Source organism: Cynocephalus volans, chromosome 2, assembly GCF_027409185.1.
Source record: "Cynocephalus volans isolate mCynVol1 chromosome 2, mCynVol1.pri, whole genome shotgun sequence".
Classification (NCBI taxonomy): domain Eukaryota; kingdom Metazoa; phylum Chordata; class Mammalia; order Dermoptera; family Cynocephalidae; genus Cynocephalus; species Cynocephalus volans.
The window spans coordinates 44409425-44481513 of record NC_084461.1 but is presented as its reverse complement, the minus strand read 5'-3'; positions in this window follow the sequence as shown (position 1 = coordinate 44481513).

The following is a 72089-nucleotide window of genomic DNA, read 5'->3' as shown; positions in this document are numbered from 1 at the left end:
TGGAGTGACAGTCGGCCCGCCCATACTTCCTAGCCCTCCCAACACTGGTCAGGACGCCCCACACCCCCAGCCCCGCCAGAGAACCGCAGAGGGAGTGGGAGAGGAGGCCGGCCCGCAGGGTCCGGAAAGCCCCGCGCCAGGCCAAGCAAATGGGCTCAGTGATGGCCGAGCAGGGCAGAGCTGCCTGCACCTGGGAAAATGGAGGCAGCACCGGGGCAGTGAGTGGCCTGGTGGTGCAGGCGGGAGCCGCGTGGGCATCCACCCCCCGAACAGAGCTGTGCCAGGGATCACTCACAGTGCTGTGCCAGGTCGGGCGCTCGCTCTGTCTCTGGTTTGTTGCCTTCCGTGTTCTCGGCGCTGCCGCCTCGGGGCTGTTCAGTCGCGGCGCCGCTCGGGCGCTCCCAGGAATCTTCTTTAATGCCGGCCTGAAACCTCGAATCCTGAATAGGGCAGCTGGCCGCCTTCAGCGCGGCCCCAGCCTCCGGGATCCTGGCTGCATCCACAGCAGCCCTGGCGCCGTGTTCCCTGTTTCAAGACTCACTTTTGCAGCTAAGAATCAGTTCTTTTCCTGCTCCACACTTCAAAGCTGTTGCCTGTAAATGAGGCAGCCTCTCCTGCCGGGGGCAAAGTGGCGTTGAGCCCCCACGACCGGCCAGCAGCAGCAGTCCTCCCTTAAGAGATGGCCAGAGGAAGGTCCACAAGTTTCCTGGCTGCCTGAGGCCCAGTGGCCACCTTTTCCACCTCAGCTACTCCGCGCCAGCAGCCGCAGCCGCCGCCATCTTGAAACTCTTTTCCCTGTACTTTAAAGAAACTTATGACAATTTAGAGAACTGCAAAGATAAAATTCAAGATTTGATTTTGTGGTTGCACATTAAAAGTATTATTGTAAATCACGTAAGATATATAGCGTTGGCAAATGGGGACGGGTGCCAACACCAAGTAATAGCAAAATTCAAAGTCTAGTTATAGTTTTAAATTGGTTGATTTGTGGAAGAGAGTGATGCTGGGGACCATGTATTCCACCATCTTGACCAGAAAAACTGTGATGTTCCTGATGTGCTTAAACAGATAGAATACAGGCCACTCCCCAGTGAATCAGAAGGACCCCATTTCTCCTTCATTTCTGAAGGATGGCCTTGTTGGGTATAATACTAATGGCTGACAGGTTTTTTTTTCTTTTAGTATTTTGAATGTATCATCCCATTCTCCTCTGGCCTGCAAAGTTTCTGCTCAGAAGTCTGCATTAGTGTGATGGGGAATTTCTTATAGGTGATTTAATGCTTTTCTCATGCAGTTTTTAAGATTCTCTCCTTGACTTTGAGCTTTGCCAGTCTGACTATAATTTGTCACAGAGAAGACCTTTTTGGATTGAATCTGTTTGGGGACCTTTGAGCCTCCTGGATCTGAAGGTCCGTGTCTCTCCCTATACCTACGAAGCTTTTTATTATTATTTTGTTCAGTAAGTTTTCAATGCCTTTTCTTTACTCCTCACCTCTGGAACACCCATGATTTTGGATGTTGTGCACTTAAGGTTGTCTGCTAGCTCTGTTACATATTCTTCATTTTTTAAAATTTTGTTTTCTTTCTTTCTTTCTTTCTTTCTTTCTTTCTTTCTTTCTTTCTTTCTTTCTTTCTTTCTTTCTTTCTTTCTTTCTGTCTGTCTGTCTGTCTGTCTGCCTGAGCTGTTTTGAAAAGACCATCTTTAAGGTCAGATATTCTTTCTTCTGGTTGCTCTAACCTGCTTCTTAAGCTCTCAGTTGTGTTTTATATTTCATTGAATGAATTCTTCAGTGCCAGTAGTTTTGCTATATTCTTTTTTAAGGTACTAATCTCTTTGAAAATTTCCTCCTTTAGATCCTGGATACTTTTTCTCATTTCATTTTTTCATATAACTGAGTCTTCTTGTAACTCATTGAATTTCCTTAAGATTGTTGCTTGAAATTCCTTTTCAGTCTTTTCAAGGGCTTCCTGCTCTATGGGGTTCTAGTGTTTGAGAATTATTATCTTCCTTTGGTGGTGTCATATTTTCTTGTTTTTTCATATTTCTAGTAACTCTACATTGATGCCTGGTCATCTAGTAGAGCAGTTACTACTTCTACTACTCTGGAGTGGGCTTTTAGGAGAGAGACTTCCTCCTATAGATGTATTTTATATTGACCAATGAATGGGGCATTTTAGTATTGATTCCAAGTAGATACAGTAGTGTAGTCTCTGTGTGGATACTTTGGCCATATTGAATGTCGGAATTGTGCGAGTGCCTCCATGGCCTAGGCACTGGGGTCCTTAATGGTTCCTTGCTGTGGTTAGTGACACTGTGTTGGATCTTTGAGGACATGGGTGAGATGTTAAGTTCTTGGGCAATGTGCCTGGGTGCCTTGTTGCACTTTGACTGAGGTGGGTGACCCTGGCTGGACTTGTTGGCTCCCCAGGTAGTCCCATGACCCTGTTGGGTTCACTGGGGTATACTGGAGCTCCTCAGATACTGAAATACTCTCTGGAATTACAAATAAAAATAGAGAATATATTGCTGCCCTCAGAGCAGGGCTGGCTTCATGGGCATGCAACATGTGCCGTCTCACAGAGCCCACGCTTAGAAGTCTTAGGAGGCCCAATACTTGGCTCGATGTCAGATGTTGCTACCTTTAAATTCTTAAAGACTTTTGAATAAGAAACTCTGCATTTCATTTGCTCTGGACTTGCAGATTATGCAGCTGGTCTTGCCTCAGAGGATTGATGGAGAAAAAACCATTTACATAAATAACTACAGTACCACAGTATCTCATACAATGTGATAATGTCAAAAAAATAAAAAGAAAAAAGAAAACACCAAGCAAGTGCTGTGTTGTAAATTCAGAGGAAGATGTATCCACACACGTTTGCTGGAGGTCAATTGTTTTAGCTTAGAATGTGTTATTTTAGTGAGAATTTTAATAGAAATTATAACTTATAACTGTTTCCATTTTGCCAAGACACTGCAAATTTGTATTAATTTGCACTGATTAGCCTAGCAAAGCCCTTAGCACAAAGAGCGGGAGAATAGGACTTATTAACTAACTTTACTTCTTACTTGTCACAGACTATTCTCACTTTCCATTGCTTATGCCCTCTGGGGAGGGAGTAGAGAGAGAGAATATCAGGCAAAGACATGTACGTGTGTGTGTGAGTATAAGTGTACACAAAAGTATTTCAACCAGGGACAGGCAGATATTTGGTTATTAATTTTTTGCTTTCAGTTTTCAGTGGCTTGAGTTGATGATAAAATAAGCCTATTTTAATAATCTCAAGTGGCTGGATTGTTGCAGGGAGTGACAGGGTAAGTGAAGTAGAGATTTGGTGCTGATAAAGATTCATACTTGGAGACAGAAATTTAGGAAAGGTATGGCTAAAATAACAGGAAATTAAAATAATGATATTACCATATATATATAGTAAAATAGTAATTCCATATTTTGTATTCTAACGAATTTCTTTGGCAAGTTAACAACAATAGCCCTTTGTGCTTTCATCAAGTGGGTAGATTTTGATTTTTAAGGAAATAATTGAAATATCAGAGTCAAGCATTGAAATACTAAAAAATTGTATTTTTTTCTAAGATGGTTTCAGAAACTGTAGGCATATAGATTGTCTTTAAAGATTTTCTGTAGTGTATTATGTGAGCAATTCTCAAAAATTTCTTTTTCATACGAATTTCCCTTTCATCTTGCCAATATCATCCCTTTTTAAAAACTCAGGAATCATAGGAGATCCATGGAGACAACGTGCCCCGTGGTACCAGCATGTGACCAAGCAGGTAGGCCTCACTACCACTGGACCCCATCCCCAGCCTGGCTGAGTATGCACTGACCAGAGAGGCACCCCGCCAGAGAGGCCTGAAGTCTGTGGAGACCACGTACCCCATGGCACCAGTGCACGACTGAGCAGGTAGGCCTCACTGCCACTGGACTCCATCCCCAGCCCAGCTGAGTGTGCACCAACCAGAGAAGTGCTCAATGGAGAGGCCCAAGATCTGCGGACACCACGCACCCGAGGCACCAGCAGATGACTGAGCAGACACTGAGGCAGCCATACTAAATTGGCAGCCCCAGTAGGATCCTAGCCAGACAATAGTGTTGAACCAGTGGACCGTGAAATCCCTTGCCACAATGACTAAACATCAAAGGAAAGATACCAGAAATATGAAAAATCAAGAAAGTACACCACCAAAGGGTAATAACCCTCAAGCTCTAGATCCTATAGAACAAGAAGCCCTTGAAATGTCTGACAAGAAATTTTGAGTGATGATTCTAAGGAAACTAAATGAGATACAAGAAAACTCAGCTAGACAACATGATGAAATGAGGAAAAGTATACAGGACCTGAAAGAAGAAATGTACAAGGAAATCAATGCCCTGAAAAAGAATGTAGCAGAGCTTGCTGAGCTGGAGAATTCATTCAATGAAATAAAAAACACAACAGAGAGTTTAACCAGCAGGCTTGCAGAAGCAGAAGAGAGACCTTATGACCTTGAAGATGGGCTGTTTGAAATAACACAGGCAGACAAAAAAAAGAAAAAAAGAATTAAAAACATTGAAGAAAATCTAAGAGAGATATCAGACAACCCTAAGCGTTCAAATATCTAAGTCATGGGTATTCCAGAAGGGGAGGAAGAGGAGATTGCATTGAAAACATATTCAACAAAATAGTGGCAGAAAACTTCCCATGTATAGGAAAAATCACAGATCTTCAGATTCAGGAAGCTCAAAGATCCCCAACTGTATTCAACCCAAAAAGGTCTTCTCCAAGACATGTTATAGTCAAATTGGCAAAACTCAGAGACAAAGAGAGAATCTTAAAAGCTTCAAGAGAGAAGCAGCAAATCAACTATAAGGGAGCCCCAATCAGACTAACATCAGACTTTTCATCACAAACCCTAAAAACCAGAAAGGAATGGGATGATATATTCACAATACTAAAAGACAGAGATTGCCAGCCAAGAATACTCTACCCCACAAGATTATCCTTCTGAAATGAAGGGTAAATAATATATTTCTCAGACAAAAACTGTGGGAGTTCACTACCACATGACCACCCTTACAAGAAATTCTCAAGGGAGTACTGGGTTTGGTACCTGAAAAATAACTACCACTGCCATAAAAACTCAAGAAAATAAAAACCCACTAGTAAAATAAAAATGGCAAAAATGAAGAGACCAAAAAAGCTTATCTACAACCCAAGGAACCAACAAATACAGAAAACAAACAGTAAATCAGAAACAAAGGAACAAAAGACAGTTAAGACATCCAAACAAAAATCAATAAAATGCTAGGAGTAAATCAACACTTTTCAATAACAGCTCTTAATGTAAAGGATTAAATTCCCCAATCAAAAGGCAGAGACTGAAGGACTGGATTAGAAAGGAGGACCCAACAATATGCTGCCTTCAGGAGACCCACCTCACTCATAAAGACTCACAGTGACTAAGAGTGAAAGGATGGAAAAAGATTTAGCATGCAAACAGAAATGCAAAACGAGCTGGAGTAGCTATTCTTATATCTGATAAAATAGACTTTAAACTAAAAACCATAAAAATAGATAATGAGGATATAATGATAAAAGGATTCATCCATCAAGAAGACATAACAATCATAAATATATATGCACCCAATGTCAGAGCAGCCAGATTTATAAAGCAAACTCTGTTAGACCTAAAGAAGGAAATAGATGCTAATACCATAATACTAGGGGATCTGAACACCCCACTAGCAGAGAAACACAAGATCTGAACAACACTCTAGACCAATTGCATTTGCAGATATCTACAGAACATTCCATTCAACAACCTCAGAATATTCATTCTTCTGATCAGCACATGGATCATTCTCCAGGATAGATCACATGTTAGGTCACAAATCAAGTCTCAACAAATTCAAAAAAATTGGAATTATCCCATGTATTTCTTCAGACCACAATGAATTAAAATTAGAAATCAATAACAAATGAAATTCTGGAAACTATACAAACACATGGAAATTAAACAGCATTCTACTTAATGACACATGGGTCCAATAAGAAATCAAACAGGAAATCAAAAAATTTATTGAAACTAATGAAAACAATGACACATCATACCAAAACCTGTGGAATACTGCAAAAGCAGTACTAAAGGGGAAATTTATCTCATTAAATGCTTACTTCAGAAGAATAGAAAGATGGCAAGTGAACAACCTAATACTTCACCTTAAAGAACTAGAAAAACAAGAACAATCCAAACACAAAGTTAGCAGATGGAAAGAAATCATTAAGATCAGAGCAGAGCTTAATGAAACTGAAACTCAAAAAATGATACAAAAGATCAATGAATCAAAAAGTTGGTGTTTTGAAAAGATAAATAAAATAGACAAACCATTAGCATAGCTAACTAAAAAAAGAAGAGAGAAGACCCAAATAGCAAAAATTAGAAATGAAAAAGGTGATATTACAACTGACACCTCAGAAATACAAGGAATCTTGGGGGGAAGAAGATATAACAACCACAATTACTTGAAGTTGATATGACAAGCAAACAGAAAGGACATTGTTGGGGGGGAGAGGGGGAGGGAGAAGGGAGGGAGGTTTTGGTGATGGGGAGCAATAATCAGCCACAATGTATATCGACAAAATAAAATTAAAAAATAAATAAATAAAAAAAATAAAATAAAATAGCCAAATAAATAAATAAATAAAATAAAAAGAAATACAAGGAATCTTGAGAGACTACTATAAACAACTATACATCAACAAATTTGAAAATCTGGAGGAAATGGATAAATTTCTGGACACACACAAACTACCAAAACTGAGCCAAGATGATGCAGAAAATCTGAACAGACCGATAACAACAAAAGAGACTGAAGCTGTTATCAGAAGGCTCCCAACAAAGAAAAGCCCAGGACCGATGGATTGACAGCATAATTCTACCAAACATTCAAAGAGGAATTGACACCAATTCTCTACAAACTATTCCAAAAGATTGAAACAGAGGCAATTCTCCCAAACTCATTCTATAAAGCAAACATAACCCTGATACCCAAACTAGGTAAAGATACTAGCATAAAAGAAAACTACAGGCCAATACCCTTAATGAATATAGATGCAAAAATCCTCAATAAAATACTAGCCAACAGAATACAGCAGCACATACGCAAAATTATACACCATGATCAAGTGGGAGTCATCCGAGGGATGCAAGGTTGGTTCAACATATGCAAATCAATAAATGTGATACACCATATCAATAAAATCAAGCACAAGGACCATATGATCATCTCTATAGATGCTGAAAAAGCAGTTGATAAAATTCAACACTCGTTAATGATAAAGACTCTCTACAAGTTAGAACACGAACTAGACAAGGATGCCCACTCTCACCACTCCTATTCAACATAGTGTTGGATGTACTAGCCAGAGCAATCAGAGAAGAGAAGGAAAAAAGGGCATTCTGATTGGAAAAGATGAAGTCAAACTGTCCCTCTTTGCAGATGACATGATCCTATATATTGAACAGCCTAAAGCCTCTACAAAAATCTCTTGGAGTTGATAAATGATTTCAGCAAAGTTGCAGAATACAAAATCAACACACAAAAATCAGTAGCATTTCTATTCTCCAATAATGAACATGCAGAGAGAGAAATCAAGAAAGATTGCCCATTTACAATAGCCACCAAAAAATAAAATACTTAGGAACATAGTTAACCTAGGATGTGAAAAATCTCTATAATGAGAACTACAATCGACTGCTGACAGAAATTAAAGAGGACACAAGAAGATGGAAAAATATCCCATGCTCTTGGATTGGAAGAATCAACATTGTGAAATGTCCATACTACTCAAACTGATATACAAATTTGATGCAATCCCCATCAAAATTCCAATGACATTTTTCTCAGAAATGGAAAAAACTATCCAGACATTTATATGGAATAACAAAAGACCACACATAGCCAAAGCAATTCTGAGCAAAAAAAAATAAAGCTGGAGGCATAACACTACCTGACTTTAAACTATACTACAAAGCTATACTAACCAAAACAGCATGGTACTGTTTGTACCATGGAATAGAATGGAGAATGGAAATCAACCCACACATCTACAGCCATCTGATCTTTGATAAAGGCACCAAGCCTATACACTGGGGAAGAGACTGCCTCTTCAGCAAATGGTGCTGGGATAACTGGATATCCATATGCAAGAGAATGAAACTAGACCCATACCTCTCACCATATACTAAAATCAACTCAAAATGGATTAAAGAATTAAATATACATCCTGAAACAATAAAACTTCTTAAAGAAAACATAGGAGAAACACTTTAGGAAGTAGGACTGTGCACAGACTTCATGAATATGACCCCAAAAGCATGGGCAACCAAAGGAAAAATAAACAAATGGGATTATATCAAACTAAAAAGCTTCTGCACAGCAAAAGAAATAATTAACAGAGTTAGAAGACAACCAACAGAGTGGAAGAAAATATTTGCAAAATATACATCTGACAAAGGATTAATATCCAGAATATACAAGGAACTGAAACAACTTTACAACAACAAAAAACAAAGTTACTCAATCAAAAAATGGGCAAAAGAGCTAAAAAGGCATTTCTCAAAGGCAGATATACAAATGTCAAACAAATACATGAAAAAAAGCTCAACATCACTCAGCATTCAGGAAATGCAAATCAAAACCACACTGAGATACCATCTAACCCCAGTTAGGATGGCTAATATCCAAAAGACTGTGAAAGATAAATGCTGGCAAGGTTGAGGAGAAAAAGGAACTCTCATACATTGTTGGTGGGACTGCAAAATGGTGCAGCCTCTATGGAAAATGGTATGGAGGTTCCTCAAACAATTGCAGATAGATCTACCATACGACCCAGCTATCCCACTGTTGGGAATATACCCAGAGGAATGGAAATCATCAAGTCGAAGGTATACCTGTTCCCCAATGTTCATCGCAGCACTACTTACAATAGCTAAGAGTTGGAACCAGCCCAAATGTCCATCATCAGATGAGTGAATATGGAAAATGTGGTACATCTACACAATGGAATTCTACTCTGCTATAAAACGAATGAAATACTGCCATTTGCAACAACATGGATGGACCTCGAGAGAATTATATTAAGTGAAACAAGTCAGGCACAGAAAGAGAAATACCACATGTTCTCACTTATTGGTGGGAGCTAAATATAAACAAATAAATACACAAATAAACTGGGGGAGAGGAAAGAAGACACAACAATTACAATTCCTTGAAGTCGATATGACAAGAGAACAGAAAGGATATTGTTGGGATGGAGGAGGGAAAGGGAGGAGGGAGGAAGGTTTTGGTAATGGGCCACAATAATCAACCACATTGTATAGTGACAAAATAAAATAAAATTAAAAAAAAAAAAACACAAAACTCAGCACACTTTCTCTTTATTCCCGCAATAAAGAAAAGAAGAAAGGCAACCAACCCAATTGGAAGTATTTCCATACCATTCAGAAAGGAAGAGTAGCATTGCCTTTTTTTCTGTTTTCATCCGTTTTAAGAAGATTGAGTTTTCACCTGAGTTGTAGTCTATACACTTAGAATTATGTTTGATAAATAAGGAAAGATTGGGTTTTGAAAAACAGCTAACTGAGTAGAAAAGACAGAGGTCTTGATACATTTAATACAATAAAAATGGTGGGGAGGAGATTTCAAACCTAGACCCTTAGTCAGGAGAAAAGAGACAAATTCATGCACACCGAATTGTTCTGTTTAGGTTAACACTCATTATAAAAGGCATCATAAAGGCATTATCATGGGCTGGCCCCGTGGCTCACTCGGGAGAGTGCAGATCCTATATAGGGATGGCCTGTGCGCTCACTGGCTGAGCGTGGTGCAGACCACACCGTGCCGAGAGTTGCTATCCCCTTACCAGTCAAAAAAATAAATAAATATATAATAAAAAAAATAAAGGCATCATCATGTGCTAAAGCAACATTTGCAGATACAACTTAAGAAGGAGATGTTTTGCAGAGATAAAAAGCTTTGAGGAAAGTAACATATTTTAAAAAGTTCCTAAATATTGTACATAGATAACACCTATAAAGTCTTGTTATATAACACTGAAGTGTGTTTGTGTAGGTAAATTCTTGGAAAATACAGCAGCATGAATAATTTTTACAGTTTTGCACGTCAGAAAGATGATTGATTAAAGTATATGTTTATTTGAATAGGCCTGGAGTATCTGTCCCAGTTTCGCAGGTAAGTGTGAACATGTTTGTGGTTTTAGAACCAGGGTGCCAGGGAGTAGAGCATGCAGCTGGGGTTGTGGCTCTGCTATCTCCATCATTATCACCATCAATCAGCAACCAGCACACTGTACATTTTGGGATGCTGAACCCCAAGTGTGATCCAAGTATCAGCTGCCTGAATGTTTCTAGACTACAGAGGTAACTGTGCAGCCCCAATCCCAACTGGGAAACTAACATTTCCAACTACATTTCTTATCTCCAAATTCTCTAAGGATTCCTGGGGTGGTTGTTTCCTCTCATTGCTCTCAGTCTCTGCTCTGAATCTTGCCTTATATGATGGCTCTTTTCTCCCTTCTCCATTCCACACCACTGCCCTGATTATTTCAACGACACAAGGCTGAGTGTGTAGCAGACTTTTACTTTGAGGGCAATTGCTATATATTGTGTCTGCCCAAAATTCATATGTTGAAACCCTCATCCCCAATATGATGGTTTTTGGAGATCGTGCCTTTGGGAGGTAATTAGGTTATGAGGGTGGAGCCCTCATGACGGGATCAGTGCCCTTCTGAAAGGAGATATGAGAAAGCTTGCTTCCTCTCTGCATGCATGCACCAGGGAAAGGCCAGGTGAGGAGATAACCAGGAAGAGGGACTACACCAAAAACCTGACCATCTGGGACCCTAATCTTGGGCTTTCAGCCTTCAGAATCATTAGAAATAAATGTTCACTATTTAAGCCATCAGTCTATGGTAATTTGTTACAGCAGCCCAAACTAAGATGATTATGGAGTGATTGCATAGTATTGCTGAAGACACAAAACAGTAAATAAAACACTAATCATCACTGCTCTAACATTCATTCACAATTTCCTACTCTTCCACATTTTCTGCTATTTGCCCTCCCTTCATCTTCTTATCTCCGATCCCACTCTACCTGTTCGCCTCCAACCCCCACCTTATTAATTTTTTATGCAATATAATTTGGCTTTCTGCCCCGTCCTCTCAAGTAGGCATATGACTGAGTGTGTTTTGATATAAAAGATTTTACTGTGGGTGACTACCATTTCACAGTACATAGTATTTAAGGAATTCTGCTAACCTAAAAGGATTTCTACTGTGGGTGGTTTTTTTTTTTTTTTTTTTTTTTTTTTTTTTTTTACAATGACCTGGTAGTTGCTTTTAGTCATCTAATTTTACATCTTGCTAAGATATTGGTTGGTATTCAGTTGGAGATGTTAACTAGTGGGTCATTACATTTCAGGTTTGTACATGGAACTGGGTACTTTGTAAGAAAATAAAATTTATTGCTTACAGTTTCTGAGGATGGGAAATCCAAAGTCCATCTGATAGTAGCGACAGTGACCCAAAGGTCTCACATTGCAAGACGGTAGAAGCAGAGAGAACAGAGAGAGAGAGACAGACTCTCTTCTTTCTTCTTTTAAAGCCCTCAGAAACATCCCCATGACCACCATTTTTAATCTATTTACTAGGGCCTGGTCCTACAATCTAATCCCCTCTTCAAGGCCCCACCTTTCAATTACCATGATAGGATTTCCCACCCTCTTAACAGTCATAGTGGGGACCGAGTTTCTAATACATAAAACTTGGGGGACACAATTCAAGCTTCAGTGAGTTTTGGGGGGACATAATTCAATCCACTACAACCATGCTTTAACCAACTGTGCTAACCTGACAGCCATACTTTTTTCCTTGACACAGATTTTCTTAAGATCAGCTGGGAGTGAGGGGTCATTAGTTTGTGGAACTGAGAGAGAGTCCATTCCTCAGACATCTAGGGTTTCCCCAAATCATGGTTTATATACACCACGGAAGAGATAGAAGGCTCAGATTAAGTGTCTCATCAGTGTCACATGGACAGCAGGTGCCAGAGCTGAGCTTTGCTTTTGATCTTAGTGCTTTTTGCTTCTACACCACAGAGGGAGAGCTGCTGTTTAGCAGCTACAGCAGCAAGAGCTATTCAAGGCGATAAATGAAACCAAGATGACTGAGTAGGCCCTTGATTTATAGGAGAGACAAGGTTATAAATGTGTAACTGGGACACAAATCATTGCTAAATGTGCATGTACAGTCTGTTCTCTGCTCCCAGTCTTATCAGAGGGAAAAATTCTTGCCCTTTGCATCAGCTTCTGGGCTTCCCTTTGGGGTAGAGAACCTTAGTAATGGGCAAAGCAGAGACAAAGTGAAAGAAATCTACGAGGTTGAGTTGATTTCCACCAGAGCTGAGAGAAAGGGTGGAAGGGAACAGCAAAAGCATCATGTGCTTGGTGTCAGGAAGAACATATTATAGTGCAAAGTGGAAAGTGAGGAGCAAACAATAAAAGAGAAGCTTTGACAAGAGACAACTGGGGAGTAGAAGACCATGAGTTAAAAAAATTGTTGCCTTGAGTTATGAATTAGATTCTCTTTATTAGTCTTTGCATAAGGCAAGCTAAGAATGGAATTATTTTTAATTATGTGTGGTTACTTTACTGGTCTGTTTCTTTGAGTGAGACACTTTGGCAAGGCTATGTCACCTGGAGCCCTGGGGCTTGTTTGGATCCAGGGTGAAGGAAATACACATTATTCCTCAAGACTGATCATGTGAAGTAGGGGCAGGGCTGGCTTCATGGCTGTGTGGCCAGCACAGAAACACAGGGCCCTCTGCGCAGAAGAACCCCATGTTTGCTGACTGCAGTCCTGACATTCTTAATCATTTTATCTTTAAATTTGTTTGTTGTAAATGAAGTTTGATGGGACTATGAAACATGGGCCAAGGGTATTGGGCTGGGCATAGAGGAAGGTTGGACTGGAGGCAGGTGGTACCTGGGGCAGGGCATGGTGGCAGCTGTGCCAACATGAATGATCCTGGTGTATTAAGTGGCGATACAGCAGGGTCTAGCCTCTAGCCCACCCTTTACCTAGGGACTGAGCAATTCCCAGTACAAAGGTTTAAAGGTCTTTGGGGTCACCTGTCAGCCCTGAGTTGGGCCAGTGGGAAAGGGGTATGCCTGATTCAACTTCCCCCTGGTGTCTGGGGAGAGGGGGATGCCAGCAGCGTGGGACCTGAGTTAGCACATTGCAAGGCTGGGTCCCCAGAGCCTGGAGTGAGGGGTGGGATTAGGATGGAGGATGCCTCCTCTCTCCTGGCAAGAATCCCCGGGGCTTAGATTGCTCGCTTGTTGGGTTCCATGTTTGTGGCAAGACTCTCTTCCTACTTGCAGCCTTCCCGAGTCTAATTTGTATTTGTCTCCTCTGATCAGCTCAGAGGGCCTCAAGGGATGAACCAGGAAACATAAACTGGGCAATTTGGGTGATTTTCCACACTAATTAAATACTCTGATATTTGCATTTAAAATTGTCACTGCACAATATGAAGATGGATGGTAAAACTGAGGTTAACTTAAAATTTTAATTTTTCTTTACTTAGGATGACATTACACAGTAATTAAAAAACAATGCAACAGTTAAGAGATCACTGGAAGAAAGGGAAAAGCTTTATCTTTTAGTACCTTTCATGGCACTTTTTTCCTTCTTTTTGAACAAGAGACAATGGGATCAACTGATTATGTAGCTAGCCTGGAGGAGGAAAGTGTGCGCGACATATTTGCTAGAGGACAGAAGATTGCTGGCTGAAACTGATTCAGGCTTAAGATGCAAATGGAGTCAACATGCTTTGCTGCTGGAAATGACAGGACTGCTCTGGGTGGATAAAATGCTGTAGAACACAGAATCCCTCTTGGATTCTGTAGTATGACAGGTTACAGTTCCAACAATGACTTTCTACAACATATTTATAGAACTTCATATTTCCTGGGACATGAACCATTCCATCAATGGCAGCAAGGGGTCTTGCTTGAGCATAGGGGCCATTTGAGTATGTTGGTACTTAATGAATTTTTCCAAGACCTTAACTTTTTAAAAAAATTGATTATGTATATATATGTGTGGTACAGAATCAAATATCAATACATGTGTACAATATGTGGTGATCAAATCAGGATAATTAGTATACTCATGTTTACAAAATATAATCTGTCTTTGTGATCCTTAACTATTTTCTCTCCAGCCCTTCTCCCCCTCCCCCTTTCCCATCTCTAACAACCACAGTTCTGTTCTCTCTCTCTCTTTTTTTTTTTGGAAGTTTAACGTATTATTGAAAGTTTAATTTTTCTTTCTTTCTTTCTTTCTTTCTTTTTTTTCTTTCTTTCTTTATTTTATCTCCCACTTATGAGTGAAGACATGCGATATTTCTCTTTCTGTGCATAGCTTATTTGACTTAACATAGTTTTCTCTAAGTTCATCCATGTTGCTGAGAATGGCAGAATTTCATTCTTTTTTTATGGCAGAGTCATATTCCATTGGACATCTATCAATGGACGCTTAGGTTGATTCCAACTCTTGGCTACTGTAAATAGAGCTGCAATAAACATGGGTGTTACACTTCTCACTGTATAATGGAGACAAGAAAAGGATTACTCAAAGCACCGTGAATGCATTGAGAAGCCCAAAGGGTCTGTATCCCAGAGCAAACTGGGTACAGCAACCATTCAAAGTTAGCTTCTGTCTTTTATTGTAAAGACAAGGAAGTTTCACAAGAAAATTCAGTTGACTCAATCATTACAAAAGGACACAAGGACATGGGCAGAGTTAAAAAGTTATCTATGGCTAAGTATAGCTTAACAATGGAAACTAGTAACATCAGTCAAATAAACAAAGTGACATTCCAAAGTACAATTAGTGAAAAGCTAAGTTGGTCAAACTGGCTCATTATCTAAAGTATAACCTCTCCTTAAACAAAAGTTACATTCTTATGATAAAATCTAAATACAATTATCTCTAAAGTTTCCCCAACAGATAGCTTACCCCTAGCAAACATTTTTCCCACAACTTTCCTCAGCAATTCTTAAAATCTCTTAACAGGATTGGTATGACAACCACCTGTTATCTCTAAAATCATTAAAGTATACAACCCCATACCTACAGAGTGATTAGAATTGATTAGATGGGCTTTTGACATGCTATCTGTGGGCTGTGGCCCCCTACCTGAGGGCTTTTGCCCTATGCATGCATTTACCTAAAAACCCTATTCTAAAATCAAATGAGAATCAAGATTTCTAACCGCACACATGGGAGTGCAGGTATTCCTTCAACGTGATGATTTCCATTTCTTTGGGTATATACCCAGCAATGGGATTGCTGAGTTGTATGGCAGTTCTATCTGTAGTTGTTTGAGGAAACTCCATACTATTTTCCATAATGGCTGCATCAATTTACAGTTCCACCAACAGTGTAGGAGGGTCCCCTTTCTCCACATTCTAGCTAGCATTTGTTATTCTCTGTCTTCTTGATAATAGCCAGTCTAACGGGGGTGGGGATGCTATCTCAGTGTGGTTTTGGCTTGCATTTACCTGATGCTGAGTGATGTTGATCATTTTTTCATGTGTCTCTTGGCCATTTGTATATATTCATATAAGAAATGTCTGTTCAACTCCTTTGCCCATTTTTTAAGTAGGTTACTTGTTTTCTTACTGTTGAGTTATTTCAGTTCTTTGTATATTCTGGATATTAATCTCTTCTCGGATACATAGTTTGTAAATATTTTCTCCCATTCTGTAGGTTGTCTTTTTGCTCTGTTAATTGTTTCTTTTGCTGTGAGGAAGCTTTTTAGTTTGATATAATCTCATTTGTTTATTTTTTCTTTTGTTGACTATGCTTTTGGGCTCATGTTCACAAAGTCTTTGTGCAGTCCAATATTGTGAAGTGTTTTCCCTATGTTTTCTTTGAGCAGTTTTGTAGTTTCAGGTCTTATATTTAAGTCTTTAATCTGCTTTGAGTTGATTTTATTAAATGGTGAGAAGTACAGTTTCAGTTTCATTCTGCTGCATATGGGTGTCCAGTTTTCCCATCACCACATATCGAGGAGGCAGTCTTTTCTGCAATGTATGTTCTTGGTGCCTTCAACAAAGATCAGTTGGCTGTAAGTATGTGGGTTGATTTTTGGGTTCTCTATTCTGTTCCACTGGTCTGAGTGTCTGTTTTTATTCCTGTACCATGCTGTGTTGATTACTGTAGCTTTGTAGTATAGTTTAAAGTCAGGGAGTGTTATGCCTCTGGCTTTACTTTCCCCCTCTCACCCCATATATGAGGCTTTACTTTTTTTTTTTTTTTTGCTCAGGATTACTTTGGCTTTTCAGGGTCTTTTGTTGTTCCACATGAATGTTAGGATTGTTTTGTTTTGTTTTGTTTTGTTTTTCTATTTCTGTGAAGAATGTCACTGATATTTTGATGAGAATTGCATTGAATGTGTAGATTACTTTGGGTAGTGTGGACATTTTCACAATGTTAATTCTTCCAATCCAAGAGCATGGAATGTTTTTCCATCTTTTTGTGTCCTCTTTAATTTCTTTTGGCAGGGATTTATAGTTCTCATTGTAGAGATCTTTCATCTCCTTGGTTAAATTGATTCCTAGGTATTTCTTCTTCTTTTTTTTTTTGAGACTATTTTAAATGGGCTTGCTTTCTTGATTTCTTTTTCAGCTAGTTTATTATTGGGGTACAAAAATGCTACTGATTTTTGCATGTTGATTATATATCCTACAATTTACTGAAATCATTTATCAGCTATAAGAGATTTTTGGTAGAGTCTTCAGTTTTTTCCTTATATTGGAAGACCTTTACTTCTTTACATAAAATTACAGACTGATTAGGATGGTGTTTTGGGGGTTGCCTGCCAAAACTTGTGTTCCACTTCCATAATGCAGAATTGTCACTGAAAAGTGACAGCACAACCAGTAAATAAAATTTCCCTGTGCCCCTTGTGGCTAGGTGGGATCATGTGATTAGTTCTGGCCAATGGAAAATAGATGAATGAAAATAAGTCATGTTATTTCTAGGCAAAGGTTTTTAAGAAGTAGGTGGCCTTTCTTTGCTTTGTCTGCACTCTTTTGTAGTCAGGTGCAAAGGAATCCAAGGTTTAGGAAATGGAAGAGCCACATGGGAGAAAACCCCAGTTTGTCAATCAACCCATGGAAGAAAGCTTCCTGGAACATGCTTATTGGACTTGGTCACATAATGACCACAAAATAAATGCTTGTGTTAAGCCAATGAATTTGCGAGTTTTTGTGGTTATAACAACTAGCTTACCCTCACAATTTTCACCAAGGACAGTAATAGACTGGTTTAAGTGTTCCAAGCAATCTTAAAAAAAAATTAAATCCTACTGGCACACCACCAATGCCTAGGGGCCCACCTGGGGACACGGGGCTAGCAGCCAGGGACTGGACCCCCTTCTCACAACCAGGCATGCCATGACAGTGCCTCAGGGCCCCACCAGGGGGCCCGAGGCATGGAGAAGGGGACCAGACCTCCCACGCACAACCAGGCACACCGCGCCAGCATCTCTGGACCCACCTGGGGACCCGAGGCATGGAGAAGGGGACTGGAACCCCCTCCCACAACCAAGCACACTGTGTCAATGCCTTGGGGACAGCCTGGGGACCCAAGATATGGAGAATGGGACTTGACTCCCCTCCCACAGCCAGGCATACCATGCCAGCACCTCGGTGCCCACCCAGGGACCTGGGGTATGGAGAAGGGACCCCCCTCCCACAACCAGGCTCACCATGCCAGCACCTCAGAGCCTGCCAGGGGACCCAGGGCATGGAGAAGGGGACCGGACCCCGCTTCCCACAATGAGGCTCACCATGCCAGCACCTCAGGGCCTGCCTGGGGACCTGGGGTATGGAGAAGGGGACTGGACCCCCCTCCCACAACCAGGAACACTGCTAGTGCCTTGGGGCCTGCCTAGGGACCTGGGGTAAGGAGGTGGGGACCAGACCCACCCCCTGCCACAACCAGGCACACTGGGACAGTGCATCAGGGCCCTGCTCAAGGGCCCAAGGCAAAGGGTACCAGATCCCCCTCCCACAACCAGGCACTTTGCACCAGTGCCTTGGGTCTGCCTGTGGACCCGAGGCATGGAGAAGGGGACTCGACTCCCCCCCCCATGACCAGGAACCCCACACCAGCACCTCGGGGCCCACCTGGGGACCCAGGGTATGGAGCCGGGGATTGGACACTCTTCACAACCAGACACACTGCCAGCACCATGGAGCAGGCCAAAAACATCTCCTCCATGTGGGTGGCCCACCACAGCCACCACGATAACCATGGCTGCCGTGAGGGTAGCTAGATGCCACAACCACCACACAGATGGTCCGACAGCCACTGGAGTGAGTTGACACAAGGAGAGTCACCAGCAGAGATAAAGAAAGGAGGAGGATGTCTGTCTCCACAGAGCCCATTTCATAGTGACGGAAGAGACATCTGCTCTATGATAGTATTGGGGGACCTGATCACGCCTCTCAGCATTGGACAGATCATTTGGGCAGCAAATCAACAGAGTAACCATTATTCTTTCAGAGGGAGAGAAGAAATCTAGGGTGATTGGAGGCGGGAGGGAGGGGGGACAGGGGGATGGGGAGGGATTGGACAAGGGGCATAAAGCATAAGTACAATTTGTAACAATATGTATGCTAGTAATATTGATTTGATCAACATATCTCAATGTTGAACCCCCAAAATACGTATAATCAATTTTGATTCAATAAAAATTAACAAAACAAACAAACAAACAAACAAAAATTAAATCCATGCTTCTAATTTTACAGATGAGGAAATAAAGGTCTTAGAAGTTAAATTACTTTCTCACATATTTACACCAAATGTAAAAAGCTGGTGGCAGAACCAGAGACAGACACCTGAGCTCCCGGCTACTAGTTCAGTTCACTTTCTCCTCTGTTGGTGATAAACTAAAGGACAAACTTACTGTAAATATCTATGCATTGGATATATTAGTAGGTAGAGAGCTGCAATAACATTCCTTGGCTTTAAAATCCTAATATAACTAAGCTAGTCAATATATATTTCTTAATGATGTTTTATTTGGTGTTAATTATGTTAATCACAAAATTAATTGTTTCCTTTAAACGTAATTTTAAAGATTTTATGAAATTCCAACCTTTTACTATGCATGTGTAATTCTAAATACAAGTCAGAGGAGAGCTTAATTCACTTACTAGGAATTTTCTTTGTAGCAAACTTTGTTAGAACATATTTATTAAATTTCCCCAAATGAAAAAGAATGCTAGTTATGAATGCTTAGTTTAAAGTTGAATGGCATTTCTGGAGACTGTCAAGAAATTTCTTTGAACTTGTCACTGAAGACCCTGCTCCTTCAAACAATGGAATTAGATCAAGAAAGGGAAACAAACAAACAAACAAACCAAAAACATTGAGGAGAAAGAATGTGGAAGTTCTTTCTGTTTGAACATTGAATCTGGAAGAGTACAAATAGTCTTGTGCTTCTAGATTTCTGATAAAAATCTTGATCAAAGAATACTTTTTTTGAAAGAGAATATAATGTATGTTAACGTGTGTGTAATAAAAACCATTTTGCATGGGAAATAGTGATATGCAGTGGATATTGAGAGTTCTCTTTTGGGAGGAAGGATTAGGAGGTTTTCATCTTCTATGTTAAGTATTTCTGTAATAATAAATAGAATTTTAAACATTAATAACTGTTTCTATCAACAAACAGAACTTAGGGGCCGAGCCCGTGGCGCACTCGGGAGAGGGCGGCGCTGGGAGCGCAGCGACGCTCCCGCCGCGGGTTCGGATCCTATATAGGAATGGCACTCACTGGCTGAGTGCCGGTCACGAAAAAGACAAAAAAAACCCAAAAAAACAGAACTTAGTTTAAGCACAGAGACCTGAATCAGACCACACATCATGAAAGCTCTGCAAGGTATTGATTAAAGGGTTCTGAAAATCTCTTTCATCCCATAGCTAAGGAAACTATAACACAAGGTTGTAAGGCATAAAGGTGTTCATATAAGAGAATTTAAAAAGTAGTGACATTTGGAGGCTTCCATAAAAATAAATAAAAATTTAAGATTGTGTTTGTGACATGGGCATATCATCATCCCCTTTACTAAAATCTTCCTACCTGGTTATTCAAACTTTTTCATAATCATTTTATAGTTAACGGTAGTTTTACTACATTCTTGGGGTGGGGGTGCAGATGGAGACAGGAAGGAGAAGTATTAACTGGGAGAGAAAGCATTCCTCAAAGCAGGCCATGATCTGCAGAAATATCTCAGGAGTGTCTCTCTACGGCACTCCTGTTCTTAATTTTGGTTGAAACCATGCACACCCTTTGATGTACTGGGTCTAGTAATACACACCTTCTTCCTTCCAGCCAGCCATATGAACTTATTTACATCACAAACCTCTGCCAGAGGCCAGGAAAGAGATGTGTACAGTAATTCCAAACACGGTCAGAAAAGGAAGTGGCTCGGTGGTTTTCATAAAACTCAATGACACCTATCAAATGGCATTAGAAATATTTAGGAAGGACTATTCACAATTGCTTCAAATTGACATGATAGTACCTGCCTCAAATGAAATTGCACATTACTGGATGGTCTTTTAAACATTCATCTGAAGCCATGCAGTCAGCAAGATAGTTTCAACTGCATAGAAAAACAGATGTTAAGTGGTGATTGTGCTTTGAAATAGAAATGAAGTCAAGGGTCTTCTATTGCTTTTGAGTAAGTCAAGCTGTCTGAAAAGCAAAACAATTTAAATGAAAAACATTCTTTTTATAGTGTGGTTTTTTCTCATAACTCACGTCATGTTGTCTGTGTGTGTGGTGCTATTTATCTTATGTAATTAGGAGAGAATTTTAAAAGTAAAGATTGCACATAGAATTGCTAGTAAGATCAGCTATATAACATAGGCTCTATCCACTTTGTTATATTATAGTGGCAGGAAACTATTAATTATAAAAACAACTGTGCTTGTAGGCAAGCATGAGGTTATTACCTGTTTAATTTATACATTAAACAACAATAAATGTGTCATTATACATTGCTGGCTCTATTTTTACAAAACAAGTCTTTTTATTTTGTCTATAAAAATAAATTCTTTGATTCACAAAACAGTACTGACTTTTTAAAAAAACTCTCACTAATGCTTGTGTGCTGAATTCAGACATGCTAAATAGCACCAGGAAGCATCTTGCTATCAAAGCATTTATTTTTGCTCAGAGGGTTGCATTACTTTAAAAAGTCCTAGGGTATAAACCTCCAAAAGGCAGTTTGCTCTCATAATCTGTCCCCCTGCAATATTTCAATCCAGCAGCTTAAAGCATATTCTATTCACTCTCTATGTGTAAAAATCACCATAAGGCTTTCAGAAATGAAAGCAGAAGGTTCACTCAGCATTCTTTCCCCAGTTAGGGGTAACAATGACCTTTCCTCATTGTTTCAGGGCAGCTCAACCTCATGATTAAGAAGAGAACTAACTACCAAGAATGTAAGACTAATGTCTTCTTCTAGCACTGACTATCCAAGAGACTTTGGCCAACTCATGTGTATATGTGCATGTATGTATGCATACACGATGTATGTGTGCCTTTGTGTTCTTCAAAGAACAGTATAGATTTATAGAACATAATTATTGTAAAGGGTCAGTTAATTTTTAGTATAATATATTCTCTATGAGTATATAAGCCTCTAAGGTGCAATTTAGTCTGATACTGTTCAGCTAAAAATCTGTTTACAAAGTCGCAGGTTATTGCTCACATGTTCCAAACAATATTTCATATTCTGAAAAATGAATTAAATGACTTTCTTAGTGACTGCACACATATTAATAAGACTTCCTAAAATATGAAAACCCCAAATTTAAACTAATCAGCTGAATATTTTCCAAAGTCCAGATGTTTGGCATCTAAAATGTCTGGCCGATAAAATGCCTGGGTATTTTTGTACAGAACCCTTCATCCCATTGTTTGAAGTCAGGTAGCTATGGTCTATGTCAACTATGAAAATAAGCACTGGTTCACAAGGGGCCAGGACTTTGCCCAGAGCTTATACGTGATTAGTGTGGGCTCAAAGAAACCAGGCGATGTGCTTAATGGAAATCAGGTGTCATGCCTTAGAGACATGAATTAGATTCTCTTCATCTCCAAAACATGGCATTTTATGTTTGAAAAAAGCACAAACTACTATTGTTACCTATAGACAGTAGTAGTTTCTCGAATTAGGTTCCATTAAATGGTAAATACATGATGACTTGTCTTGCTTTTTGTTTAGAACTGCCTCTCTTTTTACAGCTGCCTTCTTCCTTTTGTGCCTCCCCTTCATCGAGTTTCACTGGATATTTCTTCCCTGTTCTAATTTCCAAACTTAGAGAACCAACCATAGTTTGTTTCCTCAAGGCTCAACTCTGGGCTCTTTCAAAGAACTTAGGCCAATTACTTTATTCACATTATTATGTTACCCTTTCCAGTTAAGGTACCTGCAAAATTTTAATGATGATCCTCTCTAAATTAGTTTCTGGAGAGGTTATGAGGTAGAATCGAAAAAATACATAATTTATAGTCAACATATTTGGGTCATATTCTGATTTTTCTATTTCACCCTAGGATTCAACCTTTCAGATACTCAGTATTCTCATTTATAAAACAGAAACACACTTGCCTCAAATATAGTAGACACATTTTGCAGTGATTACAGCCCAGTTACTCTGGAATTGCCCCTCATTCACAGGTGGGCCCTGGCAGCTGTGTTTGCAGTACACGGCCTCGCCTTGCTGGCCAAAAACAATTGAACCAGAAAGGGATACCTTTTCAAACTGGGCTGATCAGAGCTGCAGTCCCTGGGAATTAGGAATGGAGGCTGAGTAATTGTCATTCAGCAGGGCTGGTCATCTGATCAGAGGAGAGGTAAATTGGGGAGGTTTGATGGCCAAATTGGGCATAATGAAGCAGATGCACAGAGAAAAGCAGAACAAGAGATGAAGTCTTCCCCTTAGTTCCTCCTGGCCTTGTAGGTCCTGATTCCAGCCTTTCCAGAGGTTTGTTGCCCTCCAGGCTTCATGAGGCGATGATGATGATGATGATGATGATGATAAAATGCCTTTTTTTTCTTAAAGTTTGACATAGGTTTTTGTTATACAACTGAAGGCTTGACTAAGCCATCATAGATGTGCTATGAGGACCCACTCATGTAATATTTGGGAGACTTTGACCACATGGAAGTATACAAATATTATCTATAATTATTATTGGAAAATGTCCTAATCTAAGGGGGTGAATATTAGATAGTTCAGTGTAGTAGGTACTGAGGGGTAGATGTGATTCTTTGTTAGAACCCCTTCAATGTACCGTATAGATAGCTGTTACTCTACTATCTTGGGTTAGTTTTGTTTTTAGTCTGGTGATAAAGTGAGAAGTGAAAATAAATTGGGCCTAGGTGTGGAGGAAAGTAGCCCTGAAAAATTGGAAAATGGCCTAATTTAACATTTTTAAGCCAAATAATTTGTGTCATCTAAATATTTTTGAAAGTGATTTACAGAAATTCAACACCATAATAACCTGAGGGAATTAGAAGAGATACTAAATTTCATATATAAAACCAAATCAACCAAGCAACCACACCAGTGCCTTGGGGCCCACCCACTGACCCAAGGCATGAAGAAGAGGACTGGACCCGCCTCCCACAACCAGGCACAGTGTGCTAGCACCTTGGGGCCCACCCGAGGACCCAAGGCATGGATAAGGGGACGAGACACACCCCACAACCAGGCACACCACCAGCACCAAGGGGCATGCCAAAACATCACCTCCACATGGGCAGCCCAGCACAGCCACCACAATAACCGTGGCTGCCATGAAAGCGGCTAGACCCCACAACCACCACACAGATGGTCCGCCAGTCACTGGAGTGCATTGACACAAGGAGAGTCACCAGCAGAGATAAAGAAAAGAAGATGATGTCTTTCTCTACAAAGCCCATTTCAGAGTGACAGAAGAAGCATCTGCTCTACAATAATATCGGGGGACCTGATTATACCTCTCAGCATTGGACAGATCATCTAGGCAACAAATCAACGGAGTAACCATTATTCTTTCAGAAGGAGAGAAGAAATCTAGCATGATTAGAGGGGTGAGGGAGGACAGAAAGAGGGATGGGGAGGGATTGGACAAGAGGCATAAAGAATAATTATGATTCGTAATAATATGTATGCTAGTAATATTGATTTAATCAACATATCTCAATGTTGAGCCCCCAAAGTATGTATAATCAATTTTGATTCAATAAATAAAATAAATTAAAATAAAAAACCCCAAATCAATTAATAAAACTGAAATTAGTGATTAAGAAATGAAAATATAATAGTAATTGTTAACAAATATGCCCTTTTTAATTATTTTGCTTATCTGTGACATATAAATACATGTTTTATGTCAATGGTTTCCATCCCAAGGGTCAAGAATGCCTGGCCTGAAGTCATGTGAGGGAAGACTAAATTTAAAGAAAAGGATCCTTAAATCCATATATGAGTATATGCCAGGCATTATCCATAGATCCAATAATTACTTCATTTTGCATATAAATAGCTAATACGTATTAAATAGTTATTTACATGAATTATATAATTTAATTCTCACAATCAGCCTAGAAATTATCCCCATATTATAAATAGGGTATCTGGGACTTAGAGTGAGTTAGTAACTTGTTCAAGGTCAAACAGGTAGTTAGTGGTAGAATGGATGTGCTGTCCATCAATATGACTCCCAAGCTCTTAACCACCATACTGCGTTGTTTCCAGCATAAATATTACTAAGTTGAACCATGTATCGCCCTTTTTGTAGGTCAAGAACACTCAAATATTAGCAGTTTTATGATTCAAACTTATTATGTTTTAACTATTAGCTTATTTAAAAATATACTTGAATTAATGTATTTTATCAATGTGCGCTTTCTCATAATGCAGAAACTTAAAATATAGCTACTTTCTTATGGCAGGTGTGTTAGTCTGAGTTTTCTAAAAATTAAAGTTGGCAACAAAGATTAAGTGTTTCAGTTTTATTGGAAGGTGCAATCCCACAACAGCAAGAGTAGGGAAAGAGGAGAAAAGAATCAGGGAGGAAAGAAAAGCAAATACTGATTGTAAATTTCTGAGCTAGTCACAACCTAAAACACATACACACACCCAGAAGGTTCCTCAGGCACACAGGGCATTTTCTTGTACATATCATGTGCAGTACAGTCTGTCAGGGAAATGAAGGCAAAGGAGTTCATCTGCTGGTTCCTTTCCATGTTTTTGACTCTCATTGGTCAAAACCCAACTTTTCCAGGTTGACATGAGGTTCTATTAGAAGTAATAGAAATAATATGAAGTAATATGAAGTATTAGAAGTAATATGAAGATAGAAAACCCCCAAACAATTGCAAACAGGAAAACACCTAGTCTGCAATTCAAGAAAGATCAATAACAACCTGAACTGGTACAAAAATGGGAGTAACACCGTTCACAAATGTACAAGGCGCATCTCCATTCGAGAAAAGGTGTTCGCCATTTTGAAACCCTTCTAGCGACTGTGACTTTGCCTTTCTCTCCCATTGGAAAGACAGCACCTTTCATGACACAGTGCCCCAAACACTGCTGGATGGAATTGATCCAGAGAAGCACTCAATTCCCCAGACAGTATTTGATCACACATTTCTACTGTTGTTGGATTGGTCCCATTGCAGTATTGGCCACACTGATCTACCACAGTTGATACATTCCAAACAGACCATGGCTTGAGGTGTTAGGATATCAGCCAACTTGAGAGAAATATAACCTTAGAACACAGTATATTGTTAATTTTTTTGTCTCTTTAGATAGGTTTTCAAGAAAAGACTAGGGGTGAGAACGTTAAGTGGGGCAGGAGTCCAGGGGAAAGAGAATAAAGGTCATTGTCCAAAATCCCATGTTCTGAGGTTGCCATTGCAGTGAGCAGCCATCATGACCACTGCCAATAGTGTTGTCCTGACTGCCCAACCAACAATACCAGGACAGTCCCCTTTAGGTAGAGAAAAAATGATAAGATGATGTGTTTTGTCTGCCTGAGTAAGGAGCCTGCCTGTAAATATAACAGAGCTACTCGCTTTTAGAAAAATCTCGCTTGTTCTTTTCTTTCATAAACAAAACTCCTTTTCCTACCTAAGGCCTGCTACAGAAAGCTGTGATGGAAAATGTTCCCAGACTGGGAGTCTCGGGCACCTGGAAACTCATTTACTTGGCATGTGCCTTTCTAAACTTTACCAGGTTTTCTAGTTTATCTGTTAACTTTAATTGTAATTCACTGTGGAGCTGGCTAAACTTCAATAGCTAAAAGGGCTAAAATTCAATAACTAAAAGCTCAAAATAAAATTACATGAGACATGGGTAAGCTAGATCAGTTTGGAATTAACTCAGATTTTCATCTTATTTTTTCATGGCCCCATATTTGAGTACTTCTTAAAGTTTACGGCAGAATATTTTTAAAAAATCTGCAAGGAAGAAGATGACTTCCCAGTATTCTGTGGTGATCTGGCAAGCCACAGCAGGATTTTTAAAAAGTCCATAGTGGAAACTTGCACAAAGAGTTCTTCCCTCAGAATTACACTACTTATTTGAGGCCTTTTTCTAATTCCTCTGTGTCCATTTGTTTTTGAAATATTAGGAACACGGAAATGGTTAATGTGCACACAGGCTCAAGAAAAAGAATGAAATATGAATACCTGGCTACATTTTATTGATTAGTCCCTAACAAAAATTAAGTCCTAGAAATAGTATGGGTCAAAGTCCTGCAGTTTTTATATAAACTCCTAAATCCTTGGAATCATTTTGCTCAATTCAATGATTTTTTTCAACATTTGATGCCTGGCTGGTGATGGGCACTCCGGAAGAGAAGAGAAGGTATCCAACTCCACCGTTGCCCTTAAGTCAAGCAATGCACAGGAGACAATCAGTGACCCCGACGAGAAGAATTGTGATGCTTTTCTTCCTTTCCCAAGAGTCACACTTCTCCAAGACTCACTCTCTAACAACCCCGTGCCATAGGTGCATTATGTGTTATTTTCCCCATTTTACAGATAGGAAAACTGAAATTCCGAGGAAATACTTGGCTTGCCCAAGGTATACAAGAAGTAAATGGTGTTCTGGGACTTAAATATGTATAAGGTAACACATTTTTCAGTGTGGGACTCCAGTGGTAATGGACACAGATTTTGTCATGAGTCACAGAAGAAGACATGGCCATTTAGCTGCACCCATAAAAAGTGGGGAGGCTAATGGCAGCTATTTATGAATTTTCCTAGTGAGTTGTTACCTCTCCTAAAGCTGAAGTTGCTCAGCTGGTGCTCCAAAGTTCTGGCATGCTCGTTGCTAAAAAAGAGTCATGAAAATAGAAACAGATAGTTCAAGTATTGTGCGTGTGCAAGCAGGTGTACATATGCATACATATATTCAATAAACCCATGCTTTTTATTTTTTGCTTTATCGATCATCTACTTTGTGCCAGACATTATTTTAGGTGCCAGGGTTAAAGTGCTGAACAGTAATAGAATAAAAAATAATAAAAGAAATGTTTATTAAATTAACAATAAGATGCACCTTTTTGGTCTCTGGCAAAAAAAGTTTCAACTCAACTAAAAAAAATCAAAATGGACACTCATATACTACTGGAGAGAACATAAAATAGTATAAATTTCTTGGAAAGCATTTTGGTAATATGTATCAAAAACTTTTAAAATGTGCAGAGCTTTAGAGCCAGCAGTTCAACTTCTAGGAATCTATGCTAAGGACTTAAGGACTTACTTAATATTTAACTTCTAGGAAGTTTATTATAGCATTGCTTATAAGAGATGAAAACTGTAAACTTGAATATCCAACTAAAATAATAATAAGGAAAATAAAAATGAGAGCTATCACATCATACTATGTGTTGGCACTGTTCTATGTACTTTACATTAATGTATTTGATACTTACAGCAATCCTATGCAATAAAAACTATTATTACCCTTATCTTGAGGATGAGGAAACTGCAGAATAGAGAAGTGAAGTGATTTGCCCAAAGATATACAGGAAAGGGTAGGATCAAGATCTGATCTCTAATAGCTTGCCTTCAAAAGACCACTTCTTAACCAATATGCTTAATTGTGGTATGTTCATAAGATGGAGTTCTATTCAGCCACTAAATATGATGTTAGGAAAGGATCCAGAATAAAGAATTTACAATAGTTCTCTTGGCATGTGAAATTGTGAGTATTCTTTATTTCTCATTTACATTTTATAATGATGGTATCATATATTGTACAATTATAAATGTCAAAAAGTTATTTAAAGAAAAAAAAAAGCACCAAGAGAAGATTATGTATTCAAATCAACAACAACTCAAACCAGGCTGCCTTCTCTGGCCTTTGCTATGACATGCCACCTTTGGGTATCCACAAGACAAATATAAGAGGAGTTTAATCTTACAAAGCTTCAAGTCTAGTGTAAAGGACACCAAATGCTCATACATTTTGTCGTACTTCCAATGCAAACCATACATTTTGTTACAGCACGAGCAATAACATATGAGCATCCCAAGTAAAAATGAGAGGGCACACTAAAACACATAATACTCCCCTACAGAAAAGGAGGTGGAATTAAAACTGTAGAGATTTAAGCCCTTATATTATTATAAAGGACATTAAAGCAGCAACTCTATAAGCCATTGTATCTGAGGTCCTGGCCACAGCACACTGAGGACACTACCTTGAGGCTTTGCTTGTTTCTGTAATCATTGCTTTATTCAGCTCTGCATGTGATAACAAATATTAATCTCCTTCATGGCAACAATGTCATATGGGCATGTGGGAACAATTGACAACATCAGGGAGACACAGGTGAGAGCTCCAGACCATAGGATATGTTCAATTTCTGCAAAAGTAGAACCCTCTGAATATAGTTTATTCACCCAAATTACCACTAAACAGTGTGAGAGAGTTTGGATGTACTGTCCTCCCAGAACTTGTGTGGCAATCTGATCCCCAGTGTGGTAGTGTTGGAAGCTGTTTGAGTCATGGGGGCAGATCCCTCATGAAAGGATTAATGTTCTCCCTGGTAGGTGGGGGTAGTGAGTGAGTTCTTTTTCTATTAGTTCCTGCAAGAGCTGGTTGTTTAAAAGACCCTGGCACCTCCCCTCTCTCTCTTGCTTCCTCTTGCCTGTGATCTGCTTGTACCTGCCCGCCACCTGCCACTTTCTGCCATGAGTAGAAGCAGCCTGAGGCCTGCACCAGATGCAGCTGTCCCAGAATCATGAGCCAAATAAACCCCTGTCCTTTGTAAATTACCCAGTCTCAGGTATTCTGTTATAGCAACACAAAATAGACCAATACACACGGACATCAGAAAGCAACACCATGGATCCAAGCAAGTAGAGACTTCCAAGATTGCAGAGTTCATTTTTGCCCTCAAAAACAGCATGTCCAGAATGAGCAAAGCATCAGTGAGGTTACATAGCTGGCTCCCTTGCAAGAGAAATGTGCAAATCTGAAAAAAGTTGTCTGAAAACGGAGCGTGAATGTAAACAACTGGGATTGCATGAAGAGCCCACAATGCTGGAACCAATGTTGCACACACTGAGTTATATTTCATGGTCCTTGCTATTTTACAATCTGGATACTGTGAAAAATAAAGTTCAGAGGAGCAAAGTAAGTTTGCTATTGAAACAATGGGAATGTGCTAATTTATTTAATATATCAGTAAGGTGCACAAAGCTAAGCAAAGGCTAATTCTTACTACCTATCCCCCCCCCCCAAAAAAAAACAATAAAAAAGGGAAAACTGGCTGCATCCTGAAGGAATTAGAGCAGAGTGCTGCTGGTTTGAGCTAAGTGCTACCTCCTGCACCTAATCACAGGTGAAACTAGGTCCTATCACATGGAGTTATGCCAGACAGTTCCAAGTATGGGCATGACACTCTCAATGGAGAGTGCCAATCCTCTATTGATCTTGAAACCAAAAATAGCCAAGCATGACCCTTCCCTGAACTTCTGTTTGTTTTATGCCCAAACTTCTGCTCAGAAGGTCACAAAAATAGTCACTGCATCAATGCAGAGTTTGATGATCCCCCAAACAATTGGTGCTCACTGGGGAACCACTCACAGAGTCTGACAGAGAGCTTTAGTTTTGCTTGCACTCGGGCCACTTCCATGAACAAGGTTCTTATGTGCATAAGTAGAAATATGCTGTAAAGTTTTACTTGGTTCACTGGAATACCAAATATAGAAATTTTGGCAAAATTGTAAAACATTCTGATACATAGGCTGTTGGCATTTTTTGAAGGTTCAAAATGTTCAACCAAACCTTCAGAAAATCATTACTGTCCTGGAGTCTAGGAAACAAGTGGTGAGATCCCTGAATTTACCAACCTCCTTCCTGAAATCTTTGGGTGTAAGATACGCTCAGGCCCATTTTCCTGGAACATGTGACCTTGGTTTTATCCAATGAACCCATCAGTGTCAGCAGCAAATGGTGTGCAATACCAGCTTCAGCAAGAAAGGTGACCTTAAGGGGCTACCAGAAAGCGATGGGGGACCCGCTTAATTACTGAGAAACGAGCCAGTTAAAGTGAACTTTAAATGAGATCATCTCAAAGCTGGTGTGCATATCTTAATACTTTGGGGAGTTCTGCTCTAGCAAAGCACCATTAGCTTTGGTGATCATATTGGCAATATTTCATTTTGCTTTCTCTTCCCTTTATCTATACACCGATGTAATTACCAGTGAAGTGTGAAAGGCTGTTGACAATGTACAGTGTTCTTAACATAGAGGGACCATTGTTATGTTCGTGTTATGCCTGATAAAATTATAATAATTGTTGCTTTGACTATGGTAGTACTTTTCCTTCAACAGAGATTATAATTAAAAGGTAGAAGCATATGAGTAGTTCGATAGTGACGCTTCCTTCACAGGATGTAAGGCTCAGGAGTTCCTTCAGTTGTTCATGTAAAGGCTATTTTTAAAATAGAGGAAAACAGAATGTTTGAGAACAAATCTCACTAGTTAAGCAAATTGTGTTATGCAAGGGAAATTAGATAAAATTAATAGTCATGATCCCAAGATCAGGACATTGGAATCTAAACTTTAAATTCTTAAATACTTGAACAATGTAAACTTAATTAAAAATTATGGCATAATTCAGTGACTTTTGAATTTCAGAAATATGAATGAAATATTTTCCATAAAAAGTGTTCTGATTCAATACAGGAAATATTTCCTTTCAGATAATATATCAGTAATAAATACTGTATTTTAGACGAAGCCTTTAATAAGAATGTAATTATAAACATGAAGAGAAATTTATCCAAATGAGGTAAAACTTGATAGACCACATATAAAGTATTTTACACTCAGAAATAGATAATAAAAACAGAAAATTAGGATGCATGTACTTTTTTAGATTAATTGGCCCAAATACCTTTGAAATGCTCAAAAGTTAGCAAAACAGAAAGTGATACTTAGAATGCAAACATTTATAGACATTATATTGTATAGAAACTGCTGTAAATGTGACAAAAAAATTTTAAAATATGAACTTGGCACCTATGTGTTTGTAACTAACATCCGGTCCACAGAAAGGTGCAATTAGGTGGACAAATAGTCATTTGCCCTTCGAGCAGGAGGCTGTTTCTTTTTGCTTCCAAATGTCAGTTGAATAACTGAGTTTATGCTTGCTATTTGTCCTCACCTTCATGTGCTGACATTGTGGTGACTGTTTCTTCGCTGATTGCCAGAAGCTTTGGGGTGAAGGTGATGTTGCAAGTGTGTGGCACTGTGGGAACCAGTGCTTTCAGAAGTGTTCCAGAATAGCAGGGACATCACTGCAGGAGAGCAAGTTTTTTTCCTACTGACCTGGTAAATTATTAACACCATTCCTTTCCTATTTAAAGGTGCCATGATTGGGAAAGAAATTACACAGTCACCTTAGGTTTAAGATAACTGTTCTGTTAATTCACACCGAAGCTGCTTCCCCTCAAATTATACTCACTTTACCAGAGTAGTTGCTTCCAGAGAACTTCTAGTATTAGCTGGGCTGAAATTAGCCTTTACCTGTGAGTCCTTAAAATATGGTTTAGCCCAAATCACAAGCCTAGACTCTTCCCTTCCTTGGGATAATATTATTTTTGAGATCTTATTGCTAATCTTTTGTTTGTTTGTTTGTTTTGGTGGCTGGCTGGTACCAGATCAGATGCTTGACCTTGGTGTTATCAGCACCATGCTCTGAGACAGCTAACTGGCCAGCCCCCCATTGCTAATCTTATTCCTACTAATCCTTGTGGTCTTGGACCACCTCCATGGGTCTCCCTAACATCAGGAACAAGGTTTAGAGACTTTACCCTAGGGGCCTCTGGACTCATTGTGGGAATGGAGCTATCCTATTTCCCATGATTAACACCAAAGATTTTGTAATAGCTAATTCTGGAGCAATAGACATCTTCTTGCTCTTAAAAGCAATAACCAAGAATGCCATCCTCATGTTACCCTTCACAGGACAGTAAAATATTTGTTTTTCTCATTAAAAAAAATACATTACTCAACAATAAAAAGACAACCCAATTAAAAATTGGCAAAGGATTTGAGTAAACATTTCTCCAGAGAAGATGGATGAATGACTAATAAACACATGAAAAGATGCTCTTCATCATTAGTCATTAGGGAAATTCAAATCAAAATCATGATGAGATACCACTGACACCCATTAAAATGGCTATAATTGAAAAGACAGACAATAACAAGTGTTGGTGAGGTCGTGGAGAAATTGGAACCCTCACACACTGCTGGTGTTATGAAATGTTGCAACCGGTTTGGAAAACAATTTGGCAGTTTCTCAAAAAGTTGAACATAGAGTTACCATATGACCCAGCAATTCCACACATTAGTATATATCCAAGGCAAAGGAGTACATATGCTCACACAGAAACATGTACACAAACGTTCATAGGTTATTAGTAAAAGCCAAAAAAGCAGAAACACTCAAACGCTCATCAATTGATGAGTGGATAAATAAAATGTGGTATGTCCCTAGAGCAGAACATTATTGTAATATAAACAAGAATGAAGTATTGATTAATGCTACAGCATGAATGAACCTTGATAACATTGCGCTAAGTTAATGAAGACAGACAGAAAAGGACAAGTACTATACGATTCTATTTGGATGAAGTGCCTGAAATAGGCAGATCTACATAGACAGAAAGGAGATTTGTTCTTTCCAGGGGCTGGGGGAAAGGAGAGGGGAGTGGTTGCTCATAGGCAAGGGTTGTTTGGCAGGGGAGGTGATGAAAATGTTCTGGAATTAGAGAGTGGTGATGGCTGCACAACTCTGTGAATATACTAAAATGAATTGTATACTTTAAAAGGGTGAATTTTATGGTCGTGTGAATTATATCTCAATTTGAAAGTACATTATGCTGCTTCAAGTCATCATATAATTTGGATTCAGCTCAAAACTGATGAGTTATTGTTAATGACTTTCTGGAAGTGATGTTACTTCTAGAATTAGAGAATGAGAGAAATGTTCCATGTAAGGTAAACTTTTTGGTGTGCTGAATGTCCCTCATCCTGCCCCCACCACACAAACACACAGCACATACACACGCACACCCCCCACAAATTTTATATTATATTTCATCACATTAGCAATGTAATTTCTTCTTTTCAGACTGGTCTATCCAAGGCAGGGCTCAAGTAATCCCACTATGACATAAAGACTTTTTTCCTTTTTTCAAAATGTTTATTATTTGGCAAATATTTAAGGGCTTTCATTAAATAATAAAACTCTCATCATTTAAAATATGGTGATATTCACAAAAATTGGTTTGTACATACCTTAAAAAATTTGTGATCTAAAGTCACCATTATATTATATATTATTAGTAGTATTCTGAAAGGATTTGCAAACTGGCAGCTCCAGGACAACATCTAGCCTGCAAAGGCATTTGGTCTGTATTTCAGAATATTTTTGAAGCCAAAAAACCTTATGAAAATTCTGAATTTATGGCTTTTCTAAAAAAATTGGAAGACTTAGCAATACTAACTCTACTTTACTCCAAGAAAACAGTAGGCTGGCGGCATGAAGTAGCTGCTCCTTTTGGGTGGGGAGTGAGTCTCTACTTTGTCATAGTCCCTGCCATTCCCTCCCTGACACTCAACTCCATGTCATCAACTGCCCTGCTCTTTAGGCATTTGAATTTATGACTTCTACTGAAAACTTAAGTGCATCAGAATTTTTGATATTTCCTTCTCTTTTTTCCCCTACCCTTCCTCCCTTCTTCCCGGTCTGCGTCTCTCTCCTTGTGCAAGCAAATTTGTGTTTGTCACCTAATTAGCTCAAATTCAGAGAACAGTTGAATTTAAGCTTATTAATGCCTCTAAGTTCTGGTCGGTATAGTCTGACTTGGAGAGGGTGGCCAAACAAAAACTATCCAGTACAGCTTTCCATGGAGATCAAGGAGATTCCTTCTATTCTCTATTACATTAAAATACCTAACTTTAATTATAATGACAGCTATAAAGGAATCTTCATTCCCTATCCCACTTTATTTAAATTAGTCACAATAATAACTTTTCCTGTCACATTATCCGAGCAGAAGCACAAAGTAAAGACATTGAGAGCTTGGAGTAGCCAGAGAGTCTAAGAATATTGGGTAATTTTTGCAGGGAAAGATGAGCTGACCTTTAAAAGACACTCTTCACATGGTTTGCTTCAGGGAGACAAAGGAGGTCTAAATTTGTACCTAATATGGTCAGATATTCAGTTCTCCTAAAAAGAGACTGAGACTGGGTTTACTGTGTAGGATGTTTACAGAGGAGCACATTGGGATCAACGGCCATGGAAGGAAGACGCCGAGCTACGATGCAGGCCCCACATGGCGGACCCTCAGGAGTTCTGGAGCTAGAATGTTCCCTTCAGAGTTGTTTCTTGTTAGGCCAAGATGCCCAAGCCTTTATACACCTGTGTCAATAAGTTACTAGTTGTTGGCTGCTCTGGGAAAAGGTGTGACCTTGGGTGAGGAGACTCTGCAGCTGAGACAGTCCCTGAAGGGAATTTCAGCTGTAGGCATCTGCTGACCCAACCCCCAGCAGCTGGGACAACAGTTCGTTCACCAAAGACACATCTGGGCAGTGCATTAGAGTCACCAACACAAGTCACATAGAATGTACCTATCAGTTTCAAGCAATCAATTGATAGGTGTTTTCAATCACTTGATAATTACATTTTAAGTCTCTCTCTCTCATTTTTAAGCTGGGAGTGGAATGTGCAAACCAGTGTAGACTGGAACGCCAAAACATACATGGCAATTCCTTTGAAATCATAATGAGTGAGTCAGGAATCTTCTCACCTAAATACCAACACCCTTATTAAGACTGAGAAGAAAAGCAAAATGAAGCCAATAAAAGCTGCTCTGGCAATGTCCCTGATCTCAGGAAGCACGAGCTCTTCAGGACGTGTCTCCATCGTGATGCATCTGCTTTAGGTCTTCAGGAACCGAGCCCTTGCAAGTCTGAATGATACTGTGACAGGCAGCAGCTCTTCTGGATCTGGCCCGGACTCACCGCTCCACAAGGGCTCCATGAGCTTTCATGAGTGAGGTTTACTTATATTTTGCTCTTTTTATCCCTTCCTACCTCTTCTTATCCTCCGGGATTCTCCTAACAATATGTCCTAGTATGCCTGTTGCGTTTGAAAAACTTAAACAACAACCCACAACTTTTAATTTATGTCATCTCCAGTATATATTGATTAAAAACTCCTTAGGGAATTCCAAATGAAATAATAATTTTTTTTCCTTTCCATGCTTCCTTTGGAATGATCTGCATAGAACCTTCTTTAGTAGTAATCTTTATGTTCCAAAACCTGAGATATTTGTTTTGGTTTCAAAATATTTGTTTTGGTCTCACAGACTGTTTTTTTCATAGCTACACTTAGTGCCCTTTCAAATGTCAAGTCTTTTACATAGTCCTTATTTTATGAATACTAAATATGCATTCATGAATAAATATTTACATTGTACTTTGAAGTATTATTAAGCTTTCTAAAATTTTATTTCAAACATACTCTGGACATTAATAGGTTCAAAAAGTATGTAGTCATTTAAAATAGCTCCCAACACAGAATTACAATCAAATTCAAGACTACCCAAAGTGTAGTAAGAACTTGGAATATGAATTCAAAGCAGATAATCTGCTTCTTTGTAGCATATTTTGCTCTGAATTCTTTTCTTTACTTCAAGTGTGGACTTTATATGTCTTTGTTTCAAAAACCTCTGATATTTAAGAAATCATTTTCAGTAGGACAAAGTATATTTCTCTCCAACGTACAGTTTCAACCAACTGATTTCTTTGTGTCTTATTACCTCTGCAATCCAGACTACTTATAAACTTTTATTAATCAGCAGTCTGTTCTTAGTTAAAATATTTCACAATTTAAAAATAGTAAAACAATTTGGAGGGTACATTTATTTTTGTGCTTCAAACATTTCTCAATATTGACAAAGTATACTTAAAGACAGTTTTGTCCACTATAAACTTAGTTCCACTCATCTAGTTAAAATACATAGAGCTGTGGTTGTCATAAATGTATCAATACAAGGAGAGGGAAAAGGCAATATTGATTAAATACAGATCAAAAATGCCAATGAAAGCTCTCAAGCCATGAGGACATTTGTGGACGGTTTTTATTTAAATATTTGTCTTAGATTTGTTAGCGGGCTGGGTTGTAACGGGAGCATGTTGTGTAAGCGGCATGGAAAGATTCTGAGGGAATAGTTTGAGCATGGAGAAATTGAATGACAAATAGAAATATCACTTATTAAGCTTTGTCATGTGCAAAGGCAACATTTAAAAATATATGACTTTTATTACATCTGCTAAGTTAGAATAACTTATTTCTCCATTCGGTGTTTCAGTACAATGTCTGTGTCATTCCATTTTTTTTTTTTTTTTTTTTTTTTGCATACAGGAAAACGCCAGACAAGTTGGGGGAAAGAGGCTTCTACCCTCCATAATCACCGTTTGTGGAGGAAAGAGAAGGAGGAAAGGAAAGAAAAGATTTGCTGATAACCCTAATTCCTCTACCAAATCACTGAGAAAATATTGCATTTCCAGGAACACTAACACAAAAAGAGAGCAAACTCATATTGGGGATGACTCAGTGTTGGCAAAAAAAAAGCCTACAAAGGCTTTTTCTGACAGTGAATCATGTGGTAATGTCATGTTAGGTGGCAAATCATTTAATTGCCCTTAATAATTTGCAATTCCAGTGGTCAGCTAGTATTTTGCAGATGTGAGATGCATAAAAACACATTACACATTGCCACACAATATTTTGAATTGGCTTTTTTCTGAATGCTTTTCTCTGTCTTCTGTGCATTAGAGATGAGGTGTTTTTTTTTTTTTTTTTTTTTTTTAATTCACTACTTTTATAGAACTTTGTCCTTGGTCTCCTAATTTGCATCCACTTTTCCATTACCTTTTTTTTCTTCTCTCTTCTTCAGAAAATATTTCTAACAATACAGTAAGATCATTATTATTTTTTGAGGCATTTTCTGAGGACTTTCGCCCTTCCAGTTTGGTTTGGAACTCTGTTAGATGCTGTGGAAATTTTAATGGAATCAAAATGTGTTTTCTACTAGGGTTGCTCATAGCCTATAAAAATTCTTTGTGCAAATTTGAAAAAGGCACCCCTTCATCTGGAAGCTGTGCCTCTGCACTAGGGCATGAGGCCTGGCAGAGTGCAGACTGGATTTCAGCCCTTGCTTAGCCCACGGCTGGGCACCTTGTGCAGACAGGACCTGCCTAGCAATAGGTGGGTCTTGGGGTCTATCTTCCTTTAAGGAGCCTTCACTAAAGTTGGAGAAAATGATAGAGAGGAAAAAGCTAGAAACTAACTTTGTAGTATGCAACTAAATATGGGCTATGAACATGGAGTAGAAACCCAGGGAAGATAAAAACACAATGGAAAGGAAGAATGGGTTTCTACCCTAAGTAAGAACTTTTAATTTTATTTCAAAACATGTAAGTTCACTTGGGTCTTGTTAAGTGTGGTTTAAGATGCCTCTGGCTACCATTTGCTGAGAGGTGGCAGCCTAGAGGCCACTTTCTAAAGTGTATTAGCTCCGGAGGTTTGTATACAGCCCAGGGGAGATGAAAGGGACTTTCCAAATGCCTGATAATGGACTTCCCACCGTATTTTGGCAGATGGAAGCTCAAGCCAGTTCTAATTAAATCTGAGAAAATAAAAAAATGTGCCAAGCATTATGCTAAGTATTTAATACACATCTGCTCGAATGATCTCCAAACACCCTTGTGAGAAAACTGCTTTTCATGTCATCTTCATTTTACAGATGAGGAAACTGAAGTTCTTAAAAGAGTTCAGTAACTTGCCCAAGGTCACGAGCTGGTAAATGGCAGTCTGAATTCAAACTGAGGGCAGCAACCACAGGTACCACCACCTGGCAACACTGCCTGGCCTCGCCATACCTGATTCCACAAGTCAGACTTCACAGCAGGTTGACAGTCTCTGCAAACAATTTCACATGCTGGCAGTCCTAGCAAAACCCAGAAGGACTTATGTTAAAATATTAGTGTTACAGAGTGAAAATAGTGATATAATAAAGCAGTCATGTGCTTGTTATCTCTTGCTGTAAAAGGTTACTAAATTGTTTTTAGTCATGGCATACAATGTAAGATAGGCCTATTTATATATCAAAAATGTGTACAATGCTTTTGGGAGCCAATATTTTTTAACACATGGTAAGGATGACATCCATAAGAATAACTCAAATGATTTTCAAAGCCTTCAAAGTCTTCCCTGATCCTTTTTGTTTATTATTGACCTTTTGTACTAACATTTATTTTATGTCTTTGCCATATATATTTGCCATTCATGTGCTATTACTAAGCTGGAAGAAGGCATGGGTCTAAGAGGATGGGTAAGAATTGGGTATTAAGTCTGCAGCTGTGGAGACCTTCACAAGAGCCAATGGGAGGTAACGCTCAGCCTGGATAGAAGGATCTAGCTGGCCTGGATAGACAGCTGGTGCTGGAGACTCTGGGGCATGCACCACGAAGTTCTTGCAGTGCCCAGGCAGGAGAAAAAGACCTCCTAAGGGAACAAAGTTGGACTGCACATCAATTTTTGGCAGATGTATGTTCAAGTCAGTTCTGATTGTATCTGAGAGAATCAAGAAAACAGAGGAATGTGAGATTACTTCCACTTTGAATGTCACAAAAAGAGAAACCACATAATTTATCATTCAAGCTGAGATCTTTTCCAGGGTAAAAGGGAATTTTATTACTCACAACCGCCATATTTGTGGTGTTTGTCCTTGTACTGTACATTAGAGTCTGGTAGTGTAACCATTTCCATATGCAGAATATGGCACCTGTTCCACTCTGTGCATTTGTATAATTTATAAAAATAATTCCCTAAGTGTCAACCACCACAGGGTTCAAATGAACAGGCATCTCATTCTTGCTGGGCCAATCTTTTTTAAAAGTTTCTATGTGAAGTCTATCAAAAGTCTCTCTACCTCAACAATATGTATTTTAGTCTATTTTATAAATTGAGTTATCAAGGATTTGGATCAGAAAGTCGAAGGTGAGAAGAACTAATCAAGGAAGGCAAGTGTGATGTGCACCTCTCCCAAATGAACCTCTTACCACTACTGATTCAATGAACACCCTGCAAGCTGGGTCTTCAAAGCCCTTGATAATGTGCCCAGCCAATCTTCCTCCTGCTTCTCTGCTCTCCTCACCCCTCTGACCCCACCCATGACGCCTACCTTCACCTTCCTACTGTTCTCCAAAATATCCTACTCGCTTGTTCCTTTGGACCGCTGATCAGACTGAGAGATCCTTCACCCCAAACTTCACATGCTCTAATATCTGCACAGCAGAGCACTATGTTTTTAAGTTCCAGTTTATAATGATCAAATCCTTTTAGTAGGATTATCTTCTTCCTCCACAAAGCCATATTTATGTGTCTCCTGTATTATTTATCATAGGTTATCTTCTCCTTATAGTGTGACTATGTAATTTAACATCCAAAACAGGATACTTTTGAAAGTAAAAAGATGTGCTAAAAATAATGAACAGGTGTTAATTCATATATAACAGGAATGAAACAAGACTATTTTGGATAAAGTGAAATGTATCACCAACCAATTAGAGTTTCTCTGATGTGTGCCATTAGATGTGAGCTCCAGAAAGGCAAGTATGTTGGTCAGGATAGGCCAGGCGTATGCTTCAGCAACAAACAACTCCAACATTTCAGTAGCTTAACTGAAGAAAAGATTATTTATCATGTCGTATGTCCAACATGAGGCAGTGAAAAGATCTGATCCATATAGTTACTCAGAATTCCAGTTGGTAGAGGCTCTGTCATTGTGCCTCTCAACCATCTAGAACAGCCCTCTTGATTGTCAAGGAAAGGGAAGAAAAACTAGGAGGGTAAAGAGCCAGTTCTTCTATGCTTTGGCCTCCTACCCACAGATCATAGCCACATGGTCTTAACTCCAAAGGGGCTGAGAAATTCAGGAGAGCAGACAAAACATTTAGTGGACACCATTATCTCTGTCAAAGCAAAAATCTCTGAGGGAGATATTTTTATGTATTTATACCCCCAGAGTGCCTATACACGGCAAACAAAATATGCTCATCATATTGAATGGTTTGACTCAACCTATTTTGCTTTCCTTTTGCCCATTATTTACCTACTTTAAGAGGAAAGCTGGCTTTTTGAAAGCCAGGCTTATGTCTTGAAAACTTACTTCTATGTATCAGAAACAAATGTTTTAAAACAAAACTGAAAACAAAGATGAGAAAAGGGAGGGTGGGAACTGGTTCTCACCATGAGATACTGCCCCTCATAAATACGTGGAGGCTCTTTTCTTTGCCAAAACATCTGTTTGCTGTTGTGTAGACATGGCTTCTTCGATGTGATCTACATTTAAAAGTATGTTATTACATATTGATCTATGATTAAAGGTTACACGTGGAATCTTGTGAAATTTACTGATGGCTTTATCACTGGGAGGCAGAGCTTGAAATCGGTTCAAGTAACCTTCAAGCTGAATCTTTGAGATTGTGGGCAAGAAGCTGGAGCTAAAAACACAACATTTGCTCTATACAAGCAGGCAGAGGTATTTTACTTGGGGAGCAGGACCCCTCATGCACTGAACTGTGAGAGGATCTCATCTATGCCCACGCTGGATGGGGCTGGCCTGGGAAGTAGAAGGGAGTTGGGGAAAAAGCAATCTTTGATACTGTTGACAGCCCTTTACCGTTTGGTCTTTGAGCTTCTTCCTCTTTTTTCTTCTGTTATCCTAACTCCTTCCTGCCTCTCCTCTTTCCTCTCTAACCACTTTATCCCTCTCTCCTTCCCTGGCTTCTCTTCCTCCAGCTGCCCATTTAATACAAGTAGTCCCCCAGGGCAGTTATCAACTTACATGGTTTTATGTGTCACCTTTCTGTAACAGACCCCATCTATATTAGCAAGCAATAAATGTAGGATTCAAGTTTCCCAGTGCACAGTGTCTAGGAAATATCAGCATAAATTTCAGAAGGTATAAGTCTGGTCTGGCTTTGGCATTATCTCCCAATGGGTCCTTGAGGTAAATCATTTAGCCTCTCCAAGCTTTGGTCTACTTTTACATAAAATGAAAATAATAACATTTCCCCATTCACTCTACGGGGCTGTTGTGTGAGTAAAATGTGAAAATGATTACAAAGGACTTTGTTTAAGGTACAGTGTTATTTAAAAAAATCACTCTAAATATTACCAAGAAAAACAGATCTAAAGCTATGGCTCTGAGTACTCTCCTCATATCAGTTCTGAATTTCCACCCATTTGCTGGGCATCTATCTCCACACAGCTATCTCTCAAGCATCTCAAATTCAATATTTTCCAGAAGCACACGCTATCTCCTCTGCCCACGGTATTTTCCTTGCCGTTGTCCTCCGCCTCCTGCATTTCCTCTGTTAAACGGCATCACCATTCACCCATTTTGCTCCTCTGGAAGCCCCAGAGTCATCTCTAACTCAGCTCCCTAGTGAACCCTTACACTTGCCCCATCCAATCGCTTTACACATCTTGTTGATTCTTTCTCTAAAATGCCCCTTGAGCTCACCTACCGTTCCATTCAGATGGCTACTACTCTTCTGTTCTGTTCAGATCCTGATCATTTTTCTTCTTCTTCTAGTTTATCATCAGTGTCTTACCTCTATACCAGTCATGGCTCATTATGGTGGAGGATCAGTTGGTGGTGTTCCAGGCCCTTCCCTTTGGCAGTGACTGTGGAGATGACCTATGGGATGTAAGATAGACCAGATACTTCAGTCCCTTCTGACATGACCATGTGCCTTACAGACGTATATTTCAGCCAACCAAAAAAACCCCCAAAACTTTAAAAATAAAATACAGAAGCATCTTTGAGCTCCTGCTACAGCAGGTTTGGTGCATAGTAAACCTACTGGGGGAAGAAATGGGCTGGTATAGCTCCCTTTAGTGTAACCAACATCTTACTGTAACCAAGGACAACACTTACAGGATAGCTACAAAGCTATAAAACCACACTGGTGTGACTTGCTTCCAAGTGACTAATGTTGATGAATTGCAGTGGGGCTTTTGTTTACTTAAGTGCAGGCAATAATCTCTGCATCCTGGGTCTCAAGCTGTACACCTTTGTACCCCGACATGTGTTTATTGCAAAAAACAAAAACAAAAACAAAAAAAACTGATGTTTACTTTGTGAAACCAGAAACAAAAGAAGATAAAACAAAAAAACAGCCTCAAAACTTTTTAGTATGTTTATTCTTTCATCTGTGTATCTCCTGAAAAGCCTCAGTTTTCACTTACTATAATAAAAACTTATGAACAGATTAAAAACAACATTGAGTGTCACACATGCAAACAGAAGAGCTACACTTTCTTCTTCATGTGTTTCAAATTAGTCCAATTTGTTCATCAGTGAGAAACAAAGCAGTAGGCTGATTTCCTGTCAGGGGCTAATCTTGAAAATCCAAAGTATTGAAAGATTAATATGACATTAAGACCCGGAGTCTGTAAGTTTCCTTTCACTTCAGAAATACTAAGATGTACCACTATGAAAACTATTGAGTGAAATTTCAAGGAGTGGTGTATCTTAGTATTTCCTTTTTTTTTTTTGTGACCAGTAAGGGGATCGCAACGCTTGGCTTGGTGTCGTCCACACCACACTCAGCCAGTGAGCACAGCGGCCATCCCTATATAGGATCCGAACCCTCGGCGTGAGTGCCACTGTGCTCCCAGCGCTTCACTCTCCTGAGTGAGCCACGGGGCCGGCCCGTATCTTAGTATTTCTGAAATGCTATTTTTCCTACTTTTAGTTTGAGTGAGTAACTTTATAGGAATAATTAATTCATTCAACAAATGGTTTTAAGCACAGACTGTATACCAGACACCAGGTAGATCTGGAGGACAATGACAAAGGCACAATCTCTGCTGCAGAAGAGCTCGTCATCCAGTAAGAAAGACAGGCCCAAGGGCAACTATATGAGTGAGACTGTAGCAAAGGAGCATGTAAGCAGGATCCTCAAGCCAGGAATGGAGGCCAGGAAAGAAAGTGAAGTGACATGTCCTGAGATCAAGTATGAGAGGACATTTGGCTCAAGAGCAGACCGTGGGGAACAAGGAGATGGGAAAAGGCATCTGAATAGGTCTGTGTGGCCTGGAGCTTAGTGTATGAGAAAAGAGCTTGGGCTTTGGAATTCAATCAAACTTGATTTTCCTACCACTTATTTGTCAGGTGACTTAGGACACTTGCTCTGATCCTTAGTTTTCTCAACTACAAAACAGGAGTGATAGCTACCTCAAAAAGTTGTTGTGAGGATTAATGAGATAACAGATGTGTATTAGGTGGTTGCTGTAAAACATTACCACAAACGTGGTTGCTTAACACAACAGAAATTTTTTCTCTCACAGTTCTGGAGACCAGAAGTTTGAAATCAGAATCATTGCACTGAAATCAAGGTGTCATCAGGGCTGTGCTCCCTCTGGAGGGTCTGGAGGCAAATCCATCCCTCGTCTCTTCCAGCTCTCGGTGGCTGCCAGCATTCCTTGACTTGCAGCCATGTCACTCCAATCTGTGCATCCAAGGCCACATATTCTCATCTTCTTCTCTGTAACCCCATACCTCTTTCTTTTGAAGACACTTGTGACTGCATATAGGGCCCACCTGCATAATCCAGAATAATCTCCCTCTCTCAAGACCCATCTGCAAAGATCCTTTTTCCACATAAGGTAACATTTACAGGTTCCAGGGATTAGGACCTGATATCTTGGGAGGGGAGAGGTACATTATTCAGCCTACTACAATATGTAAAGGATCTTGGCACATCAGAGGTCCCCAGTACATGCTAATTCCCACCCTCCCTATATTATGCTTTTGCAGGGGCATCGATGGCCCTTATTCTCAATAGTCAGACTTTACACCGGCTGTCCTTTCTTTCTATTTCTCAGTAGGGGTTAGGTAGCTTTGGTCTTCCAGACAAGCCTATCACTGTAAAAATAAAAACACAAAGATAAATAGCTTTGTGTTAATGCAGGAAATAATTTTTGTTTATTTTGCTAATGCAATCTAAATCATTAAGATTACTATGTTGAGGACCCAGTGGTACATTTCAGAGAGGGCTTCTTTTCCACGATTCATTTGCCAGGCATGGCAATGGGCTTTGAGTGTGATTTAGAGTAGTTATATATTGATCTTTTTTTCTCTAAGTGTTATTCATTCTCCTGTGCCCATCAGCATATGGGAAGAATAATCATTGCAGAGGTCAAGTAGCACTTAGGAGCGATTTAAGAGTCAAAGCACTAGATTATGAGCTTTGGGATGTTGCACAACTTCACACAGACTCCTCAACCCTTACATTTATTTTGACAAAGAGACAAATATTTTCATAACTCACTGACCCTAAGTCAAGAGGGTAAATCACAAGGACTTAAGATAAAACAATTATTGCCCTGAAAAGGCTAAAAATTTGAAATCACTTCAAAAATTACTATTAATGGAATAACAAACAATTGGGTGTCTAAAATGAATAATGAGTAAAGAAATATATAATGTCAAGGATATGTTTCAGTGTTTGGCTGACCTGAAATTCTCTTACTTTGGACACTGGGCCTAATTTCCCACATTTACACTTTCATAATCATTTCTCTCCTCAAAACTGTTCCATCTAGTACATTTGCCTTCTAGTATACATGTTTCACTTTGATAGTCATTTTTATTGCTCCCCTTATTTTCAATCAAATTGTATCAATAAATATGCCCTGGGTACCCTCACTGTGCTAGAGACATTGGGCTTGCCTTCAAAGAACTTTTAGTTTGTCTTGGCCTGAGTATCCCCCAGAAAACAGAAGCTGAGACAAGAGCTTGAGTATAGGTGGCCTATTTGGGCAACTGATTCCAAAAAGCAGGAGTGGAGGACTGAGAAGTTAAAGCAGGAACTGAAGAACAGCTAGTACAAGAGTTGGGATTGAGTTGGTTATGGCTGTGGGCAATTGAGGATCCACCCTCCTGGGGATCTGCTGAGAATTTTCACAGAATGTGTGTGGAATCTTTGGCTCAGGAGACAGTAAAGGGGAATATTTATCCATTGGCTCCTGACCCCCATTGGTCCAGGATCCCTCCCACTTGCAGGTTTGACCATGCATCAGAATGGCTGGGTGGGATCCCAAGGGATGGTGCCAGAGAGGCCCTGGGGCAGAAAGTGAGAGTTAGTTTGTAGCTGAAACAACATGCAGCCAGGTTACCCCTACCTGGAGCTGACTGCTACACCTGTGTCTGGACTAAAAAGATTGACCATGAGGATGTGAGGCTGGATGCGATACCCAAAGCCCACATGGAAAGCTAAGAGCACAAATGTAAATGGTAGTTTATGACAGCTCGGAACACATTATCACAGGCTGTGCAGATGCTATTGCCAAAGGAGTGATAGAGACAGTGATTATATAAAGGAGTTCAGCGCAGAGTGCTTCAGGACCGAATGTTCAGAAAAGTTTATCTAGAAAGGGTGGGTTTCCATCCTGAACTTGATGAAGGGGTAACGTAGGGGACTTTAGTGTGTTTGCTGCTCAGCAACCATTTGCCCTTCTTCTAGCAACCAGGTCAAAATTTCTTCTCAGAAATGACTCCCCCCTCTCCTCTCAGTCCAAGTGCTTTGGCTTCCTCCAGTGTTGGGGTCCAGCAGGTGACATGAACCTATGCAAATTGAGGCATGATGCTCCCTGGCATATAACCCGGGGAGAGCCATTACAACGAAATGAGACTTTGGCTGAAATTTCTGGGCAAGAGACTTACTCTTATCTCCTGGATTTAATGCAAAGAGGGTGCAAGGTATAGATTTGCTGAAGTTGTACTGCTCCTTCAAAGTGTAAGGTTGCCCAAGGAGCTGGAGTTGAGAAATGGAAAGAGAGAAACTAAGACCCAGAGAAGATGTTTGAGTCTCTGCATCAAGCAGTACTTGACAGCAGTGCCCCTGATCTTTTCGCATGTACAAGCCAATAATCTCCTTATGTTTAAGTCAATCTGGAATGGGTTTTCAGTTGCCTCCAACAATAAAAGCACAACAAATTTTGTAACCTAAGTCGTTTTCACCATTTTTTTTATCTTCACTATAATTTATTCTATTTTTAACTTAACTTTTAATGATACCAGGATTTTCTTCTTTAACTTTTTTATTTGAAAATAAATAAAGAGAGGAAGGTGATTACGTACACAAAGAATCAAAATAGGGGAGAGGTATAAAAGTGTAACTTGAAAGTTGGTGTAATTGTGGCAGACAGCTTTGTATGTCTGCCATATTTGTAAGATATCTTCTTGTAGCTTTATCATGTAGATAAAAAGTACAATAAGACTATATACTGTCTTCCTCCTTATACCCTCACTGGCCTTATAAATTTATTGTTTAACTTTATACAACAACTGTGAAGGTTCCAATGTTAACCTAGAGTCTAAACCAGACTGTCTCTGCAGGATTTACAGTTCAAAGAGGCACACAAGAACATTTAATATGAATTTGCAGAAAAGAAAATTTAGCCTGCATACCAGAAAAATCTTCCAGACAATGAAATGGTTACTTACTTATTATATTTCTTGCATTTAGCCATCACATTACTGTCTAGGCACAGTTGTGCATCAAAAATCCAAAAGTTTGAATGGCTGTGTCTGACATTGTAGCTCACAGTCTATAGTAAACATGAAAAGTAAACTCGGGAAGCAAACAACATATGAAAATAAAGCCAAGCGAGAGCCAAAAACCTCAGGAAGGAAGTTGGTGATGTTCATGCTGATATATCAGCATTAGATGCCAAGTGGAAGGCAACTCGATCAAACTCACCTTTACTGTAATTTCAGATCCTGAATATGAAGTGGAGATGAAGCTACCTTTGTAATCAAACATTATTTTTTCATCAGAGTTGTCTAAATGCTATATAAGCCATGACCTGACCTACACAATCCTGGCTATTAGCCTCTGTAACAGATTTTGCTGCTAAGACATTACAAGTGACTGAAACCACATGAGAATCCGTCTATGCTGATCACTTTTGTAACCTCTGTCTAATGGAAAACACATATTGGGTGATCATTATTTTTGTCTATAGTCATGTCAGAAGCAGGAATCTTATGTTTATTTATCTACAGAGTAACCATTAGATGATTAGAGCTATTGTCTTGGATCCACAGCCTTGGAACAATTTGGTTCAGAAGTTTAAACTGTTCAAATCAATCTCTATTCATCTTTTCCGTACCCATCTTAGGTCTTTGCACATATTTTAGAACTCAATACCTATTTCATTAATGACATAAAATATTAATCTTCTTTCAATAGTAGAAAGTGATATTATGCCCAAATCTTGAGCAACACACTTGTTGGGAAAATGGAGCGATTTGGTCAGGCTCCCCTAGCCCGGGAGCCGGTTCAAGGCAGTTCAGTAAACATTGTGTGCGTGGGTGGAGTACCATGTGCCTACAAGGCGGCGCCACTTTGGCTGGTTTTTACTGCCTCGGGCACCGCTCTGCACAGCCATGTTTTTGCAGACCTGCAGCTTCCAAGGACTGTGTGGCCAGTTACCTAGCTTATAGACCTGTGTGAAAGGGTCTGGTGACCCAGCTTGGCGTGGAGGGGTCTGGTGACCCAGCCTGGCATATGAAGGGTTTGTGACCCAGTCTGTGAATGGGCATGAGCTCCAGACCTAGCCCTAGCTGAACCATCAGCCCAGTTGGTGCAGGATTACCGGCAGGTAAAAGAGCTGTGACAACTAGCGTGGTCGCCTAGCTTTACAACTGGCGTCATGAACAGGACTAAGAGCCAGACAATTGGTGCTGTGAGGATTCCAGAGAGTAGCCCTTGTTGTAGTGAGACAACACTTTATTTTTGTTACATTTTAAAATTAGATGAAAAATAAGTCGTTTTAAAGACAACATGTTTATAGTTCTATTCCTCAAACCTGGTATAGAGGCACCCAATATATCTCTAATTATTCCAAAATGAAGCAAGAAAGTCCTGAAAATGATTTCTAAAAGAGTTAAATCTCATTTTCAAAAGAGGAATGCCAGGCAACATTTGGGATAGAAGGGGAAGAAGGTCAGAAAATCAAATAGCATGCCTCCTTCTAAAAGAGCAAAGAATTATTGCTGTGAACTAATAAGGAGGTGGCTTGGTTAAACAAAAAGATTTGGGCTTATTTTGGACTGATTTATGTTTTCAGAAATCCCAAGCTAACATAGGGAATTATTTTGAAGATGATTTGGGTATTTAAAATTGCTTACTGAATGACTTTAATTCCTTCTGATGGGACATTTCACTACATCTAAGACAAGCTTGATTTCGTTAAACTCCTAAGTCTTATATTTGGCCACGTCAACCCAAGAGCATAATTAGAGTTAGAAAAGCGACTCTGTAAAAGATGTCACCTTCCTACTGAACCATAGCTACAGTTCTCCATGTGTCTCTGAATCACATCTGTTTACTGACAGAGGTCCAACCGATGTCCTCATTCACTCACACGCAAGATCAATGAGGGTTGCGTGTATGTACTGACAGTGCGTGTTGGCCCCAAACAAGTTGTACTACTGTTAGCCTTGAAGTCCATCCTGCTGCGTAAGTGACCTGGATTCTATCTACTCAACCCCGAACATCATTGAAATAACTTTCATATATATGTATATCTTCACAAATATATTTATATATATATATACAACTTCTACATATATATGTATGTATATAAGTATCTCTTTAGTTTTACTTAAAGCATGTTGCTCCAGAGCAGCAGTGAACACACACAGTTAACATTATGGTCACCCAGTTTGAACCGAGTTTTTTCTTTTTGCTTATAAGAAAGAGAGGGCTGCAAATTACCACAGACCCATGGACAGCAAATGTAAATAAGAATCAAATGACAGCTTGTGATTACCACCAGGTACACTAGTAACACACCAACCTTGGCAAACACATTTATTTATATGGCAAGTAGATGGATGCACCTTTTTTTCAACATGGTGTTTCTAAGCCAGAAATGATATGCTTTAGGACTGGTAAATAGATGGAAGAGTAACTCAGGGCTTGAGTTTTGTTAGATAATTGAACAATTTCACTTTTTTCGTATATATATCATTTTCTAAAAAACTTGTGAACTTCTTAAGGCTACTTAAGATGTGTTTACTCATCATTGCACTGTGCAGATTATACATTAAGAAATTACAACTGATGCATTCATTCAATGTATGTTTATTGAGCACCTGTTACATTTCGGGCACTATTTTAAATGATGGGCATAGAGTAGTGAACGAGAAGGAGGTGGAAGAAAAGGTCCCTACCCCAGGCGATGAGGTTGTAATCTGATTCATAAATTTGGGAGAGGGAGTCAGGCATGTGCGACTCAATGCCTTCTTCTATTTGGGGTCCACCTACTGGCAGAGAGCATATTTTGGGGTCCATCTTTTGCCATTAGGTAATAGAGGCCTTCACCTAGAGAGGAAGGCCTGAAGTTGCCCACCTAATGACTGGGTACGTAGATTCCTAATTCAGGAATGAAGTATTAGTATGTCCACTTGGTCTCACACCTAAGTTATTTTTTCTCCAAACATTCTGATCACTAACAAAATTAACACTTCATCTGTCTAATTCCTAAATCTGTCTCTCTCACTTGGTTCTATTACTGTAGGTTGTAATACTGACCCCTTGAAACATCGAGGTAGACACACCTCTGCCACTAACTAGTGGAATACCTATGGGAAATTACTTAACCTCTGAGTTTTTTTATTTGTAAAATAAGACTAGGAAGTGATTTCTAATATTAGAAAATATTCCAAACTCCTCAAATATTCTGTGATTCTATGATTGTTTCTAGTAGGAATTTTTTAAAAATTCAAATTATTGAAATTATTTTTTGTCATTGGGAATTTAGAAAATTTTCAGCTTCAAAACTTGTTATTGGTTAAGCAATGTAAGTATTTAGAATTGTGTTCAAATTTGGAAAAAAATCTGTCAAGTTTCCTTCACTTATGAACTATCACAGATATCTTTGCTTTTTGTGGCATTGCTACAGGTTGTGCCCTACAAACAGGAATTCTGATCAATTTTATTTTGCATACTTTTAAATAAATTCTTTGTGATGTCCTACATAAATAATCAGGTCATTTTTATATAAAGACTTTTTCCCCTCTCTTTTCAACCCATAATCCTTTGTGAATATCCTTGCCTTGTTTTCTATCTTAAAAGAAAGCATTTGTTCTTTCATAATTTGGTATAATTTACCTGCAAGTATTTTACAAATGTGATTTACCAGGTTGAGGAAGTTTTCTTGTATTACTAGTTTGCAGAGACTCTGTCACTGATGGATATTTGATTTAGTGAACTATTTTTCTGCATCTATGGAGAGGAACGTGTAGTTTTTCCTATTATTATATGAAGATGGTGAATTATATTGATTGATTTTTAAAAATTTGAATCAACCTTACATTTCTGGGGAAACCCCCATTTAATCATAATATATTATATCTAGCAGGATTTAGTTTTCTAATATTTTGTTGAATATTTTTTTTTCCATGTGCATGAGGAATATTGGCCTGTGGTTTTTGTATCACAATAATGCTGGCCTCAAAAAATGTGTTAGGAAGGGTTCTCCTATGTTCTGAAATTTTTGTATAAAATTGATATTATTTCTTCCTTAAATGTTTAGTAAAATTCATCAATAAAAATGCTTTTAAAATATAAATTCGATTTGTTTAATAAGCATAGGGCTATTCACATTATCTATTTTTTCGAAAGAGAGCTTTGGGAATTTGTGCCTTTTAGTGAGTTTATCCATTTCATCAAAGACGTCAAATACATGTACATAAAGTAGCAGAAATGTAGGATGGGAAAACGGTTTCTTTATAATGTCTGTGGCATACATACCAATGACTTTTCTTTCATTCTTGATATTGTTAATTTGTAATTTGTATCTTCTCCGGCTTTAGAGGTTTTTGTTTTGCTTTGTTTTCTCTTTCCTTTCAGTATTTCAAAGATAATGCTCCATTGTCTTTCGGTTTGAATAGTTACTGACAAGAAGTCCATTGTCATTGCTACCTTGTTTCACTGTATGTAATAAATCTTTTTATTCTAGCTACCTTTAAGATGCTCTCTTATTTTTGTTGTACAGCAGTTAGACAAAGAAGTACCTCGTTGTGTTTTCCTTTCTATGTCTCTTCCGTGGGTTTCTCTGAACTTCTTGAATCTGTGGATTTTTTTGTCTTTCATTAATTTGGAGAAATTCCTAAGAACTATTAAATGAGTTTATCAAGGTTAGAACACAATTGTGAAGAAGAAAAAGAAAAGTGAAGGAACCATACTGCCTAGTTTTAAGATTTACATAAGCTTACAGTCATCAAAACAATATGATACTAGCAGAAGAACAGACATATAGAATAACTGAATTTAACAGAATCCAGTTACTAAGTCAGAATATGCATTATAACAAGATTCCCTGGTAATTTATATGTACATGTCAATTTTGAGAAAAGCTAGGTTAGAATAAGAAGCATCAATGATGTTAATCTACAGTAGAAATGATCCCATATTATTTCGTATCTCTTCAAATTGTCCCACCGTTCTCTAGTCCCTCGAACCCTGAACTTAATTGAATCCTTGATTTGTCCCTTTCCTTCATTTCCTCCTCTAAGATTACACTCGGTGCAAGTGCCGTTGGTTCTTACCTCCCAAACAGGACTCAATTCACCCATGTTTTTTTTCTATGGCCACCCTATTCAAAGCCACAGTTTCTCTACCCTGAACTATATTACCTGGACCTCCTATTTTCTTGCTTCCTCTCTATCCCCTACAGCCAATTTTCAAAACATTCAGAGTGATCTTAATGGAGCTTATGTTCTAGGGGGGAAGATAGAAAATAAACACAGAAGTAAATAAACTAAAACAATCACTATTAATTGTGACGAATGTGATAAAGAAAATCAACACAATAATTTGATAAATAGAGAGGAGGTCACAAGCCCCCTGCAGACAGGGAGTGTCTTAGTCTTCTCAAGCTGTCACAACAAAGTGCCACAGACTCATGGCTTAAACAACAGAGACATTTTCTGATTGTTCTGAAGGCTAGAAGTCCAAGATCAAGGTGCCATCAGGGTTCGTTTTGGGGGAGAACTCTCTTGCTGGATTATAAATAGCCACTTTCTGTGTTCTCACATGGCCTTTCCTCTGTGTTTGTGTATAGAGAGAGATCTCTGGTGTCTCCATCTCTTCACACAAGAACACCAATTCTACCACATTAGTGCCCCACCCTTATGACCTCATTTAACTTTGTTTCCCTAAAGGCCCTATTTTCAAATAAAGTCATATTGGAGTCAAGACTTCAAAATATGAATTTGGGGGACATGATTTAGCCCATAACAAAGAGGTTGAGAAGGCCTCTCTGTAGAGATTGCATCTAAGGATTTGAGGTTTGAGGTGGAGCCAGCCGTGTAAAGAATGAGGAAAAGACGTGAGGCACATTCAAGTATTGGATTTGGGGTTATCAGAAGAAAACAAACAAACAAACAACTAAATCCAGCTATTTCTATCCTGGTCAGAGGTGAGACTTTACAATCAGACCTATCATCTTCAGGTTTCTATTCAAAATCACTCCACTAGCATTTGAAACTGGCATTTAGACAAGATCGGAAAGAACACAAAGAGACTAATTACTGGCGGGTCAGAATTGCAGCTTTGCTTTCAGTCCAAACTAACACTTCTCACTGAAACTGGATCACTCAAAAGCTGCCTCTGTGAAGCACAAATTCTTGGGATGTCTCATTAAGTATTCAGTGGATATATGCCTGCTCCATTGATGATGATTTAAAAGCATTATCCAATTCTACTTTGAAGAAAACGTTCCTCAGGATGTTCTAAAGGTCTAATAGGCTGATGTACACGAGGATTCCTAATCTCAGTCTAAGTCAGCCGAAAAATATTTGATATCACGTGTGGGCAAAGTCTTCTCAGGGGCTGCCAGTCGAAGCTTTTCACTGCAGCTTTGCGCTGTTTACCCAAGCAACAGCACCCAGTGGATTATGGTTGAGACGTGCTCTGAGGCAGGAATAGAGAGTGTGAAACATTGAAATCCTTGCACATTTATTCAACCACACCCCATTTTCATGATCTCCAAGCAGGGCGGTGAACAGGAACAACTACTGGATACAACAATAGGTACGATTTGTGTTTGGTTCATCTTTCCCACCTGAGACAGTGTAATTATCACATGCATCAGACAGCTATAGAGAGCACCTTTCCAAGTTCACACTCAAGATGTCGTTCCCTCTCATGACGCGCCTTTAGGGATGAAAGTCTTAGCCTAATTCTCTCAGTACCCTCAGGTAACGTCCAGGTAAACATCATTTTTAGCAATCATCTGACCAAGAATCGTATTTTTAAAAATTGTCTTAAAACTCTTTACAGTGCTTAATTGTTTGTTAAAAAGAAATATACCCCAAAATACCACATTTTCTATTACCAATAGATGAGTTGTATTCTTGTTCAGTGGATTTTCTATGTTATATTCCTTTGATATAGACGTATGGTTTCTTCAAGTAATGGCCAAGGAAAACTAAACTTTAACTTTCTTTACATTGCATTCAGTGATGATTGTGCTTTTATAAATGAAAAATAGAACAAGACTAGATATGTTGCTTATCTAATTGCCTATGGTTTAATTTGCGCTTGTGTACTTTTGCCTTAACTAGGAAAAATTGGAAAAAGCTTTTAAAAAATACCACTGAAAATCTATTTGATTGTAATTATTACAATAATAGCAAAGAAAGAATCTTACATTTTCCATCATGTGAGATGTAAAAATGTCTACTTGCACATGCACATGAACTTTCAAAATATAAGGATATAAGTTTAAATAATAGATATGTTTATTTCCACTCAGCTTCATTTTAATGGACAGTAATTTTTCTGTGTATTAAAATTATTAAGAATCATTTAAACAATATTTAGTGAGACAGCTTATGTTAAAACTACTACTGTGGAATAATTGATTTTAAGTGACTATTATTTAGTCGAAATATTCACTTGCTGTAGATATTTTCAACAAAGCCTGTATATTCTTCTTGGTTTTCTCCAAGAATGATTTTATGATCTTTTTCTGTTTTGGGTTTGTACTAATAATCTTTTTTTCTTGCAAATAATTCCAAGTTTACTTTAATACAGATGGTATTTGTCTATAGCCAGAAACACTTTCCAAAATGCACCCTAGCTCAATAAACTAGTTCAAAAAGGATCTTCAGTGAAAATAAACAGTCAAAACAGAGATTAACAAGAATCAAAATCCCTAAGAGCATCAAAACTGACTGTTTTCAGTTTACTAGTCTTAGTTGTTTTTTTTAAATTGAATCTGGAATACAAATGTGTAAGAAATAGAAAATTGATTGCATGACTATATACATGATTTAATGAGACATGGTAATTTGAATGGCTGCCACCTATATTGTGTCAAAAACAGGATCTTCCACATCTCTTTAAACTATGCCAGATAAAAATGATCACTGAATTTAACATAGTTTAGATGACCGAGCAGGGGGAAATTTAGTCTGAAACTCTGAACGGTTGGTTCAAAAGACAGGACTTTTTTTTTTCTGAATTCAGAATTTGTCTTTAGATTTTATATGGGCATAAAGTTATTTTTAGAAAACTATCTTGCATGCCTACTATTTGCTAGGGACTGAACTAGATGTTAATGACACAATAGTGAACAAAATATGTACGGATTCTGTAATCATTAATTAAAATATATAAATTTCCAAAAGATAGTTTAACCCCTATTCATCTTTTATCAATGTTATAGCGAATGAATTGCCTTTATATGAAAAAAAGTCTGCTATTAAAATTGAATAAAATAAAACACAGATTCTATTTCAGAAATAATGTATTAAGTGAGCTCTGTTAGGTTGTTCTGAACATGTACTGCCACCCAATGGAGATATGCCCAAATGACACCAGTTTTTAGGTCGAGACCACACATCTTTTTGGGGAAGTAATACTATGGGGCAAATCATTCAGAGTGGTAGATTTTGTCCAGATTGAGCTGGATTGCCCTATAGATGAGGGGAAAGGGGATGGAATCTTTAGCTAAAAGTGTTTTGTTTTTTTCCCCCCTAAATTCAGCAAAAAAGGGACTCATTTTAAATCTGATCTGAAGTGATTATAGTAAAATTGCCTGTGAATAGCCCTAGTGATATCAAGTAACAGTAACTATCTCATAGAAACACTACCAACATGCTAAAGATAACCTTTCCATGTTGCACAGAATTTGCATCATGAGGATTTGAGGACAAGAAAAAACAATGGAATAGACCACAGGTTTTCTGGTCATCAGGTCTCTAGATTTTAGCCTGGGCCTTAATTATCAAGGGTAGTTTGTAGAGGGTCTAGACAGCTCGAGAGGAGGGATGGACTAGAATGTTCCTCAGGGTCCTTTCCCCCATCATTATTGCACTGTCAATGTCATTGTTTAAGCCTCTGACAAAAAGTATTAAAAGGGGGGGAAAATGTAACTAACCTCAAAAGTTCTTAAAATCGCTTGTATGTTAGATGCTTTTTAAAAGATGTTGAAATGGCCCAGCCATTTTCATATTTTTCATGACTGAGAGCTTGAGGTAACCAGCAAGATAGCTTTTCCCATGGCAAGTTTCTAAATAAGAAGGTGCCCCTAATATCAAAGGCTTGCTTTGTTTAGGAAATTCACTATTCAGAAAAAATTAAAATAATTTCCAGTTCAATGAAAACGTTGCTATAGAGGCTCTGTATGTCTGAAATGCCACTTCCACTTTTCATATAGGCAAAAGTAACAGAGGGGTCCAGGCATTGTGTGGGACCAGAGTTCCTTTTTTTAAAAAAAAGTTTTAGCTGTTATGAAGGTCTAAGATAAATAATATCATATCTCCTGAGAATGCTGAAAAATTCTCCAGGGCAGCAATCAGCTTAATAAATTTATTGTTTGATTATCTTAACACCCAGTTCTCCAAAGGGAATAATTACCTAATTATGTATTGTGTGTCTATTCAAGTTATAGTACGAAATGTGACAGCAGAGATTAGATCGGTTTCATGAAAGATGTTACAGTAAATATCCTGTACAGATTTCCTGAACAAGTAATTAAAGCCATGCTTTCTGTAGGCTTTGCAGAGTTTTTCCATTTATTGAAGTGTCAGAAGATTCAACAAACATCTATTGCATACTTACCCTGCACTCTGTGCAGATACTGTGTATATGCTGTGCATTGTACATGTAAAGATAAGTAAAAAGACCGAATCTCTTCTTAGTCAGGGAGAAATAGTACTATGGTTTGGTCCAACATGTATTGACTTAAGGTCTAAGACAGAAGTTAATTCAAAATATGAATCCTATCTTACTGGATGCAAGAGTGATGTGACTTTACATCAGTTGATCATCAAGTGAATTAACACATTGTCGCTATAATGAGAAACTACTCTGTTCCACTGAAAAATGGCTATCAAATTTTTAACAAAAAATTGTGCCAAGGACAGCATCTTTTAGCCAGTACAAAGTTTATGTGATCAAACCAGATTACTTTACTAATGGTGAAGTACTCTACTAAAGAAGTTATAAATGTGTTTATGTAAGATACATAGTGGTACTCTAATGACAAATTAAATGCTTGAGCGTGCAATTGCTCTGCTGGGTCCTCATTAATAAATTTGTCTCAGAGGAAGTTGCTACAGGGCTGCAGGAGAATCCAGATGCTATTCAAGATAAAAGCTCTTCTGTCTCACTTGCAATTCATGGGGACTGAGAATCACTAGAGAACTGCATGTAAATCCCTACCCTGCTTCTGACTTGCCTGAATCACAAAAGGATCTATCCTATCCCCTATTTGTCTTGTTCTTGGCCAGTTTTCCAAGTGCAGAAGTCACTCCCATCTCTCTTAATTCTTGCAAGCTCCTCAGGGTACTAGTTAGCAAATTTACTCTTACATTAATAGCTCTCAAATGACCTTGCAGTTGAAAATCTTCCAAAAATGCCCAACCAACTCCCAGGGAGTAATTTATGAATAGGAAGTCACTGGTTTTGATCTGTGTGGGGCCCACTCTAGATTGGAAGATGAGTGGACTAATAAATATCTTCATAGAGTGTTCGTATTTTGGATCTTTATTTACAGGGCTTGGGTTAACTTCAATTTGCCTAATTTTATTCCATTATCTCTATCTAGTTTTGTCATCCATCATTAATAAGATCAACTACACATCCACTGTTTGCTGAACCCTCTGTCTTCCTTCTAATTTTCTAACCCCTTTTAAGGGAGATGTTTTGTTTTCTTTTGACAAAATTTATATCTGTTCTTCTCCCATCCAGTGGACCGAGAAAACAAAGTGTTCTCTGGGGGAGAAATATTTAATGTGAAAAGATTCTATTCTGTGACCTCATCTGGACTTTCTAATTTGGACAGTCTACAATAAAACTTGATCATTGGGGAAGATAAAAAAGAATGGTGCTAGGATGAATTTATTTATGGTAAACCAGTGCTTTATGAATGGGCAAAAACCACAACTAGTTAATGAAGGAATAACATAATGAAACATAATGAAAACATATTCTGAGAATTTGAGATGTCTCCAGAGCCACCCTCCTCCTCCATTCCCCACAGACTCACTCACAGAAATCACCTTGTTTTTTCTTTTGATTTTGAGGCTTTTCCTGTATCTTTAAGACCATGCAGTGTTTCTTGTTTGTCTGCTCCTTCCCATGGTCATTGCCCAATGACACCAGGTCCAGCCAACTTCCATCCACAAGGATCTGAGTTTGCCCACAGCTATGTCTCCCAACTGTCCCTGATTTCTGTTCTCAGTTCTGTTCTCTGTGTCCTCAGCTGCAGCTTGTCCCTGGAACTATTCCCAGTTTTAGGAACTAGTCAGGAGAAGCTGACCCACAAGACAGGAGGAATGGAAGAGAGATTTCCCCAGTTTTCTCCAATTCTTTGGGCCCGTGGGGCTGTTGTGATAGGAGCAGGAGCATATTAACCCCCAACAATACCTTCTACTCTATGAGCATTGGCCCCCTGAATCTTCACAGCAATCCCATTAAGTAGATAATCCTTTTAGAGAGAAGGAAACTGAGGTTTCAAGAGGTTAAACCACATGCCCAAATGGCACAGCTAGTGAGATCAGGAGCCAGGATTTGAACTTGGGTGTGCCTGACTCCAGGGATCATGCTCTTAATCACTACAGACCACGGCATCCCAGACACCCGAACATTTCATCAGCTGCTATACATTCAGGATCACCAGTTAAGACAAATGAAATGCAATCCAAATGACTAACAATTATATTATATTTAATACATTTGGAATTTAGGGCTGCTTGAATTTAACATATGAATTTATAGTAGCTAGTATTTTTTGAGTAGTTATATGTCAGGCACTGGTCTCCGTGCTTTAAATATATTTTCTCATTTAAGTCTCATATCATCATATAAAAAGAGGTACAGTACTATTATTCTTTGCATTGAAAAAATTTCAAAACAGAGATAGAGCATGGTTAAATAACTTGCTCCAATTCAGAGAGCTGAGAAGAACTGAAATTTGAACTAGATATCTCTTATCCACTTCAGTTTACTGGTTCTGATAGAATTTTACTGCTTCCATTATAAGTGCTTTCTAAGGTTAGGCATTGTGAGAAGCGTTATTTATGCATTATGCAGTAAGTCCTGTATCAACCTTGATAGGTAGTACTATTATCCACTTGTTACAGCTGAAGAAATCAAAGATGAGACTTTCAGGACTACCTTGATAGGATAGAGTAGAACTAGGATTTGTACCTATAGCCAGTTGACTTCAAAGTTGATGCTTGTGAGAAATAGTCTTAAAAGTAAATAATGACCCCAAAATACATTTAAGATAACCAAAATATATTTAAGATGTTTGTGAGGAGATTTCCAAACAAACAAAAACTCCTTCATTCTCCTGGCAAGCCCATTTATTTTGGGTTTTGTTTAAGGCCTCCCGTTACTTCTGCTTATGACCAGCACTATTTGGGAGATTTAGTGTTTGAATCACAAAAAATATATACGTAGGAATGGATTCTATTGGTCATAGTTAAACATTTGTGGCATTAGCATTTTATTTTTATCTTCTATTTGAGGAATTAAATTATCCATTTTAATTCTTTGACTCTTAATTGCACATAGGTTGACTGGCATAAGTAGGCCATTAAAATATTTGTCACTCGCCACCTAGTTCATTTTCCTGGCATCCAAAAACCTTTCTAGTGTGATTGGCTTCCAGTTACCTGAGGCTATCTAATAGATCTGGCTGATGTAATTTCCTTGGCATTTTTGGAAGTGCCACCAGCTCATTTGGTGGTGTTATTAGAGTGGCCTCACATGGATATTGACCTGATATGCCCCTCTGTTGTCTTGTTACAATCCTCTCAGCTTCACACTCTGGACTGTATAATCTTTGCAAATATGTAAAGTTTTAACTTCCTCTCTTGGAAATGGCAGATCCTGTTTGGGATTGAACAGTAATGTAATTTTTGTTACTTGCTCTTTCTATTTTTTCTCCCTTCAGACCAGATTTTGGACAATTTCCCTGTTTCATATTCTAATTCCCAATTGTATCAGCATTCATATTTCCAAGTTGAATCTCATTTCATGATTTTCTGCCATATTTCTAGTCTCTCTTTTCCATGCTGCATTGTATCCTCTGTTATTTCCATTTTTAAACAGCTGCCAACTTGACACATTTATCATACTAGCAGGGGATACTGTTTACCCCCTACACTCTACCAGACCACGAATAAAGATATTAAATTAACCTGGTTCCACTCCAATACCATAGAGACCTTATTGGACACCTTCCCCTGTCTGGGGATGGTCATTTATCATGGCTTTTGGATGTGGTACTCTGGCTTGTTTTTGGCCCATGCGACAGAGCTTCCATAAGAATAAATCTCCTTCAAGGGGGATTTTGGTGTTGCAATATATTAGCCGTGATATTAAAGGTTGGTTCTATTAGGTTCTACTGAGTTCTTTCCTTCACAACAATTTTGGTAATACATGTAAAAGAAGGATTAAGTGTGCCTGGCATTAAGCACACTGTATTGTGTTTAGAGATCCATTAGCCCAGATGTTCAGAATAAACAGCTGTGGGCACTTTTGAGGAGAAAAGTAAAATATTCCCAAGGCACCCCATAATGTGCATAAATGCTGGAAGTGTTTTATGGCTATGAATATGTGTATATGTGTGTGTGTGTGTATATATATATATAAATGAATCTATATGTGTATATTCATACGTGTGTTTTGTCAGAGCTAGCATAGAGTGGTGTAACTATGAAAGAGAGAAAAATCTGAACAGGTTGTCTGGAGCTATGGCCTCAACTCCAGGCTCTGACTCTGTATAGCTACTTGACCCAATTTAAGAGAACTGATCTTGTGGAGCCTCATACGTGAAATGTCTAGGTGGAACAACGTTATTTCTAATGTTCAGTGCAACATCTAAATGTATGGTTGCATATCTTTTTTCTTTTAATCTTCAATTTTTTAGTATCAGAACAAACAACATTTCTTTGAGATTGACTGGGCAAACTCATGTGTTACATCTGATTGTCTTTTTTGCAGCACTAGATTAGGGGATTCAAGCTTCCTTTGTAGATATTCAGAAGATAATTGATTCTTGAACCAAACTATAGTGTGGGAAGAAGAGTAGAGTTTCTAATAGCTTTATTTGTAGAGCAGAGGAGCTGCATCACATGCACTGGGCTGGAAAATTTGTCCTTAAGTTTGCTCTTAAGGGTACCTGATAATAAAAGGGTTCTTTGCCACTGCAAAGCTCTTGCCTTAGAGATTCACAGAAGCTTAGACCTGGGAGGATATTTAAAGGTCAACTAGCTAAGTTTCTGATTTTAGGAGACCTAAGTTCTCTTAACTCCTAGTGCAGAACTCTTTCTTCTGCACGCAAGGGAGGGAGGGCCAAGAGTTCATAGCGAAGAGGTGGTCCTACCTTCAAGTTCCACCTGGAGCAGTGAGGTCATAAGGGTAAGGCTCTTGCCCTTGTAAGAAAGTAAGAATCCTTCTTATAAGGATTTGTGTCCTTCTAAGGAGACCTGCTCCCATAGCTGGGTAACAAGAGGTGCAAAGAGATGTCTTAGAAACCCTCCAAGCCTCCGGGGAGCAAGGAGAAACGACAAGGACGATCAACTTTTCTTTCCCCAAACTCCCTCCAAAAGCACAGTTGGGGACTTTGTCCTCTGTCCTTGTCCTTTGACCTTGGGTTTTCACCAGGTCTTAATTCACAATTTAAAGGCAAGACAAACGGCCATGACTGTCCACCTTGGTACTTCTTTTAGAGCTTAGCATTCAGGGGAAACAAACGTGAGGCAACGTGAGGAACTGAGGGGACATGTCCCCCACAAAGCACAAGAGAGTTGCAAAGTTGTTTATTCACAGAAGCACTAAAACCAAAGAAAAGTATGTACTTTATTTAATCAAAGGCATTTCACTTGAAAGCCAAGTTTCCCAGGGTAAATTATGTCCATTTCTATTACAATGAAATATCTCTATCCTTTAATTAAGTCATCTGTAACACATGAAGTAATGAGTCACTAAATGTTTCAATAATTATATAAATGCTTTGCAATCACTGGATCCTAAAAACAGTGCTCTCAAATGCACTAAATAAAAAAAGAAAAATAATTTCCCATTTTCATAAAAATTTATAACTGCCTAGAAAGGCAACTGGGAGAATATTCACCAAAATATTAAGTGTTTGCCTCAGGGTTGTAAAATTTTGGATGATTTCTACTTTTTCTTTAAACATTCTTGTGTGTGGCTTACACAGTCTCTCTAAATAAAACTTGTCTTTGTAATCTATCAAGACAAAGCTAGTTTCATTTTGAGAAATATTAATGTAGAGCTACTTTTTAGGTGTCTATAGAATCCTTGGGCTTATGGATCATGGCAGGTGCCTCCATCCTCACTTATTTGATTTCTTCTTAAACTTCCATTATCTGGTTTCACTGCAGCTCTCTTTTGAATGTTACCAATGACTGTGCTTTTTAGAAATCTGATGTTATTTTATGTCTTAATTCTTGAAATCCGTTTATTCCAGAAACTAGCTGCCCATGTATTCCTTGAATATCTCTCCCCATAATTTTCAATGACACTGAATGTTCACTATGTGAACATTCCTTCTCTGTGCTGTCACTGAATGGTAGCTGGTTTTCTCTTAGTCGTTTTTTGTTTTTGTTTTTGTTTGTTTTTCCTTTCTCTTCACTAACTGCTTTGGTGAGCGCATTCGCTTCCATGATTCTAACCAGTCGGGATTCCACCACATGGAAACTGAGAGCCCACTGGCTGCCAGGCATTGTGCTCTGTGATGTGGGTTCTGTCATAGATAAGATACAATATACTCAAGGAACTCATAAAAAGGGGAGAATATTAGATTACACAGCTTGGTATGTTTAAAGGTCGAGTCAGGCAGAGAAATGCAAGGAAGGAGATCCTCACCCAGCTTGGAAAGTGGAGAAAGACTTCCTTGAAGTAGTAGTCAGTCATTTCAGACACAGCACAGCATGAGCAAAGGCACAAGGACATGAGACAGTACAATGTGCAAGGGGACCTAAGAGCAGCCTGGTGTAGGTCAGTCTGCAAGGCAGGGATGCCCACAGAGGGCAGATGATGAAGGTCTGTACTATGGACTAAATTTTGCTATCCCTAATCCCAGATTTACACGTTGAATATGTGACGGTATTTGGAAATATGACCTCTATGAAAATAATTAAGGTTAGGTGCGGTCATAAGGGTAGGGCTCTGATCCTTGTAAGAAAATAAGAATCCTTCTTATAAGGATTTGTGTCCTTGTAAGGAGAGGCACCAGGGAGCTTGTTTTCTCTCTCTGACGCCACCACGTGAGGACGCAGTGAGAAGGTGGCCACATGCAAGCCAGAGGGAGAACCCTCATCAAGAACTTGACCATGCTGGCACCCTGATCTTGTATTTTTAGCCTCCAGAACTGTGACAAAATAAATTTCTGTTGTTTAAGGCACCCAGTTTGTGGTATTTTGTTATGGCAGTCTGAGCTGACTAATACAGTTAGGGAGTCTGACTTGATCCTGCAGACCAGCGATTCTCCATAGGGCAATTCAATACTGCTTCCAGGAGCATTTTGAAAATTTGAGAGAGGGCTTTTTTTTTGAGAGAGAGGCTGTCACAATGATTTCCAGGTGCTACTGGCATTTACTGGGTAGGGAATAATGGTACTAGATATCTTCCCCTTCATGGAACATTCACCTGTAATGAAGAAATGTCCCACATCTGCCAGACACATGTACAGGTGAAAAACCTGTTTATTATTATCTGGGTCCAGAACAAAGCTTTATTTTACATAAAAATAGCAAGCATTTTTATAATAATTAACTTATTTTATTATACTTGTATTGTAATTTAATACACTGCAGTTTTCAAGTGTGTCACTACCCTGTAAATTTTAAGGGAGAAAATATTTTTTCTGGTAAACTGAATCTTGTTTAATGTGCTAGTAAAGCCTACTATTTAAAGGAAAAAAGTGTAGAATGTCTTCTGTAAGATTAGTATACAGTTCATAATATATTTTTTCATTGTGGTAAAATACATATAACATAAAATTTACCATTTTAACCATTTTTAGATAAATAGTTCAGCGGTATTAAATATACTTACAGTGTTGCGCAACCATCACCAACATTCATCTCCAGAACTCTTTTCACCTTGTAAAACTGAAACTCCATACCATTAAATGTAACTCTCCATTCTCTCCTCCCCCAGCCTCTGGCAATCACCACTCTCCTTTCTGTCTCTGTGATTTTGACTACTTTAAGTACCTCATCTAAGTGGAATCAAACAGTATTTGTCTTTTTGTGACTGGTTTATTTCACTTAACGTGATGTCCTCAAGGTTCATCCATGTTATAGCACATGTCAGAGTTTCCTTCCTTTTTAAGGAAGGGAATACTATTCCATTGTATGTATATTCCACATTTTGCTTATCCATTTATCCAGTGATGGACACATGGGCTGCATGCATGTTTTAGCTATTGTGAATAATGCTGCTGTGAGCATGGGTGTACAAGTATCTTTTTCAGTTCCCACTTTCAATTCTTTTGGGTACACATCCAGAAGTAGAATTGCTGGATCATCTGGTGATTTTATTTTTAATTTTTTGAGGAACCACCATACTGTTTTCCAAGAGGCTGTGCCACTTCACATTTTTACCAACAGTGCCAAGGGTTCCTATTTCTCCACATCTTCATCAACACTTGTTTTCATTTTTCTTTCTTTTTTTAATAGTAGCCATCCGAATGGGTGTGAGATGGTATCTTATTGTACTTTTGATTTGCATTCCCCAGTGATTGGTGATGTTGAGCATCTTTTTATGTGCTTATCAGCCATTTGTATATCTTGGGAGAAATGTCTATTCAAGCCCTAGGTCTATTTTTGAATTGAGTTGTTTTCATGTTGTTATTGTTTTTTATTTTTAAATTTATTTATTAATATTATTATTATTATTTTTTACATTCTAAGATGTTGTTGCAGAGCAGCTGGGGGTGAGGGGAAAGGAAATAGGATGGGAGGAGTAGGAAGGAGGAGGAGCTTGGTTGAGGCCTGTGGCACCCCCGTCATTCAGGCAGGGGAGACCAGGGGGTTCCAGCAGTAGCTTGATGGTCTTCACTGGGCTGGTTGTGGATGTCAGGGAGGTGTGGCTGAGGCCCTTGGCCCCCTGCAGCCCCAGCTCAGGAGCCTGGGGCACTTCCTGCAGCAGCAAGGTGGTCATCGCTGGGCTGGATGTGGTTGTCAGGGGAGTGTGGCTGAGTCCCCAGCCCTCCCCCATCCCTGGCTTGGGAGACCAGGGGGCTTCCAGGCCTTCTAGGTTTTATAGGTGTTCTCTGGTGGTGTGAGACCTTTACTAATTAATATCAGACTTTGTCTCTGATCTGTGGGTATTTTGTTTTTTCTCTCAGTTCTGTGTTGGATTATTTGCTGTTCCCACCACTTAAACTCTGCACTGGAACTAATTTGTTGTCCTTTGCTTACTTCTAAAATGGGGGACCTTCCTGTGTGGACCAGAACTTGAGCTCTGTGGTTGAGCTAAATTGTTGCTGTGCAACAATTCCTGGGGAAGGCTTTTTGTGCAGCTCAGATTTTAATTGTTGACCTTGTATGCACTTCCAGTTCTTGTGAGGTCCTGGGTTGTGTGGAAACTCTGCTGGGACTGAGACTTTTCAGCAAACTGCACCCTCTGCAATTCTATAATCCTGACTAGTCTCCACTGAGTGGTCCTGCACTAACTGGGGGGGGGGCAGATCAGCTGTCCATGTTGTGCCCCAATGTTCCCCAAGTGGGCCTGTTTCCCCCACCACCCACATTCCAAACACTCTGCATGGGACCAGCATATGCCAGTACCTTGTGATGACTCATCAGCCTCTGAGTGGCTCCTTTTTGCAGTTGTCTGAGGCACCTTGCTCCTGTGTGGGTCTACAGGAACCCTGTTAGTGGTCTTGCTGGCCTGGGGGCTACCAAGGCCCTCTTTTCCCCTGCTGCCTCAGAACAACTTCTTACAAAGGGCACAGCTGTGGCTTTTGCCAGCTTCTGCTCTGTGAGCTTCAGCCCTGAAGCAGCTGGGATTTGAAATGGTGGGGGCAATCCTTTCTTTTTCTCATCTTGACTTCTCCTGCCTTCGTGTACTCTGTAGGTTTCTCCTTCTTTTCCCCTGAGCTCTAGTGGCCCCAGCTTGGCTGTCATTGCTTTTTAATAGTTGTCATTGTTAAGTTTTAAGAGCTCATTATATATTCTGGATATTGACCCCTTATCAGATCTATAATTTGCAAACATTTTCTCCTAGTCTGTGGGTTTCATTTTTACTCTGTTAATATTGTCTTTTGATGGACAAAATGTTTTAATTTTCATAAAGTCCAACTGGTCTGTTTTTTTCTGTTGTCACCTGTGCCTTTGGTGTCATATCTAAAGAATCATTATCAAATCCAATGTTATGAAGTTCTTGCCCTATGTTTTTTTGCAAGAGTTTTATAGTTCTAGATCTTATATTTAGATCTTTGATCCATTTTGAATTAATTTTTGTATATGGTGTTCAGTAAAGGCCTAATTTCATTCTTTTGCATGTGAATATCCAGTTTCCCCAGCACAATTTATTGAAAAAACTGTCCTTTCCCCATCAAGTGGTCTTGGCATCCTTGTCAAAAATCATTTGACCATATATGCATGAGTTTATTTGTGGGCTTTTTATTGTATTCTATTGGTTTATATGTCTGTCTTTATGCCAGTGCCACTCTGTTTTGATTACTGTAGCTCTCTAGTGAGACTTAAAATCAGAAGAGTGAGAACAAATCCTCCAGCTTTGTTCTTTCTCCAAATTATTTTGGCCATTCTAGATCTCTTGAGATTGCATATGAATTTTAGGATGGTGTAGTGGATTGAATTATGTTTCCCCCAAACTCACTGAAGCTTGAATTATGTCCCCCAAGTTTTATGTATTAGAAATTTAGCCCCCACTGTGATGGTTAAGAGGGCAGGAAGTTCTACTATGGTAATTGAAATGTGGAGCCTTGAAGAGGTGATTGGATTATAGGACCGTGCAGTAGTGAACATATTAAAAACAGTGGTTCTGAGGGTTTTAAAAGAAGAAGAGAGTCTGTCTTTCTCTCTCTCTGCTCTCTCTGTTCTGCCATTTCACAGTGTGGTACCCACCACCAGATGTGCTCCTTGGACTTTAGATTTCCCAGCCTCAGAAACCGTAAGCAATAAATTTTATTTTCTTTATAAACCACTCAGTTTTAAGTATCTTGTTATAAGCAACAGAAACAGACTAATACAATGAGTAAAACTGTGTGATTGACCTAGGTCCATTTTTAAGGCAAGAATATATACAACTTCTTTTAATCGACCTCTTTTAGCCCTTGTAAGTGCATTGGCACAAAGTTAAGACAGAGGTTCATTGAGTTCCCAACTATGATTGTGAGGGACACAGTATTTTGTGTAAAAAAATAGTTTGTGGAGCTCTGCTTCTGGAAACAGACCATGGCTTAAACATGGTCATACTCTTTTAACTGGTGTCAATTTCCCTGTTTTCTAAGCTCTTGGATCCATTCATGGGATGCCCTCCAGAGATCTAATTTTAGAAAGGTGATAAATGGAAGGCCCTGCAGACAGGCCTTGTCTCGTATGAGTACACTCTAATGCAGTGTGTGGTGGAGGCTGTGATGCGCTGCCCAGATTCCCCTTCAGGAATGAAGGATTTATTACCATGGCTGCTGTGTGTGCCATTGAAAATAGCCTTCTGCTGTCAGCCTTCTTCAGGGTTTGCCTCAGCTGAAGACAGCAGCCTCATCCAGTGCCATACTCCTTCCTGGAGTGGCTGGCATTCATCGCAGGGGAGCTGTAAAGACCTAGCTCCTTCTCCCCAACTTGGGATTCCTCTAAAGGATTATTCCATCATCAAAATTACCCAGAGGATCAGCTGAGCCTTCTGTTGAGACTGGATCACAGATCGACTTCTCCTTCTGGCTGAACTTGCTTCTTCTCTTCCCTTCCATAGGTCTTATGTCAAGAGCATTACCTAACAACATCCTATATGCTAATCTTGGTCTCAGAGTTTGCATCCGTGAGAGCACAAACTTCAGTAGCTGGTGCCGAGAGTGCTCTGAGAAAGCAGATGCTTGGATGTGATTTTGGAGCTGGTTCACCTACCACTGCAGGCTGACAATGAGATATGTCCCAAAAGAGCGGCAGGATTTCAGCCAGTGCATATTGGCAATGGCCAGGAGAGTACGTACTGGATTGGATCCCCAAGGTATGGATCAAGAGAGAAGCATAAGGTTGGAAAAGGGAGAGGTTACCATTTGGGATCACATTCCTGGGATACAGTATTTAACACCCTGGGGGTGATACACACTAGTTACTAGTACAGCCCCTAAAAGCATGGAAAAAGTGATGGGCCACTCTAAGTGAGGGAAAAGTGCTAGAATTGCCATGGCTGATGTTGGAAGACTATTAAAAGGCTCAGAGAAGTAGGCGTGCTGGAGTGGATATACTATAAGGCAAAAAACCCACTAGAAGTCTATGTTCTATAGCTAGTCCTGGAGGATACACTGCTTACTCAAGCAACAAGGCATAGGCTGGTAAAAGGGACACCAGTGTCATTGGAAAGCTCAGTTGGCAGTGCCCCTCTGTAGATCAGGAAGATGGTAGGAGATGCTATTACAGTACCAGGCCCAAAATAGCACATTGAATGACAGGACCCTAAAGCAAAATAGAGCAGGTGGCACCACCTTACCAACAGAATCCAGATGGATGCAATGATTGTAATGAGTGGCAAAGAGAGGGGAGGGGTGCCTACCTACAGAGAGTTATGGATGTCATTAAAAGAACAGGGTGTCCCTAATGGCAAAATAAATAAAAAGTGGGTGATCAAGAGTTGCTCAGTTTTCAGACCTGAGGCAGTTCTTAGACCCAGAATCCACTGACTGAAGAAGAGGCCAGGTCCCCAGGAGAAAGGATTTGATATGGTATAATTAATGTACACAGTAATAATTTTCCAGTCCTTCCCCCCAAACTCAGCTATTTACTCAGGTAAATATACTTTTGGGAAAGGAGAATACATAGCTATTTTGAAGACTTTTGGAAATAGGGTCTGAGTTGACATTGATGTCTTGTAACCTGAAGTATCCTTATGGACCCTGGTTAGAGTGAGAGCATATAGACAGCAGGTAATAAAGGAAGATCTGGTTCCCAGTGGGTCTACTGGATCCACAGACTACCCTGTGGCCATTTTCCTGGTCTCAAATGCATAACTGAAATCAACAAATTGGTAGTTGACACAACCCATATTTGTTCCCTGAAATATATAGTGGGAACAATCATAGTGGGAAAGGCTACATGGAAGCCTCTGAAACTGCATCCCTTCAAACCAAGAGAATAGGTCAAAACAATATCAAATCTGGGGGTTATTACAGAAACCAATGCCACCCTTAAAAAACTGGAAGATGACACAGGGGTGGTGGTCCCCATCATATATCCATTTAAGTCAGAAGTCTGGTCCCTGGAAAAAGGACAGACCCTGGAGGATAACAGTAGGCTACTGTGAAATCTACAAAATAGTAGCCTCTATTGAAGCTATTGTGTGAGATGTAGTATCTTTGGTAAAGCAGATTAACACAAATCCAGGAATGTATTAATTTGCTGTTGATTTGGTGAATGCATTCCATTGCATCTCCGTTAGAAAAGAGGTTCAGACCAGTTTGTATTCATATGGAACAAGCCACAATTTACATCTCTGGTCTTGCTTCAGGGCTGGTCAACTTTTCTGGCCTTTGTCATAATACAGTCTAAAGAGACCTGGGGTCACTTTACATCCTGTAGAACATCACATCAATGATGTCGTGGTAATTGGACCAGACGAGTGCAAAATGGAAGTACATTGAAGAGGTTGGTAAGGTACACACACTCCAGAGAGAGGGAGATAGAAGTTATAAAAATTCAGGGCTCAGTACCACTTTAAGTGTCTAGCAGTCTAGGACATGCTGGGACACCAAAGTAATAGACACATGATTGCTTATTGAACCTCCCACCCGCAAGAAGGAAGTATGATATCTTGTAGGCCTCTTTGCATTTTAGAGATAGAAATTCCACTCTAACTAACATTTCTCCAATTAATATAGTAGGTGACACCACAGAGTGCAAGATTTGAGAGGAGTGCAGAATGGGAAAAGGCTCTGCATTATTTTCAAGTTGCAGTGCAAGCAAATTTGCTACTCTGATCATATGATCTGTAAGACCTTATGTTATCAGAAATACAGTTTCTGAGAAAAGACACTGTATGGAGTTTACGGCATGCTTTAATGGGGGAATCATAATGCAGATCTCTTGGGTTCTAGAGCAAAGCCATGCCATCTGCAGTGTAAAATTATGTATCTTTCAAAAAATAGCTTCAGGTGTGCTATGGGGCCCTAATAGAGACAGAGCCCTTGACCATGGGACATCAAATGACCATGTCACTAGAACCTACCAAACCCTAAAGTCAAATAGCCCAAACCAATCAATCTTAATAATGCAGTTCCTCTACAATGTTAGTATAAATGGTACCTCCAAGACAAAGCATACATAGGACCAGTTGGGGAAATGCAAGCACTATGAGCTAGTACTCCAGACCCTCACATCAACTTCCACTGCTGCACCTGTGCCTTCCTTAGTTTACACCTGTGGGGCGAATACCTAATGACCAAGAAATGCAAGAGAAAGCAAGCCCACACTTGGTTCCTGGATGATCAGGTTAGAATGTGATGGTGACTACACTACAGCTGCACTCAGGCCTGGCTTTGAAAGTCAATGGTAAAGAGAAATCTTTATAAGGGACAGAGCTTCAGGAAGTAGACCTGGCTATCCACCTTGAGTGGAAAGAGAAGTAGCCTGAGGTTAAAATATATACAGTATACATGGACTTACTAACAATGCCAAGTGGTTTTGTTCAGTCTCAGGAAACTAGAAATGAGAAAGTTTTAGGCTAGAGACAAGTGGACCTATGGGAGTGAACACAAAGTGTGAAAATCTTTGTAACTTATATTAATGCTCACCAGAGAGCATCTCTCACAGAAAAGGAACTAAACTATCAGGTAATTGAAATGATTCGGCAGTGGATATCAGCCACATTCTGTAATTGGCCACCCCAGTGCAGTCACAGTGGACACGTGAATACAATAACCATGTTGGCAAGGATGGAGGCTATGTATGGGTCCGATGGCATGAGCTTTCAAGGCTGAACTAACTACTCCTGCTAGCAACCAAGACCAATGCTGAATCCCCAATGGACAGTTAGATCCATGGGTCTGGAACCTAGGAAAGAAGGGTAGGCTGGTGGTACAGACTTGATACTTACTGATATAGGGTTAGTATGTATGGCCTATGAGCAAGGGAAGAAAAGATGGTCAAGCCAAGAAAATAACAAAAGGTAAAGGGCAGGCAAAAAAAAAAAAAAGAGTAATTCTAAAGGGAGGCTAAGAAGGTACAGTTAGATGGAAGAAAAACAAGCCGAGAGCCAAGGAAGGAGAGCTTCATAAAGAAAAACATAGTAAGATGGAGATTAGAAAATATCCATTAGTTTTAGCAACAAAGAGAACATTAAAAATTTTGTCTAGAGCAATTTCAAAGAGAACTAAAGCACAGGGAAGTTGAAATGTAGCTGGGAATTGAAGAAAGGAATATAATAAACATAAATTGAGTTTTAAAGTATCATACTAGTATGAGAAAAGAACAGAGAAGGTGGTACATAAAGAGAAAAGTAGTGAAAGTTCAAAATAGCTGCTATTGGAAAAATGAGAAGGAGAGCCAACCATGTGCACA